Below are 59,249 nucleotides of genomic sequence, written 5' to 3'. Positions count from 1 at the left end.
GAGTCAACCTTGAGCCGGTGAGATTTGAACAGCCGAACTGCAGAACTGCAGTCAGCTGAAGTAGCCTGCATTTAACCACTGCGCCACCTCGGCTCTTATAGCTAGAGTTATACTTTTGACAGCTGGGAAATTCTGGGAGTTGAAGTTCACCCCTTTTTAAAATTGAGGAGCACCGAGTTAGGATGATCACCAGGAATTGGAATATTCTTTATTGACCAAGTGTGATCGGACACATAAGGAATTTGTTTCCGGTCCGTAAGTTCTGATAACATTCGAACAGCAAAAAATGATATAGATCGTAAATCGTAAGATACAAATAACCCAGATTAAATCAAATTCCCAATTCCTCTTTGAAATGTAATGATTGATACGCAACCCCGCATTGCAAAAAAAACCAGGTGGAACAACGGCTGATGACCTCTTTCTATCAATCCGCAATAGAATAGTCCTCGCATACTGCATGCTACGCTGGTTTAACAGCTGCGGATAGGAAGGCACTACAGAGAGTGATCAATTCGGCACAAGAAGCCATTGGTTGCCCTGACACCACTGGGTGACATTGCCAGGTCTCGCTGCCGAGGTGGTGCAGTGGTTAAATGCAGCACTGCAGGCTACTTCAGCTGACTGCAGTTTGGCTGTTCAAATCTCACCGGCTCAGGGTTGACTCAGCCTTCCATCCTTCCGAGGTGGGTAAAATGAGGACCCGGATTGTTGTTGGGGGCAATATGCTGTCTCTGTACACCGCTTAGAGAGGGCTGAAAGCCCTATGAAGCGGTATATAAGTCTAACTGCCATTGCTATTGCTATTTAACAGAGTAAGGAAGATACCCAGAGATGATTCACACCCTGGTCAGTGTCTTTTCACACTTCTACCATCGGGCAGAAGACATCGAAGCAGAGCCAGCCAAACGAATAGGTTTTAAAATAGTTTCTATCCTTGTGGCTGTCACTCTTAAACACAACCACAATCACTCCACGCACACACGGGAACATATGACTAATTTTTCTTTCTTTTTTTCCTAATTACTCGCAGAGGGATTATTCGTTATACTATTTATGTTGTTTGTATTTTTTTCCCTCCTGGATTGCACCAGCGAGGCTAAAGCCAATTTCGTTGAATACATGATATACAATGACAATAAAGGCTATACTAAGCTATTGCATTGCCATCTACTCCTTCTTGCAAAATAAAGTGGGGAAGGCTATATTATTGCCTCGCCTTCCGTTTGGTGGACGAATATTTTAAACGTGCAAATGTATAACATGGCTGGTTGCTATTGACCCTTCAAGCAAACAATTTCGGGACAAAACAGAAGTTTGAGCGCAGTTCTAGCAGAGCTAATAAAGCAGGCTGCGATTTCTGACTCCCGGGCGCCTTTTATCCAGCAGCGCAAACTACAACTCCCACAAGTCCTTTCGAGGGCAGAGCGGTGCATGACGGGAAGCGTGTCGGGCCTTCACTGAAGGCAACCTGAGCGCTCCCGACGGCTCTTGGGCCCGAGGCATCGATCACCTGGTTGGGTATCCGCGCTTCTCGTCTGCCGTGTCGGGGGACGAAGGGTTCCGTGAGTCCTCGGTGCTTCGGCAGGTCCAAGGCCCCTCACCCTGACAACGGCTTTTTTTCCACCTCGCAATGCACTATGGGAGCCGTAGTCCGCCGCGGTTAGTCCCCGCCCGCTCCCCCCCGGCCGAGTCACGGGGTCCGCGCAAAGCACTTCGGGAAAAGCAGTGCCGAAGTCCCGCAAGTTTTCTCTCTCCGCGCATCGCGCCACAGCCTGACAGCCCTCAGGGCGGATCCCTTTGAGACTGGGCTAATGGATAAGAAATGGCGGTGGGAAAAAGGTTAAGTCTCTTGGCTTTTTCTTCAGGCGGCTGAGCGCTCGCCTCGCCTCTCTATCGCACCTCACGATTGCTTTTTCCTGCTCTGGTTTGGCCGGAGCCGAACTCCAATCTTTTCCCCTTGCCTCTTGCGCGATAGGCTGACCAGGCTCCGCGCGAGGGATGCCGGGAAGTGTAGTCTCCCTCCCGTCAAGTCCGTATTACGCGCTAGGCAGAGCAGGACTCCGTTTCCCACGCTCCCTCGCTTCGGCTCCTAGGCGCACCGGGGCTTGTAGTCCCGAGCCCGGCCGGCTGCAGAAGGGCTGCGGAATGAGAGGACTCTCCGTCCCAGCGCGCCTTTCGGCCGCCGCGCTTACGGCCATCGCTCGCGCGACGCCTTCTGGGAAATCGAGTTCTCCCTTCGGTAACCGCTAAGTAGGCGGGCCGCGGCCGAGACTCCATTTCCCGTCGGCTCTTGCAACAGGGCCGGGCAGGGCCGGCTCCCGAGCCGCCTCAGACGGAGCCAGCCAGCGCGGCCCCCCCTCCCTTTTCCCCGGTGTCGGCCTCACCATGAGCAGCGGCAGCGCCGGTTCTTCCCGGCCCCGAACGAGCTCCTTCGCAGACCCGCCCGGAGGGGCTCCCGCCACGGCCCCCACCGCGCCCGGCCCGACCTCGGGGGCAGCGCCGGGGGGCAAACCCGGGGGGGCTGCCGGGCCTGGGCCGGGGGGAGGCGGGACCAGCTCGACGGTCGCTTTCCCGGGACTCAAGCTGGGGCGTAAGTTTGGGGCCGGGCGGGGCGGGGAATGAATGGGCAGGCGCGGCCAGGGGAGCCACACAAAGGAGGAGCGCCGAGGGGGCTTGAGGGGGGCGGGAGGGCCACGAGGGGCGGGGGAGGGGAGGGGGCCGGCAGCGCTGCGGGAAGGGAAAGCCTGGGCAGGGGGCGGAGGGGGGGGAGACCCCGGGGAGGGGAGATCCTGCCAGCCTCATCTGCCCCCCTGGGGAAACGGGAATTGGGGCTGGGGGGAGTCTGCGGGGGAGGAGGGGGGGCAAGGAGCGGGTGGGGAGGGGCAGCTCCTCGGGTGGGCGGGGGAGGGGGCTTCGCCGTTGGGGAGGAGAGGAGCAGCGGGGGGGGAAGAGGCTCTGGGGAGGGGAGATCCTGTGAGCCTCACCTGCCCCCCTGGGGAATTGGGTCTGGGGGCTCAGGAGGAAGAGGGGGGCAAGGAGCAGGTGGGGAAGGGGCAAGGATGCCCCTCGGGTGGGTGGGTGGGGGGCATTGCCGTTGGGGAGGAGAGGGGGGGAAGGGAGGAGACCCTGGGGAGGGGAGATCCTGTGAGCCTCACCTGCCCCCCTGGGGCAGTGGGAATTGGGTCTGGGGGCTCAGGAGGACGAGGGGGGCAAGGAGCAGGTGGGGAAGGGGCAAGGATGCCCCTCGGGTGAGTGGGTGGGTGGGGGGCATTGCCGTTGGGGATGACAGGGGCAGTGTATATGTGGGGGGGGGGGAAGGAGAGGCAGGCTGGGTTCGCCCAAGGTGAGCCCTTCCCGGGTCGAGGTCCTACCCTGGCCGCACCGGGGCTTGGAGGAAGAAGCTATCTGAGGTCAGCAACTGGACGTCGGCTCCAGAATTACTCTGGTGACGTCAGGATGAAATCAGGGTGGTGGTGGGGGGGGGGAGAGACCAGGCCAGGGGAGACCGAGGTGGGCTTGCTTTCCATGGGGCTGCTGCTGCCGCCAGCTGCTCCCTCCCTCCAGGCAAGTCTTCCCTTTGGATAGAGCGCCGTTTGGGCTCCCCTTGCAGGGAAGAGTGTTGCCCCCCCCTCCTCCCGGTGGTCTTGGGCTACCGGCTTTTGTCCTGCTGGGTCTGAAGGAGAGACTAATAGAAAAGAGAGAGAAAAGGGCCTGGCAAGGGATGGCAGCCCATGGGTGGGGGTGGGTCAGGCGAGGGGTGAAGGTATTTAGTGAGAAACTCACCAAGGATGCAAGTCCTAGCAGGAAAAGCGGGTGAGGCAGGCAGGAGGATAAAGCCCATGATGGTGAGTGCCAGCTCTTTTGGGGGAAAAAAAACAAAAAAGAAGAAATGCATTCCCCCCCCCCCCCCTGAAAAAAACCCCTTTGTCCTTCTGATCTTCTCCCTGGTTATTCACCTGAAATGTCCCTTATGACTTGTCCCTGTTTGGTACCAATCAGCCAGCCGTCCCACCTTAAAAAGGGCAAGCTTGCTACTACAGCATCTTCTAGGTGCTCCTTCCTGGTGTTCAAGCATGCCAGGAATTGGGGTGTGATGTGTTTTGTAGGAATCTGGATAGTCTTAGGGTAGAGTTTGAGTTTGGAAGCTGTAGGGCTAAGGATGAACCAGCTTGGGTTTAAAAAAAAATAAAAATTACTATGTTTCCATCACGCAGGCAGATGTTCAGACTGAGTTTGGTAGTTTTGTCCCCCTATCAAGTCCTTCCCTGGAGTAGGCAGATGTGGATGTTTTGAAGGTGTTAACATATTATCGCGGGATGTCCGTTGTTCCGAGGAAAGCTGCCTTTGGCAATTGACGGGTGGGGATTTTGTCAATGCCGATGGTGTTCCAGGAGTGCTCCTGCTTGTTTTGGAATCGCACCCAAGGCGCTTATTGGTATTAATGTGGGTTTGGCAAAGATCATCTTTTTAATTGGGACTGGAAATGTTTTAAGGGCGTTAATTGTTGAGAAGGATTGGGAAAGGCCCAGAAAGAAATTTGGTGAGTTCAAATTAGGCCGCTTGGACTAAATCAGACTTTCGTCCTGTCTGAATCATCCGGATTTGACTGTCATTCCTCTTTTCAGGAGATAGTAGCAAAGTGACCACGGTGGTGGCCACACCTGGCCAGGGTCCCGACCGCCCTCAAGAAGTCTCGTATTCCGATATCAAAGTGATCGGCAATGGGTCCTTTGGCGTTGTCTACCAAGCCCGATTAGCAGACTCTGGCGAGCTGGTGGCTATCAAGAAAGTATTACAAGATAAACGTTTCAAGGTCAGATGAGAAGGAAAAGGGGACTGGTCCATCCTGCTAGTTTTTAACCACCGAGATCCCCCGCCTCATTTTTGATCTCTCTTGTTACTTTAGAACCGGGAGCTGCAGATCATGCGGAAGCTGGATCACTGCAATATTGTCCGCCTGCGATATTTCTTCTACTCGAGCGGAGAAAAGGTGAGGGAAAGCTGGAAAAGAGAGAAAAGAGGACACGCCATAGACAAGTAACAGGGCTTGTTTTCTCTTCTTCTTGTGCTTTTAAGCAGGGGTCTCCAACCTTGGCACCTTTAAGGCTTGTGGAGTTCGACTCCCAGAATTCCTTGGCTGGCCGAGGAATTCTGGGAGTTGAAGTCCACAAGTCTTAAAAGTGGCCAAGGTGGGAGACCCCTGCTTTTGAGGGTCTGCCTCGGATTTGCATTTTGTTCCACTTTGCATTTTTGATTGAAGCTCCTATAATCCCTTTATACAATAGACTGTCTCTATACCGTAAGGCGGATCTTTTTAAGATTTGTGCTGGCTGAGGGAATTCTGGGAGTTGAAGTCCAGAAGTCTTAAAGTTGGCAAGGTCGGAGAGCCTTGCTGATGTGAATCCCAGACATGTTTCAGAAATCCAGGTTAACACTCGATGTCCCTTCATGTTGACATCCTTTGTACTTCCTATCCCATTCTTCCTTGAAACAGATGAGGATGCTGATAGTCCTTGACTTACAATGGTTTGCTTAGTGACTTTTCAGATTATAACAGCACTGTAAACGTGACTTTATGACTGTTTCTCACACAACTGTTGCAGTATCCCCATAGACACATGAACAGAATTCAAGTGGCTTGGTAACTGACTCATGTTTATGACTGTTGCAGCATCCTGGAATCAGGTGACCACTTTTCCGACTCCCTGACCAGCGAAGTCAATGGGGAAACCAGAGTCACTTAACAACCTTGTTACTAACTTAACAGCTGTGGTGATTCACTTATTAACTGTGGCAAGAAAGGTCGTAAAATGGGGCAAAGCTCACTTAGCAACTGCCTCACTTAGCAACATAAATGTTGGACTCAATTGTGGTGGTACGTTGAGGACTAACCTGTCGTGTACAAGGTTTTGGGAGGGAAAAACCGCAAATAATTTATTTCCTTCCCTCTCCGGATCTTCATTCTTGGTGGCTACAACCTCCACAGAAGGAAGCATCTCACTCTGTTTATTGCATACGTTTATTGAAATCATAGTTTGAAAACAAATGTCCGTTTAATATACTTCTCAGCTCCAGGATGGGTAGTTAAGAGATCCTTACTGTTGATCGACACAGTTTCCCCAAGTAATGTAAGCATATAGGTCATCTGGATCAGTAATCAGATTGTTACCCAAAAATGGCCTTGTAGCTTTTTGATTCCACAAAGATTTCTCAAGGTGGAAAGTCTAGCAAGATAAATAATAGGGGGAAAATATGGCAATTCGACAGGCTGTAGAATGGAGAAACCTTTACTATTATCATCTGTCATGAAAAGATCATTTTCTGGAGACATTCCCATTCCAACAGTTTGGCTTTTGATGTCTGCACTGCATGTTCAAAGTATCCTCCTAATACTTCTGGTCTGCTCTTTTCTCCAGTTTTACCCACACAATGGCCTTGTGAGAGAGATTAGATGGATGGTTGTTGTCTGATCTCCCGGTTATGTTGCGGTTTGTTTGATCCTGTCTTAAGGCATTGCATGAACCCAACGGCTAAGTATGTCAAAGTTCTCCAATGAGTTTGAAAACCAAATAAGAGTTGAAACCTGCTTGCAGCTCAAGGGATTCCCCCATACTGATAGCCCCGAAAGGAACTTGAACATGGATGAATAGGGTTTATGTGATGAATCTACTGTCCAGGTTAAATACTGTCCAAGTGACCCTTTGAGAGCTGCACGCAACAAAATTTCATGTTCATGGATGCTGATTAGCGTCCATTCAAAGTCACAATAAAGTGCTTCTAAGTCTAATTGTTAAGGACAGGTAGTCCTTGACGTTGGACCACAATTGAGCCCAACACTTCTGTTGCTAACTGAGACGTTTCTTACATGAGTTTTGCAACATTTTACAACCTTTCTTGCCATGGTTGTTAAGTGAATCGCTGCAAATGGTAAGTTAGTGACTCGGTTTTTCAGTGAATCCGGCTTCCCAAGAGCCGAGGTGGCGCAGTGGTTCAATGCAGCACTGCAGGCTACTTCAGCTGACTGCAGTTCTGCAGTTCGGCTGTTCAAATCTCACCGGCTCAGGGTTGACTCAGCCTTCCATCCTTCCGAGGTGGGTAAAATGAGGACCCGGATTGTTGTTGGGGGCAATATGCTGACTCTGTAAACCGCTTAGAGAGGGCCGAAAGCCCTATGAAGCGGTATATAAGTCTAACTGCTATTGCTATTGCTATTCCCCCCGTTGACTTTGCTTCTCAGAAGATCGCAAAAGGGGATCCCATGATCCTGGGATCCCACCCCGGTCTTTAATATGGACCAGTTGCCAAGCACCTGAATGTTGATCACACACTCAGGGGAAGGCGACAAACATCGTAAGTCTTTAAAAAAACGGCCACAAGCCACACTTTTTTTCCAGTGCTGTCGTAACTTTGAACGGTCACTAAACAAAACATTGTAAGTCAAGGACTACCTGTATGTTGTATCCTAGCCTTGCTCTATCCCAAACCTTGCCCGATCTTGAGAAATTCTTTCCCATCAGCTTAGAAAAGTAAAAGTTGGGAGCAGGGGTGAAATGCTCTGAAGTCTGCTACCGGTTTGCTTTGCGTGTGCGTCAGTGGTGGGTTCCGGATCCCGTTCCAACCGGTACGGCGCCCGCAAGCATCGTACCTGCCATTGACGCCTCCGCAAGTCTCCGCGACACTCCAGCTTCTCGGCAGAGCATTGCGCAGGCGCTGTAGGCGCCATGCACATGCATGGAAGCGCCGAAGGCTTTAAAGGAGCGGTAAGGAGCTCGGGCGGGCCTTCCGGAGCAGCGTACCGGAATAATACAGGCTCCGGTACGCCCGCACCAAGGCGTACCGCCTGCAACCACTACTGGTGTGCATGCGTGCCAAATGCATGCTTTGCAGCAGGCACACCACAAGTGCAAAAAAGCCTTTTTGCTCTTTTTGAAGAGCCGAGGTGGCGCAGTGGTTAGGGTGCAGTACTGCAGGCCACTTCAGCTGACTGTTATCTGCAGTTCAGCAGTTCATATCTCACCGGCTCAAGGTTGACTCAGCCTTCCATCCTTCCAAGGTGAAATGAGGACCCAGACTCTGGGGGCGATATGCTGACTCTGTAAACCGCTTAGAGAGGGCTAAAAGCCCTATGAAGCGGTATATAAGTCTAACTGCTATTGCTATTGCTATTTTCCGAGTGAGGGGGGAGGGAAACAGCTGTGCTGCACAATTTAGATTCGCTAGAAAGACGGATTTCCTACTTTCTAGCGAGTATAAATAGCATGGCACAGCTGATTGTCACACAGCTGATCGTTGGAACTTTTTAAAAACCTTTTTAAGCATTTTTTTTTTTACTACGGTTTTTCACTCCGGGTTGGGAAGTACATCTTTAGTGGTGTCTTTAGTGACCTGATGGGCATATCTACACATGCAGGTTCTTAAATTTGGGTCTGTAAGGGATGCTGAAATAATGAAGCTCCATAATGAAGAGGTGCTTCATTCTCCTCTTTGCTTCCAAACTTTTGTGTTTTAGCCCTGAGGCCCCCGACCTTTTCGGGTCCCGGGGACCGGTTCCGCGGAGTGAGGTTTTCCATGGACTGGAGGGGCTGTGGTTTTGTGTGCTGCCTGTATCCCACAGATGGGACTTTGCTTGTTTGCATGGCCCAGGTTCTGATATGCTGCGGCCCGATGCCGGTGCACGGACCAGGGGTTGGGGAACCCTTGCTTCAGCCAATGCGTCATCTGAGGCAAGACTCTAGCGTTCAACTGCAAGCTGCGTCTTTGTTGTTGGAGCCGAATCCCAAAATAATTAAAGATACATTATATTGCCAAAAGTATTCGCTCACCCATCCAAATAATCAGAATCAGGTGTTCCAATCCCTTCCATGGCCACGGGTGTAGAAACTCAAGTACCTAGGCATGCAGACTGTTTTTGCAAACATTGGTGAAAAGATGGGTCGCTCTCAGGAGCTCAGTGAATCCCAGCGTGGAACTGTGATAGCAATAGCAATAGCGGTTAGACTTATATACCGCTTCATAGGGCTTTCAGCCCTCTCTAAGCGGTTTACAGAGTCAGCATATTGCCCCCACAGTCTGGGTCCTCATTTCACCCACCTCGGAGGGATGGAAGGCTGAGTCAACCTTGAGCCGGTGAGATTAGAACCACTGAACTGCAGATAACAGTCAGCTGAAGTGGCCTGCAGTACTGCACTCTAACCACTGCGCCACCTCGGCTCTTAAATAGGATGCCACCTGTGCAACAAATCCAATCGTGAAATTCCCTCGCTCCTAAATATCCCACTGTCAGCTGTATTATAAGAACGTGGAAGTGTTTGGGAATGACAGCAACTCAGCCACGAAGTGGTAGGCCACGTAAACTCCTCCAACATCAGTGTGCGACCTCACAAATGCGCTTCTGGAAGAATGGTCAAAAATCCCCATAAACACACTCCTGAACCTTGTGGACAGCCTTCCCAGAAGAGCTGAAGCTGTTGTAGCTGCCAAGGGTGGACCAACGTCATATTGAACCCTATGGATTAGGAATGGGGGGTCACCTAGAGTAAGTTCATATGTGAGTAAAGGCAGGTGAGCGAATACTTTTGGCAATACAGTGTAGTAATAATAGGATGCCTCTGAGCACAAAACCTCAAGAATTACAGGGAGGGAAGCCGCAACGGTGCTGTCTGCAACTGGGATTTCGAACTACTGAGAGAGTGAAAAGGCAGAGCGTTTCTCATTTTATAAATGAGGCATGTTTATCTCTGCATTTTTAGACCACAGCTACCAGGCAGGGCTAGAATCTTTCCTTATTGAAGCGGCAGCGCTAAGAAGATGGAGGCTTCCATCATGGACGGGGGACACTTTTTATGTGTTTGTACGATATTTACAGGGACACGGTGGCTAAGACGCTTGAGCTTGTCGATCAGAAAGGTCGGCAGCTCGGCGGTTCGAATCCCTAGCGCTGTGCAACGGAGTGAGCTCCCGTTTCTTATCCCAGCTTCTGCCAACCTAGCAGTTTGAAAGCACGTAAAAATTGCGAGTAGAAAAATAGGAACCCCCTTGGATGGGAAGGGAACAGAGTTACCTTCGGCATTTCGTCATGCCGGGCAAATGAGCACGGAGTCGTCTTCGGATAGCGCTGGCTCTTTGGCTTTGAAACGGAGATGAGCTCCGCCCCCTAGAGTCGGGAACAATTAGCACATGTGTGCGAGGGGAACCATTACATTTTTATGTTGGTATTTTACTTGTTTTTCCTTGGATTCTTTTTTCCTGTTGTCAGCCGCCCAGAATCGCTTAGATGAGATGGGCTGCCAGATACATCAAATCAACAAAAATAATATAGTTATACTGACCTTTTTATAGCAGAGGTAGGGAACGCTGGCCCTTTTCTGACCTGTGGACTTCAACTCCCAGAATTCCTGCTGGCTCAGGAATTCTGGGAGTTGAAGTCCACAAGTCGTAAAAGGGCCACAGTTCCCCCACCCCTGCTTTATAAGATGCTGTGAGTTGTGGGGGTAGGATTCTCATGTGATCTCTTCTATTCCGCCCTCTCTTGCAGAAGGATGAAGTTTACCTTAATTTAGTCCTTGACTATGTGCCCGAAACCGTCTATCGCGTGGCCCGCCACTTCACCAAAGCCAAACAGACCATCCCTGTCATCTATGTGAAGGTAAGTGCGCTTCTTCTCCCTCAGAACCTCTCGTACCAGCAAAGGGAGGCTTTGGTTAATTCCCAACGCATACTAAGCTCTAAAGGAGATTGGAGTTTTAGGTTTAGCGTCATGGGAGAATCCATCCATTTGCCTCAGTAGGCCCCGCTCTCAAATGGTCTCTGATTCTTAACCCAATGCAAGCAGTTTCGGCTGCGAAGAACTTTGTGGACCACCTGGAGAAAACCTTTCTTTCCCCTAAATCAGTCTTTCTCAACCTTGGCGACTTTTAAGTCCTGTGGACTTCAACTCCCAGAATCCCCCAGCCAGCACAGCTGGCTGGGGAATTCTGGAAGTTGAAGTCCACAGGACTTAAAGTCACCAAGGTTGAGAAACACTGCCGTAAAGGGAGAAGGTGACCTTGAGTAGAATTGTTGAAAGCCAGTTTACAGAGACCTTAAGGGACAGGGAAGCGAGTGGGCTGCTTCCCCACGCATTCCCGCACTTCCTTTCTGTTTTTTTTTTTCATTCGTATCTCTCTGGACGCCTCTTCCCTCACCGCTGGAGCTTTTGTCCAGCAAAACGGGGTTTTAAAAACCACGGCTTAGATTTTAGGTGAAAACCAAGCCGTCGTTTGCACATTGAGGATTGGAAGAAGTGGTGGGAATCAGTTACAGTTTGCTGGTTGTTCAGGAAGGGTGTCAAGACGGGGGATTTCTTGGGCGGGGCGGAGGTAATGCCTTTGGGAGCGTATTTTCCGAGGATCATGAAAAAGGAAACTTGTTTGGGATGGAATCCTTCACCCATAATACTGAAGTTATTCCTGTAAAATTATTTTTGCCCATCAAGCGTTTATGCCTTCCCTCTTCCCTGGCTATTTAATAATAACAACAACAACAACAATAATAATAAAAATAATAATGAAGAATAATGAACCAGGTGATAGCAGGGTCGCCGAGAAGGAACATGAAAAAATTGCAAAATACCAGGACTTAAAAATCGAAATTCAACGACTATGGCACAAACCAGCAGTGGTAATTCCAGTGGTAATTGGCACACTGGGTGCTATTCCAAAAGCACTGGAATTACATTTAAAACAGTTAAAAATTGACAAAATCACCATCAGTCAAATGCAAAAAGCCTCACTGCTTGGATCTGCACGCATATTACGAAAATACGTTATGACGTCCTAGGCCCCTGGGTGGGGCCCGACTAGTAACCAATGCCAAATCCGGCGAAACAACTGGCCGCTGTAATTATTATTATACAATTGTATAATAATAATAATAGTAATAATAATAATAATAATAATAATAATAATAATAATAAGCCATTGTACTTTTGTTGTTTATTTTTAGCAGCCAGGTAGACTTTTCTCTAGAATGGACCTTCTATTTATAAGGCAGCGATGGCTAAACTTTTTTGACACTCAAGTGCCCATACCGGAACACAAATACATGAGTGTGCACGTGCACGCTAGCACACCAGAAATGGTTGCACGCATGCAGCCGGTGTGCGCATGCCTGGTTTTTTGGTAATTTTTGGCAAAAACAGGCATGCGCTTGCCAGCCAGCTGGTCTCGCACGCCAGAGCACCGGAAACCTGAAGCCCAGCTGGCTGGCACGCGCATGCCTGTTTTTTGACAGTTTGGGGGGTGGGGCAGTTTTCAGGCCATTTTCCACTGCTCCGGCGCCCACGAAGAGCCATCGGCTGGCATGCATGTGTGTGCCAGAAACCGGAAGAGCAGCTGGCTGAAAAACAGGCCATCTTTCGTTCAGTCTGAAAATGGATCTGAAAACTGGCCTGAAAAACAGCCTGGGTTTTGCCTGTTTTCCGGTGCTCCGACACCAGAGAAGAGCTGCTGGCCAGTGCATATGTGCATGGATATCGGAAGAGCAGCTGGCGACAGCTCACATGCCCACAGAGAGGGCTCTGCAGGCCACCTCTGGCAGACGTCCCACAGGTTCGCCAGCACGGTTACGAGGCGTGAATTCAGTACAACTGTTGTTGACCCCTGACTGTTTGGGGTTTTTTTACATTGTGCGTGGAAGAAGCTTGACTGTGTCCAAATCAAAGTCCCTTGATTTTCAATCCAGTTAATTGTTATAGGGCTCAGCCTGGATGCAACTTGGTTGTCTTCCTCTCCCCCTATCTTTACATTAGTCAGGGAAGGACAGTCCTATTCGGACTGTAGTGCCAAGGCAGACGCTGGGAAACCGGGTTCCACCACAAAACCATGCTCGACTAAACCGCGCTCGACTAAACCGCGTAGCTGACGTCATCACAGAGCGACAATAGCGCGGAGATGGAAGCACGCTGTAAACACTAAACCTAAAATTAACCCCTAAACCTAAACCTAACCCCCCCTAAACCTAATCCTAAACCTAACCCTAAACCTAACCCCTAACCTAACCCTAAACCTAACCCTAAACCTAACCCTTACCTTAAGTTGAATCGGCTTGCTTTCAAAGCGCTATTTAAAGCGCCCTTCTTTCTCCGCACTGGCTGTTGTCGCCCTGTTGATGACGTCAGCGACGCGGTTTAATCGGGCGCGGCTTAGTCGAGCGCGGTTTTGACGGGTCACGGGGAAACCGTAGTTCTCCCGTTGTTGCTTGGACCAGGAAGCCTGGCATCCCTCACCATGAGCCTGGGAGTTGATCTCCAGCTACCTCTGAAGGGGCATCAGAGCCTCTCTGCATACGGGCAGCTCTTTGCCTTCTTCTTTTTTTTTTTTTTACCTTTCGAAGTGACCAAGTGGATTGCTATTTGATTTAAAGATCTCCTTATTCTTTCTATACCTACAAAATGCTGCACGAGACCGTACCAAGAAAACCTCCCAATTCCCAAGAAAACCCAGCTGAGCATCATTGAACTAAGAATAGCAGCTTTCCAGGGGCTCTGGTTGAAGTCCTTTCCCACCACCTCTCACCTCAGCTCTTTTTCACCAGAAAAGCTGGGAGGAGACTTTCCCTTACACAAAGCCTTTAAAAAAAAACAAAAAACCAACCCCCTCCCCTCTCCATCACTTAAATAGCTTTGGTCCCCATTGCATATCCTGTCCTGGGTGCCACCATACCTTGCTTTTTTTTTTAATCACTTGAGTTTAAATACCTTAGTCTTTTTAAACACCTGGGCCTTTTTCGAACCACTTTTCCATCAAATGCAATGCTTTTGGGGTGCTGTGTTTTCTTTTAAATATATATATATATTTTGCAATGGCATTAGCAGCTATTAGGTTTTTACTTATAGGGACTCCAAAGGCAAAGATCTGTTTGCCCTTATGGCTGTCTACTGTAGCTATCATCACCTTATATCCATCCCTCCCTCCCTCTATCTATCTATCTATCTATCTATCTATCTATCTATCTAAGGGTGGCTCAGGAGCTAAGACGCTGAGCTTGTCGATCAAAAAGGTCGGCAGTTTGGCGGTTTGAATCCCTAGTGCCATGTAACGGAGTGAGTTCCCGTTACTTGTCCCAGCTTCTGCCAACCTAGGAGTTCGAAAGCACGTAAAAAATGCAAGTAGAAAAATAGGAGCCACCTTTGGTGGGAAGGGAACAGCGTTCCGTGCTCCTTCGGCATTTAGTCATGCCGGCCACATGACCACGGAGACGTCTTCGGACAGTGCTTGGCTTTTCGGCTTTGAAACAGATGTGTCGGGAGCAACTAGCACATATGTGCGAGGGGAACCTTTACTCTTATCTATTTTCATTATCTATCTAGCTATCATCATCATCATTATTATCTATCTATGTATCTCCCGCCTTTATTATTTTTACAAATAAAGGCAGCTAACCCATCTATTTTTCCCACAAGAAGAGTCCTATGAGGTGAGTTGGATTGAGAAGGAATGACTGGCCCAAATTCATCCCAGTGGCTTTCATGGATATGGAGGAACTGGAATTTACCATCTCCTAGTTTTTACCTTTGGGGCCTTCACCACTAGACCGAACTGGCTCTATTTATCTACACTATATTGCCAAAAGTATTCGCTCACCCATCGAAATAATCAGAATCAGGTGCTCCAATCACTTTTCATGACACTGGTGTATAAAATCAAGTCCCTAGGCATGCAGACTGTTTTTACAAACATTGGTGAAAGAAGGGGTCGCTCTCAGGAGCTCAGTGAATCCCAGCGTGGAACTGTGACAGGATGCCACCTGTGCAACAAATCCGGTCGTGAAATTCCCTCGCTCCTAAATATCCCACCGTCAACTGTCAGCTGTATTATAAGAGCGTGGAAGTGTTTGGGAACAGCAACTCAGCCACGAAGCGGTAGGCCACGTAAACGCCTCCAACATCAGTGTGCGACCCCACAAATGCGCTTCTGGAAGAATGGTTACAAATTCCCATAAACACACTCCTGAACCTTGTGGACAGCCTTCCCAGAAGAGTTGAAGCTGTTATAGTTGCCAAGGGTGGACCGACGTCATATTGAACCCTATGGATTAGGAATGGGAGGTCACCTACAGTAAGTTCATAGGCTAGTAAAGGCGGGTGAGCGAATATTTTTGGCATATGTTTCGTTGATATTGTGATTACTTTCAAACCTTTCGGGAGACCAGTCCTCTCAAAGTGGCTTTTAAGCAATCCAAAAGATTGCAGACAAATATGAGTTGATCTTTTTAAGGAGAACTTCTGGAATCGCTCCCTGGTGCAAATGGTGGTGACAGCCCTATACAGCCCAGTGAGCAGACTTCTTGGACAGCCTTTGCATGTCTCCCTCCCTACCCAAGGATGCTTCCCTTGGGGCAGGTGGTAATGAACGATGGGCAAAGGATGACTCATAATTTGGATGCCATCATGATCCCCATCTGGCCTTGATGGCTGTGGGTGGGTGGTGACTGCAGATTGCCTCAGGCCAGGCAAAAAGAAGTGGATTTCACCATTAAGAAAACTTACTTGCATTATTTTGTGGGGTTTTTTTTTAAGCCTCCTAATTTTCTCTTTTTAATAATGTTTTTAAAAAGCACTAAAATCAAGTGATATTCACATTCCCGATCGCACAATGCAATCGTTAAATCTGCAGCCCATGATCATCGTGCGAATACCAGAACGGGGCCTATTCGCCTGCCCTTCTCTTCCTTTTATTTTTTCTTCTTCTCCCCCCATTCTTCATCCTCTCTGGTTTCTCTTTCCTCTCCTTCTCTAACTCCCTTTAGGTTCCCTGTCAGGAATTCTCAAAACATCTCCAGTTATTCTGGACTGGTGATTGCCTCTTGCTTAAATTTCCTGTCCACTTAACTAACATTGGTTTAGCAGACAGAATGCTAAAAGGGGTGGGGGAGGAATCCCCTTTTCTTTATCCACCCAACCCATTCTCCATGCAGTAAGCTATTGGAGAAAGGAAGACGGTGAGCATAGATGCTTTCAGGAAGATTTGATACCTTCACAGTGATGGGATCTACCAACATTGATCGGCAAGCTTCCTGATTATCATCGTTTTGCAGAAATATCCTGTTTCCCCCCAAAAATAAGACCTCCCCAGATAATAAGCCCAATCGGGCTTTGGAGCGTATGCGCTGAAATACGCCTTCCCCTGAAAATAAGCCCTCCCCGAAAATATTTAAACACATACGCAGCCTCTCCCCGCCATTTCGTTGCTTGACGCACAAACAACACAAAGTGAGAAGGTGACGCCAGAGGGGGGCAGAAAGGGAGGGGGGAACATGCCCCATGCACCCCACATGCCCTTACCTAACAGCTGCTCCCGCAACCCTAGCCGCCACCCCCTTCGGTCACGCTAATTGCCGCCACAACAGGCCCAGCGACGCGCAACAGAGCAGCAGCCATGAGGTGACCAATAGCAATAGCAGTAGACTTATATACCGCTTCATAGGCCTTTCAGGCCTCTCTAAGCGGTTTACAGAGAGTCAGCATATTGCCCCCAACAATCTGGGTCCTCATTTTACCCACCTCGGAAGGATGGAAGGCTGAGTCAACCCTGAGCCGGTGAGATTTGAACCGCTGACCTGCTGATCTAGCAGTAGCCTGCAGTGCTGCATTTAACCACTGCGCCACCTTGGCTCTTGACCACACTCACTGCCTCCTGCAGCTCAAAAATAATAAGACACCCCCCCTCCCAAATAAGACCAAGCGCTTATTTCGGAGGTCAAAAAATAGACCCTGTCTTATTTTTGGGGAAACGCGGTATTATCAGTCGTCTCTGTTTAACGAATGTTTGAAGTTTCGACGGACTTCAAAATAATTTACAATGTGTCCTCAAATTACTGCATTCCCCCCCCCCCCCGGTCATGTGATTGCATTTTGGGTACTTGGCTCATATTTACGACCGGCTACAGCGTCCTGCAGCCATGTGGCCATGATTTGTGACACCTCCCCCTCTTTTTTCCTGGCAGGAAAGAGCCCCCCCCCCCAAATCCATCTGATATATTTGATTTGCTTAATTCCCCTGTGGTTTGCTTACCAATTGGGTGATTCACCGTGTGACTCATGTTACGACTTTCTTAAAATTAAGTCAAAGGTCGTAAGGTGAGTCACATGGTCAATCACTTGGAGCCTCAACTTTATGGCCGCAATGACTTTCAACCCAAATTCCAGGCTTCATTTGTGGTTGTAAGTTGAGGACTTGCTGCAGATCAGAGGGTAGGGACAAATGATCACGGTAATGAGGTTATCTCATTTAAATTCTGAAAGTATCTGCTCTGATGCAACATGGGCATTCAATTCTGGTAATCTGAAGCTAGGTTGGGTGAGGGTAACACCTTCCAGATATGCTGAGCTGAATCTCCCAGACAATAAGGAAATTGATGTCATCCGAGTGAGGAATGTACTTCAAAAAAGTCACATGTCATTGCATTATCCCTAATAAGAGTAGGTAGGCGGATGCCATATTATTCTTTACGTTTGCTGTATCAGAATTAGAGGTTGACCTTAGTATTAAGAAAGTAGATATTTATAGCTAGTTTTTGCTTTTAAGATCTAGTGTTACATTTTTATCCCACTTTAAAATATGTACTTTGGCCAACTCAAAGCAGCAAAACTTATCTAGGCACCCATTCCATCTATTTTCACTACAGCAATTGAGGATTGATATTTGGGGGGAAATAGAAGGAGTATTAGGTGTGCTCACCATCTGAAGTAACAAAGGTGAGATAAAAAGTGAATAATAAATAAACAACATCCCTGTGAGGCAGGCTTGGAGAGAGGAACTGACTCAAAGTCATCCAGGTGGCTTTTGTGCCTAAGGTGGGACTAGAACTCACAATCTCGGGGTAATTGCCCTAAAGTCAGTTAGCTGGCTTTCATGTCTTAAGGCAGGACTAGAACTCACAGGCTTCTGGTGATTGGTATGGTCAGTTAGCTGGCTTTCATGCCTAAGATGGGACTAGAACTCACAGGCTCCTGGCGATTGGCATGGTCAGTTAGCTGGCTTTCATGCCTAAAGCAGGATTAGAACTCATAGACTCCTGGTGATTGGCATGAAGTCAGCTGGCAGGCTTTCATGCCTAAGGTGGGACTAGAACTCACAATCCTCCTGGTAATTGGCCTAAAGTCACTGAGCTGGCTTTCATAGCTTAAGGCAGGACTAGAACTCACGGGTACCTGGTGATTGGTTTAAAGTCACTGAGCTGGCTTTCATGCCTAAGGTGGGACTGGAACTCACAGGCCCCTGGTGATTGGCATGAAGTCACTGAGCTGGCTTTCATGCCTAAGATGGGACTAGAACTCACAAGCTCCTGGCGATTGGCATGGTCAGTTAGCTGGCTTTCATGCCTAAAGCAGGATTAGAACTCACAGACTCCTGGTGATTGGCATGAAGTCAGCTGGCAGGCTTTCATGCCTAAGGTGGGACTAGAACTCACAATCCTCCTGGTAATTGGCCTAAAGTCGCTGAGCTGGCTTTCATGTCTTAAGGCAGGACTCGAACTCCACAGGTACCTGGTGGTTGGTGTAAAGTCACTGAGCTGGCTTTCATGTCTTAAGGTGGGACTAGAACTCACAGGCCCCTGGTGATTGGCATGAAGTCACTGAGCTGGCTTTCATGGCTAAAGCAGGACTAGAACCAACAGGCTCCTATTTTCTAGGCCAGCGATCTAAAGTATACCAAACTGACACTCGTTAACGGCCTCTGCCCTTCCTCCATTCAGGTATACATGTATCAGTTATTCCGCAGCCTCGCTTACATCCATTCTCAAGGCGTGTGTCATCGAGACATCAAACCTCAGAATCTGTTGGTGGATCCCGATACAGCCGTACTGAAGCTTTGCGACTTCGGCAGGTAAGAGGAAGCAGGCGACACCAACCTCTTAACCAGAGGAAGTGGAAGTGGGGTTTGTCTATAGACCGTTTGGCTCTACAGCCACAAGTAAGAATAGAAGACAATAGAATTCTTTCATTGGCCAAGTGTCAACAAGGAATGTATTCTCCAGTCCTTAAGCTCTCAGTGTACCTACAAGCAACAAGTGTTTAAAATCCTGATCGTAATTCTCAATTAGCAGATTTTTTAAAATTATTTTTTCCCTTCTACAACACCTTACAGTCATTACATCAACATTGTTATGTCATCATACCTGTACATGTATATAATATTTCGCTTCCATATTTACACACCTTTATACACAGTTTTATATATATTTATATATATTGTGGTTTTTTTTGGCTTAATTAATTTTATTCTTGTTTTGCAGCCATTTGTGCCAATTGTTCCAAATTTCATAATATTCCGACTCTTCTTTATCTTTTAATTTCAGTGTTAATTTGTCCATCTGATCGTAATTCTCAAATGCAATCATCAAAGTCAGCTTGTTCTTAGGAAGTTGAAATCTTACCCTAAAGATTGGGGCGCTCTTTTTGCCTTATATGCAACCTCGACTTCTCTCTGGCCCGTGCCCTTTTTTCCGGCAACTTTCGCGTTGCGCCTGGTTCCTTAAAAAGGCTTTCCTTTCTAGCACAATTACTCTTTCAAAGCTACCACGCATGGTTGGTCAGCGGTCTTGACTGACCCTTTCTCTCCCCCCCCTCCCCATGTGCTCAGAGTGTTGGTCATTCTGTAACCTTGTTTAGCTGTTAAGGATTTTTTTTTTTTGGTCGTTGCTGGCATGGTTTTATCGGTCATCTTGCAAAACTTCTCCCAGAAGGAATTTATGAGCCACGTCCTGTAAATAAATGTTACAGATCTAACCATTTTCTCCAAGATATTTGGGACAGCACAGTTGGATCCACACACACACACCCTTTTGCTGCCATTTTTCCCTTCTCACAACTCTGTGAGGAGGTTGTGAGAGGGAGCAACAGGTTTGAGCTTCAAGGTTGACTTACTTGACTTAAGTCTTTAGCGTCGGTACGGCATCGCCAATCCCTTCGCTGTAGAGTCGCATGCATCCCGAATCAACGGGATCCATGATTCTAGGCTGAGTACTACTTGAGCTCGCCGGGCCCAAGAGTTGACAGAGCCCCTTCTGTTGGAAAACGGTGGGCACCTCGAGAAGGCAGGGGTTGTCTTGATAATGAGAGGCTATATTTTGCGCGTCAATTATCCTTTGCCCACTGAGCTTCAAGGTTAAGTAGGATTTGGCTCCACATCTTCCTGCTGCAAATCTAGGGCTATAAGCCCTGATTTTAATGATTTTTTTAAAATGGATTTTTAATCAAAAGAAGGACTAGGGGAGACATGATAGCAGTGTTCCGATATATCAGGTGTTGCCACAAAAAGAGGGAGTCAAGCTATTCTCCAAGGCACCAGAAGGCAGGACAAGAAGCAATGGGTGGAAACTAATCAAGGAGAGAAGCAATCTAGAACTAAGGAGAAATTTCCTGACGGTCAGAACAATTAATCAGTGGAACGACTTGCCTCCAGAAGCTGTGAATGCTCCAGCACTGGAAGTTTTGAAGAAGAGATTGGACAACCATTTGTCTGAAATGGGGACAATAGAATTCTTTCATTGGCCAAGTGTGAACAAGGAATGTGTTCTCCGGTCCTTAAGCTCTCAGTGTATCTACAAGCAACAAGTGTTTAAATCCTGATTGTAATTCTCAAACACAATCATCAAAGTCAGCTTGTTCTTAGGAGTAGGGGGCTGGACTAGAAGTCCTCCCAAGTCCCTTCCAATCTTGCTGTTCTGTTAAACGGGGGAGCAGGTATGCTTTTCTGGGTTCAGATCTCTCTCTGGCTTCTGAACGATGGGCAGAGGGGTAAACGACAGCCCCCAAAACTGGGTTGGAGCCAGGACAAAACCCATCCTTGTATTTATTTTGTTTAGATAGAACAGGGGTCCCCAAACGTGGCCACTTTAAGACTTGTGGACTTCAACTCCCAGAATTCTCCAGCTGGAGAATTCTGGGAGTTGAAGTCCACAAGTCTTAAAAGTAGCCAGGTTTGAAGACCTCTGAGATAGAACTTTATGGTAGATTTATTACAATTTATAGTATTGTTCTTAAATTGTGCATTGAACCATTTTCATTTTTTGTTAGAAAATAAACACAGTCAACAAATGTTGGGGGGTCTCGAGGACGGGGTCATAAGGGGGCCTCTGGGCCCTCATTTCAATAGCATTCTCTTTCTCTGGAGATCCCCATCATCTATTCCCTCCTCTTTTTCAGTGCAAAGCAGCTGGTGCGAGGTGAACCCAATGTTTCCTACATCTGTTCTCGCTATTACCGTGCGCCTGAGCTCATTTTTGGAGCCACTGATTACACTTCAAACATAGGTGAGAATGACCCGGCCGTCCATTGAGGGCTCTTATAACATTTTGCTGCTCAGACCAAGTGAATTTCCTTCCATAGATGTTGGTTGCTTCCGGAAGCAAACTCTGGGTGCGAAATTGCAAAAAAAAAGGATGACGTAAAACTGTTGACTTTCCCTGAAATCTCCAGGTGTCGAGTTAACAACTTCCGGAAATGCCTTAGCTGGGGGATTCTGACAGTTGTAGTCTGCCTGGAAATGGGTTGCATTATGGATTATTATGCTATAGCTCTGTCTGTGGCTGCATCCTAGGAAGAGAGAGACCTCTGCCGGTAGTCCTCGACTTACGACCATTCGTTTAGCAACCGTACGAAGTTATAACGATGCAGTATCCAAATGGTCAGAATTTGGATATTCAGCACCTGGCATGTTTGCAGCGTCATCCCGGGGTCTGTGACTACCATTTGGGGACCTTCCCAGGGCTTTCCAACCAAGTTGAATTGTGGATACCAAATTCGGTTCCACCACAAAACCGCATTCGACTAAAGGGCACTCGACGAAACCGCATAGCTGACGTCATCACAGCGCAACAACAGCGCGGAGAAAAAAGCACGCTGTAAACGCTAAACCTAAAATTAACACCTAAACCTAACCCCCCTAAACCTAATCCTAACCCTAAACCTAACCCTAAACCTAACCCTTACCTTAACTTGAATCAGTTTGCTTTCAAAGCGCTATTTAAAGCGCCCTTCTTTCTCCGCGCTGGCTGTTGTCACCCTGCTGATGACGTCAGCGACGCGGTTTAATCGGGCACGCTTTAGTCGAGCGCGGTTTTGTCGTGCCACGACCAAATTCACTTAACTCTGGGGAAAGTGATAACATTGGGTGTGACTCGTTTAACGACCACGTCGCTTAGCAATGGAAGTTCCAGCCCCAATTGTAGTTGTACCTCGAGGGCTGTTTGTAATTGTCAGGTGAGAATTGGAAGCGCCCTTTCTGGCCATTTGGCTCGCCCTCCCTGATCTTTCTAGCCAGCATATTGATTCCTGTTGCTGTGTATTTCTGTGTTGTTTGAGAAGCATTTTCTCCAGCCCTTAACTGGGTTTGCAGTTTGCTTGGAGAGAGGCTCAGTTTCGAACCCGATACCTTTTGCCTGTCCAGAAAACCAGGGAGCTAGGAGGCTGACTTCAGGAAGCAAGAGGAAGCAGCTCTCTCTAGCAAGCAGTGGGGGCATGGCTTCTCTCCGCGTGGGGCTGACGGCACCCCTCTTTTCTCTCATAGATATCTGGTCTGCAGGCTGTGTGCTGGCCGAGCTGCTCCTGGGGCAGCCCATCTTTCCTGGGGATAGTGGAGTGGATCAGCTAGTGGAGATCATCAAGGTAACTTTTTAAATTTATTTTTTCCCCACCTGCCCTGTAGGGTGCTACAACCAGGGGTGAAATCAAGTTACCTTCGCTACCAGTTCGCAAATGTGACCACACGCCACCTCCACGCATCCACAGGATCTTCCGCGCATGCACAGAGCGTCAAAAATGGGACGTGATGATGTCCCCGTGGGTGGGCGGAACCTCCCGCTGCAACCACTATCGGTTTGCCCGAACCGGATCGAACTGGCTGAATTGCCCCACTGGCTACAACCTATTTTCAGTCCTGCAAATACTGAAGTGAAATTGGAGAGTCAACCTAATGGGCTTGAGCGACTGGGATTTTGTCTTCTTGACGAAATACCATCAAGACTTGCCGTGGTTTGATCATTCTCCTCCCCTTCCCTTTCTTTTTTTTTTAATCAAAAATTTAAAAAAACAAACTTTTACAAATATTTACCAGCTGCGGTTATTAAATGCAAAATGCAGGTTAATCTCTACGACTGTACAATCAGTAATTATATCTAACAAAAATAACTCCCCTTCTGTAGGTGTTGGGAACACCGACGCGAGAACAGATACGAGAGATGAACCCCAACTACACAGAGTTTAAGTTCCCCCAGATCAAAGCACATCCATGGATAAAGGTAAGAGGGGTGGGGGGGCAGGGAGATTGTGGAGAAGATGAAAGACAATGTCTGGTTTTGTGCTATCGCCCGTGTAGATGCCGTACGCTAAATAAATAAATAAAATAACGGGGCTCAGATTTTTTTTTTAAACCACCCAGAACATAAATTGGTACAGTGGTGGAATCTTCTATATCAAGGGTCCCACAACCCCCCTGTCCGTGGCCCCCTGGGAATCTGGCTGTGCGAGCGATCAAAGCGTCATCCACACATGCGCGAGATCTAGGTAGCGTGCGAAACCACGCCTCTCCCCACGATCCATGGACTATTTTTTCCCCTGTGGAAGAGGTCCCTGGTACCCAAAGGATTGGGGTGGGGGGCTGTCGCTGTTTTATATCACTCCGCCAGCCATCTCCAGCATGGAGCGCCTCCATGGGATGAACTGTGATTCCTGGAGAACCTAACAGCGTTGGGCTTAGGGAAGGTTCCAAGAGGCCGGGTGTCCGGCCGGGTGGAGATGCCAGCGTGGAAGAAGAAGATTGGACCATATGATGGATTTGTGGGTGTGGGGACAAGATCATGAACTTTCAACTGGGTGGGAATCCTAATTAATTTCCAGAATTGGGATTCTACAGATGGTTGCCAACATGTCTGTTTTAACATGTCCCCGCTGCAGGTGTTTAAGCCTCGCACGCCGCTGGAGGCCATCTCACTGTGCAGTCGCCTGCTTGAGTACACTCCCGCCACTCGCCTCTCCCCCCTGGAGGCCTGTGCCAACAGTTTCTTTGACGAGCTGCGTGAGCCCAACGCTCGGTTGGCCAACGGCCGCGACTTGCCCCCGCTGTTCAACTTCAGCCCTGTGGGTAAGTGGCTGGCATCGAATCAGTCGGACACAACTGGGAAGGATTTTTGGTTGGTTTGTTAAAAATAAATAAATCCAAGGGAATTTCAGGCACCATAGTTCCCCAAATGCTGGCCGGAGGGGGGGGGGGGGGCTCGGCGTCATCAGGGAAGCAAGACTGACACATACATACCAAAATGCTGAAAAATTCAAGGAAGCCCAGTTGCTCGTTATGGAAAACGTACTGTGAATAATTTTTGGAGTGTGCTTTGATCGAACCGGGCATTAATTAAATCCACTGCTGCTAGATACTGTATTAGGGGCTGCCTTTCACCTAACGCCTTTTTTATTTAATTAATTTACATCCTGCTTTTTTTTGCAAATAACTCAAGGTGGCAAACATATACAACATACTTTCCCCCTCCTGTTTTCCCCAAAACGAAAACCCTGTTGTGGTGAATTGGGCTGAGAGAGAGAGATCGTCCCAAAATCTCTTAGCCAGTTTTCATGACTAGAAGTCCTGGTCTCCTGGTGATAGGCCCAAGGTCACCCAGGTGGCTTCCATGCCCACGGTGGCAGGACTAGAATTCACTGTCTCCTGGTGATAGGCCCAAGGTCACCCAGCTGGCTTCCATGCCCACGGTGGCAGGACTAGAATTCACTGTCTCCTGGTGATAGGCCCAAGGTCACCCAGCTGGCTTTCATGCCCACGGTGGCAGGACTAGAATTCACTGTCTCCTGGTGATAGGCCCAAGGTCACCCAGCTGGCTTTCATGCCCACGGTGGCAGGACTAGAATTCACTGTCTCCTGGTGATAGGCCCAAGGTCACCCAGCTGGCTTTCATGACTAAGGCATGAACTAGAACTCATTGTCTCCCACTTTCTAGCCTGCTGCCTTATCCGCTAGACCAAACTGACTCTCATTTATATTGTGGCTTTAGATTTTATTCTACCACCCCGTTCTACCTTCTGCTGCTTCCTATTCCCTGTATTTGAAGGAACGATTATGGAGAGAATTAATTTGATTTGATTTCCCTCTATTACCAAAGGTCAGATGAGGTGTCCCAGGACGGGTTGCAGCCTCAGTGAAGCAGAACTGGGAAGGGAATAAATTACTGCAGCCCTAAAATGCTCTTTTTCTTTTTCTTTTAACAGCGTAGCTCCTTTCGGTTTGGCACAGTTGGCACAGTTGAAGCTGTTGCCCGTGTAACAGTTTAACAGGAGAAAAATGCCCTTAATGGTATCATGTGGCCTGCAGCCTTTCGCTTCAGGCTGGTCCCACGCTCCAGATACCATCTTTTGAATGGTTAAATTGCAGCTTGAACGATCTTAAAACAATTTTCTCTTTTTGCATTGTCATTGAATAATCGCTGGAAGTTTTTAAGATGTTGGATAACCATTTGCCTGAAGTGGTGTAGGGTTTCCTGCCAAAGTTGGTGGATTAGAAGACCTCAAAGGTCCCTTCCAACTCTGTTTTTCTATTCTATTCTATTCTATTCTTATTCTATTCCTATTCTATATTTCTGTTCTAGTCATTCCAATATTCTATTCTATTCTAAACTATTCTAAACTATTCTAAACTATTCTAAACTATTCTAAACAAACTTTGCAGTGTTGGGGGATTAAAAGCTCTTTTTAAACTACCACTGGTGAAGAGCTTGAGTTTCATTTTTTTTTTAAAGTTGGGTCTATTTTTTATGCTTGGTGGCATGGGTTCTCACATCAAAAATAAGTCAGGTGGAGCTCTCAACCTTTGTAGGTTAGCAGCTCCTCAGGTATGTTGAGGAGCCTGTAGAAACGAGGGAATTCTCCCCAGATGAGTTATGGGATGCCTCACCCCCCACCTCTCTTTTCTTTACAGAGCTCTCCATCCAGCCAGGGTTGAATTCCAACCTCATTCCACCGCACATCCGGTCCCAGGCGAGCTCAGTTGGGACTGTGTCTGGCTCTGGAACCTCGCACAGTGAGTGCTTTCTCATTCGGGGCGCTTCCCTTGAATTTTGAGGAGGAACTGTCCCTCGAGGGGGTTATTTGTGCATGGGGTGCCACAGCAATAGCACTTAAGAGTCCTGGGGGCACAGTGGTTAGAACGCAGTATTCCGGGCTAACTCTGCATCCCACAGCCAGGAGTTTGATCCTGAGTGACTCAATTTTGACTCGGCCTTCTATCCTTCCAAACTCGGTAAAATGAGGACTCAAGATTATTAAGGGCAAGAGGCTGACTCTGTAAACCACTTAGAGAGGGCTGTAAAAGCACTATGAAGCGATATATAAATCTACATGCTATTGCTATATTTATACACAGCTTAGTAGTGCTTTACATGTAGTTTCTGGGTGGTTTACAGTGTCAGCCTATTGGCCCCAACAATCTGGGTCCTCAATTTACCGACCTCGGAAGGATGGATGGCTGAGTCAACCTTGAATCCCGTCAAGATCGAATTCTAGGCTGTGGGCAGAGTTGGCCTTGCAATATTGCAGTTCAGCCACTGCGCTGCCAGGGCTCCTTAACAATAACGAGACTAACAACTCGGCTTATTTGGAAAAGGAAGGTCCAGCATGGCTTCCCACTGAGTGTTTCCTCTCTTTCTCTCTCTTTCTCTCTCCAGGTGAGGGAAGAATGAACACTGACAGGAGCCAGGTCACACCAGGAGACGGCGCAGGACCCATTGCCAATACGTCCTGAGGGGTCGCTGGGCCCGGGGGGCAGGTCCCCTCCACTACCCCCTACCCCCAGGCCACCCACATGGACTTCTCTGAACTGTGAATGGTGGGGGAAAGCAACCTTGGCCCGGGGACCAGGTGGAGGGGGAGGCCAATTGGGGATGGGACGGCCACTTGGACGGGAGGGGTGGGAGGGGATTCCCTCAAAGGTGGTCCTCTAATGCCTTGGCTCGGGGAGGGGTGGGTGGGGAGAAGAGACAAATCCCATGGCTTGAGGGCTCCCTTCTCTGTCGAAACCGGTTCAGGTTGGTGACTCGGGAAAGGGGTGGAGGGGGGAAGGACCGGAGAGCTGCTGCCATCTTCCTTTCTTCCTCTTCCTCTCCCTCTGGCTAATCCCAAGTCTGCCCTAATTGAGGTTTTAAGTTGCTCTTGTTTTTAACGTCCTCTGGGGAGGGGGGGAAAATGGTTTTATTTCCCAGTCTCATGTCATTCACGCTTTCCCGAACTCTCCACCTCTCGTATATCCCCCTTCACACAGTTAATGGTTCCTTCTCCAGATTGCCCTCCATCCCAAGACGTGTCTGTCTGTGAAACCCGGATGCTGTATTTTTAAGCGGGTCTGTTTTTATAGCCCAATAACATTCGGTTTTTTTTTTGTCCCATTCCAGCGGGGAATTACCCTTCTCTCCCCCCCCCTCCCTGAACGTCCTTCCCCCCTCACCGGACCTGCTCCTTTGCTTGCCATGCCTCTGCCCACAATCTCTTACCGGGAACAAGAAAGCCCTCTCCCCCTTGCCTTGGATTGTGAGGTGGGGGGCATGGCCAACCATTCCTCGCTCCTCCTGCGATCCCCTCAGAGGTAGCACTGGGATTTCTTGCGGTGGGGGGGGGAGGGAAATCCCTGTGGTGTGTGCGCAGTTGTGTGTTTGCGCGTGTCTGGAACAAGCTGGTATTAAGAGCAGGCAGGAAACTAAGCAGAAGCTTGCTCCAAACTCTGTTGCGTCTGCTCCCTATAGCAGTTTTCCTCCCCGGTGCTGCAATTTCAATTTTGTGGATCTCTTGGGGGGGGATTGGGGGCGTAGCGTTCTCAAAGGGAATTGGAGAAGGCAAGTTTTAATTTAATGCCTGTTCCCTCCCTGCTGTAAATACATATTTTCCTCATCTAAATCCCTTAAAATGGCTTCCTTTTTCCATTTTCCCTGTAAATAGATTAATTTTTTTTCTTAATGAAATGTTGCAATGATTGACCCCCCCTCCCCAAAAAAACCCAGTTTCCCTTTCCATTTGCAAATCATCTAGGATTGACGGTTCCTCCTAGGGAGCCAGGGTGCAGCCTGTGGATAATTTCCCTCACCCTCCTATTTATCCTCATCACTGCCTTCCTTCCTTCCTTCCTTCCTTCCTTCCTCCCAACATTGTGTGTTAGTTTCTTTCTTAGGTTTTTTTTTGGCTGTGTACAGACATCCGGTTCAATAAATTATTGGCATGAACGGAAGGACTGTCATGAAGCTCCTTATTAATGGGGAGAGAATTGAATGAGATAAACAATAATAGCAGCAAGAAAGCCCCAGAATTTTTTTTTTTTTAAATCAGTTGGTGTTTGTTGCCAAATATAGGTAATCCTCAACTTACAACTGTTTGCTTAGTGACCGTTCAAAGTTACAAGGGCACTGGAAAAAGTGATGTATGACCATTTTTCACACTGATGACCATTGCCGCATCCCCATGGTCAGGCGATCGACCTTTGGATGCTTGACAACTGACTCAACACGACGGTTGCAGTGTCCCGGGGTCATGTGATCACCTTTTGGGACCTCTCTGACGAGTAATGTTAATGGGAGGGGAAACCAGATTCACTAAACAATCGTGTTACTAATTTTAACAACTGCAGTGGTTCACTTAAGAAACCTAGCAAGCGAAGCCGTAAAATGGGGCAAAACTCATTTCACAAATGTCTCGCTTAGCAACATAAATTTTGGGCTCAGTTGTGGTTGAGGACTATCTGTACAGATCTGAGAGAGGGAGGAATTGGTTCAGCTGTGTACCACCCTAGCTTCGCTATTTAAATCTGAATGTACAGGGTTTTGTTTTGTTTAAAAAAAAAATGAAAATTGGCTCCTTAACGTTGGGATCAAGGTTTTTCCCGCCCCAAGCACTTGTGGTTGACTCTTTTGGGGTAGATTATGGGGACCTAGAGCTGTGCTTCTACCTTGGGCTCCAGACTCATGTTCCTTGTGTTAAGACTGGCTACTTGAAATGCCATAAATCCTCCTATACAGAATTCAAGTTCACTAAAGAATGCTTATGGCATGTAGATTGGATGGCATAGCTCTACTTTGTTCAAATGTGTATGAGTGGGGGACATGCAGTCTCTCTTAGCAATCTCAGCTGTCAAGCTTGCTATTGAACCTACACCCAATTAAAAAAATAGCCTTTAGCATTAGCTGAGAACTTGTGCACTGGATTGTAGCTAGGTGTGCACAATTAACATGCTCATTATGGCCCCCAACCAGGTGGCATAGTTCCTTGGTTAGTTGTTACACTGGAATCTTTTCACTCAACAGTGTCAGCTTTTACCCCTGTTGTTTCCATCTGCTTCAGTAGTTAGACTGTCTTTGAGTGTCACATCCTAAAAAGATAATATCCTCACATGATAACTGACATGCCTGTTTGCTAACCGTTCCAGATTCCGCAAATACTTCAATGTTTTTTGTCAAGCCAGCCAACACATGGTAGTTAAAAGTTTAGTATGCTGGATGAACTTGGATTGGGTCACATCGGTCGTGTTAATGTGATGTCCAAATGCAGCAAATACAAAGCTACCCAGGGCGATGGACTACCCATGGAACTCATTATTTCCTTTTCCCATTATGCATATTGCAATATTTTGGTCTGGAAAAATCGTCATAAAAATTCTCGAGTTTTAAAACATGCATGTTCATCAGTCATCATACGCCAATCATCTAAAGATGGCACAGAGCTTTTCCAATTTAAAAAAAAAATGGAACTGGCCTTCAGCTAGGAGTTACACATTAAAGCAAAAATCCTGTATTTTTACTTGTTGCTCAGTTGGGACAGTTTTAATTAAAACGCGGCTTGTTCTGCTAGGACTGCAGACATAATAAAACTGTGTCAAACTATCAAAGCACAAAAGTATCCCCTTTCTTTTGCCTTAAGATGTAGCATTATTATTCTATCATAAAATCACAACTTTGTTTGACTTAATAGCGAATAACAATCCCCCTCCCCTGAAAGCAAGCAAATAATTCAATAGTCAAAACTATAGGACAGCCTGTCCTAGATGCTGTATCGAGCCATTCCTTAGAATCTCTGATAATGAAACTGGGAGACCATAATGGAATATAACACATCTCTTTTAATTTACGGTAAGCATCCGGCTGCGATCAAGGTGGCTGGTCCAACTCCAATCCACAGCACCCCCACCCCCCAGACAAAAAAGGAACTGCCCAGAGAAATTCTCAAAATGAGGTCCGTAAATTGTAGTTTAGGCCTCCATGCGAAACTAAAACAGCTGATGAGGAACTTTTGGTGCAGTGAGAAGCCCTGCTGAAAGATGCACGAAGAGAGGGGTGCTCTCCGTTTCCCGCTGGCATGTTAAGCCTTTGTGTACAGAAGAGTTATAGAGGATTTAAAACCTCTGCACCAAGGCAAAAGTGTGGATGCTGCCCTTGCGCCTCCCTTGTAACTAAATACAGAAAAAGATGGGAAATTCCCCTCCCCTGGCACGGCTTCTACATTTCTGGGAAATTTACATCTCTAGATAGATCTCTATGGTCTCCATCATGGGGAGAGGCTCTGCGCTCTCAATTATAGCAATGGTCTCCCCAAACTTGGTGCACATAATGGTTTGGGTGGATTGGCCGGAAGCGACAAGCGATTCCAAAGGCTGCACAGCATCCTGGCTGTCAGCCAGCGCTGTGTGCGTTTTGCGGTGGCTCCGCAAGTTCGAGACGGTCTTGAAAGTCTTGGAGCAGAGGGGACAAGGGTGGGGGCGCTCCCCGGTGTGGATCCGTCTGTGCTCAGCCAGGTGCATGGACTGCACGAAGGCCTTGCCACACTCTGGACAGCGATAGGGCCGCTCCCCGGTGTGCAGGCGTCGGTGTTCACGAAGATGAGTGGCCTGTCGGAAAGCTTTGCCACAATCTGGGCAGAGGAAGGGGCGTTCGCCCGTGTGCGTGCGCTGGTGCAGCTGCAGCCCCGAGGCTGCCACGAATGTCTTGTTGCAGGTAGGACACTTGTGAGGGCGCAGGCCAGCGTGGCGCTGTTGATGTCGGCTCAGCCCGCTAGGGGTAGTGAAGGCTTTCCCACAGAGCGGGCAGTTGTACGGACGCTGCCCTGAATGAACCAGTTGGTGTAAGGTCAGTTTGGCCAAGGAGCCCATGTACTTGCCGCAAGAGGTGCAGATGTATGATTGCTGGGGGCTCCCCTGCTCGTTCTGCCCGGCACAGCGGTGCTCCTGCAGCTTGGAGGCCGCCACGAAAAGAGCGCCACAGTCTGGGCAGCGGTGAGGTTCGTGTCCGGAGTGGCTGAGCCGGTGCAGTTCAAGGAGACGATGGCGTGAAAAGGATTTGTCACAGTCCGGACAAGGGAAAGGCAAGCACCCTGTGTGCACCGTTCGATGCAAGGCTAACTGACGGGCTCGGAGAAAGGCAGCGCCGCAGTCGTCACACGAGTGGGACCCGTCTCCGTTAGGAGCCATGTGCAAAAGGCGATGCTGGCGGAGATTCGAGGACTGAGTGAAGCGCTTGTCGCAGACCTGGCACTGGTAGGGCCGTTCTCCGGTGTGGGTTACGTGATGCCGGGCCAAGTTAGCCTGGGAAACAAACGTCTTGCCGCATTCGGAGCACTGGAACGGCCTCTCCCCCGTATGTGTCCGCAGGTGATTCCGTACATGCACCAGCTTCTTGAACTTTTTGCCACACGTGGGACATTTGTGCTTGCGCTCCAGCACGTGCACGACTCGCTTATGCCGCACCATCCGGATATGGGTGGAGAACGCCTTTCCACATTGAGGACACAGGAACCCCCCACTGGAGGCCTCGGCCGAGTTCCCCGGCGAACGGGAGGAAGGGGCGGAGCCATTCACAAGGGCTTCCTCCTCATTGGGCGCTTGCTCGGCAGGCTGGCCGGATGCAGGGTCTCCTCCGCCCCCCCGTGCGGCCGGGATCCCACTCTTGCCAGCATGCGTGCGTCGATGGTAAAGGAATTTGGTCATGTTGCTGAAAGTCTTGCCGCAATGACAACGGTGCAAGGGGTTGGCCGTGTGGTTTTTGCGGTGCATAATTAAGGTCATCTCGGTGGAGAAGCCAAGCCCACAGTCCACGCAGAGGTAGAGCGCCTCGCCTTTATGGATGCGCATGTGTTGCTCAAGAGAGGCTGCCTTTTTGAAGATCTTGTTGCAATTCGGACACTCGTACGTGCCATCCACATGCACCCGCTGGTGAGCCAATAACCGCTTGGCTGTTGTGAAGCCACGCTGGCATTCCCCACACAGGAATTCCTCGCTGTTCCCCACATGTTCCTGTTGGTGCTTTTGCAGCGCCTCCATTGTACCAAAGGCCTGCTTGCACTCCGTACAACAGAAAACCTGAGCGGGAGGAGGCACCGCTATTGCTTCCTCAGGGCCTGGCACTGGGGACATGTAGGGGCTGGACGCCTCCTGGGTTGCCACCTCAGCTGGCTCCCCACTCTCTTTCTCGATTTCAGTAAAATGTTCACCCTGATGCTCCAGCAGCTCCTCTGGTGTTAAGAAAAGGAAGGCACACTCTGAGCATTCGTAAGGATGCATGGGGGGAACTGACTGCGGTGACGTCGGATGTGGTTCCTGCAAGGCTGGGAGGCAAGAGATCTGGGGAGGCTCAGGATTGGACATTTGGGAAAAAGGGGAGGGAGGCGGCTGAGAAGAAGGTAAAATTGATGGAGAAGAGTTTGCTGGAGCCTCCTGTTTCTGGTGTGTCCGGCGGTGAGCTAGCCAGAGGCTCGTAGAAGGAAAAAGTTCATTACATTCATTGCATTGGTAGCGGATCTGTCCAGTGGTGGCTGGGAGAGATGAAGGTCGGGTTGGTACTTCCCTGGGATGCACTTCCTGGTGCGCTAACAGCTCATCAGGTGACCACAAGACACACCCACATTCCAGGCATTGATAGCGGTTGTCTTGTTGGGATTCTGCATCAGCAACAGTGGCGGCGGCTGCAGTCTCACAGGATTCCCCTAAATGGCTCTGGTGGTGGAGCAGCACCGCTTCCAAAGTGTTGTAGAGAAGTCCGCACTCCGAACACATATACTGGTGCTGGAAAAACACAGAGGGAGCCAACTCCTCTGCCATTATGATTCCACCTGAGGGGAAGGGAGGAGAGAGATTGTAGAGAGGAAGAAACCAACCTTAATACAAGTGACACTGGAAAATAACCGTGTACCCACCCCCCATCACAGGAACAACACATTAACCCACAAAGGAATGGTATTTTCAGCCTAAGAAAATGAATGGGGACAGGATTTGCTAGAAAATGCTATTCCTTGAATAAAAGGAATGTACCGTAGATTTAAAAAGTTATTTTTTTTAAAAAAGCAAGCGCACTGATGAAAAGGCTACACTGAAATCCCCTCTGCTGGGTGGGAGACTGAAGAGGAGGAAAGGACCATATATGCCAGTCTGAGCTCTTTGCACCAAGGAAATTGGAAAGTGGGAGGCAACCATCTGCAGGGAAGGCCATTTGCAGCACTTCCATGGCCCAAAGACGTTTTCCCCTTAGGCTTCCTTCCCCTAAACCAATCTTCCCACCCGTGTCAGACTGGAGCTAAGCCATAGTTTGATGTCGGCTTGTGGCAACATCGGCGGGGGCGAGGGGATACAACACCGCAGGCCTTAAACGTTCAGGTCAAAGGTCAGCCCAGCCTGAGGGGAGAGCCTGACAGGGGCTGGCCGGAGGGAGAGGAGGGAGCGGTGGCTAGGAAGGGGAAGGCGGTCCCTCGCGAGGGAACGGCTCCGGCGGTGGTAGGGCCGCCGCACTCACCCGGCCCGTGGGCCGAACCCACCGCCGCGGCAACCAGCCGGCGTTCGCCCGGTCTCTCCCTCTCGCCGCTCCCTCGTCACGCAGGGCCCGCTCGGCCTAGGCTGCACCGCGCCCTCTCATTGCCTGGCCCACAGCTCCGAGAGCGCCAATCAGAGACCTCGATACTACAGAGGCGGGTCGGCGCGGAGGATTTCTGTGACGTCCCAGGCTCTCCTTCAGGGGAGCGAAGCTTAAAGGGCGCCGGCCAATCAGCACCCCAGCCTGAGGTGGAAATGGGCGGGCTTGGCCGCTCTTTAGCTCCGCCCCGTCACGAGGATGAAGACCTGCGCTTCGTTTCCTCCCCGCCCCCCCTCCTCCCTCTTTTGTGTGTCTGGGCATAGAGCCCGCCTCCGCTTGAGGGCGCTTACGTAATCAGTGCCGTTTCCTTGACGCCACTTTACATAAACACTGCGTCGCCGTTAGAGCATAAAGGCGGCGGGCTCGCCTTTTTCGCCTCAGGTCAGTGACTTGCTTTTAAGTTCAGCCCAAATTAGGACGCGGAAGCGCCGTCTCCGATCAGCGGGGGCGAGGGCGCGGCAGTTGTTGAATAACTAACCCCACCCCGCACGTGAGTCACGGGGACAGTAGCGAGCTGCCACGTGAGCGGGGGAACGCGACGCAGGGAACGACATCGCTTAGTTCGCCGAGGGACGGTCCCAGCGCATGCGCGGGAGAGGCCGCCTCGACGCCCAGTTCGAGCGAGCGAGACACAAACAGCCTTGGAGCGCATGCGCGGCCAGGTACCTACCCGCGGGGAGCGCACGCGCAGATGAGTCGAAGGTGCCAGAAAGATTGAAACAGCGGCGGCGACGACGGCGGTCTGTAGCGACGGGAGATCCGGTGAGGGGAGGCAATTTATTTCGTGCCAAAGTAGGGACGGTCAGGAAAAGAGGTGGAGAAGGATACCGGGGTTTCATGATGAGGGGAGTCGGATAAAACAAGGAAAGCGGGGAGGGAGGGAGGCGGTAGTTGTGAGGTGTATTTGAGGGGGTGGCCTACTGTCAGAAAAACAACGATGGGCGGGGGGGGGGGGCTGCGCGAGGATTAAAAGAAATGGAGAGGAGCGAAATGTCAAAACCTGCCGCGGGAGGGGAAGAGGCGACGTGAGGGGGGGGAAACAACGAGGGGGAGGCTTGTCTGGGTCGAGGAAGTGGGGGAGGGGACGTCAAAAACAGGAGAAATGAGCCGTGGGGGGAGGGGCCTCAGACGGTTGTCCCGACGGAGAGGCGACCGCCGCCCCTCCCCTTCTGTGGGCGGGGCTCTCCGTCCCTGCAGGGGCGGAGTTTCGGGGGGTGGGGGCTCGGCTGCGCCAAGCGGGGTTCGTCCACACCTCGGATGCTGGTGTTGCTCCTTGTGACGAGCGGCGGGGGGCGGGGCGGGGAGGAGGAGGGGCGGGGCAAGGCCGCGGCTGCCCTCGCGCGGCGTGTCCGTGCCTTGCAGGCTGCCGGAAAGGCGTCCGTCTGGTCGGCCATGAAACGGCGTTTTGCCTTCTCTAAAGGGCAATTCAGGAAAAGCGGGTCGTCACTGGCTTTTGTTTGGGGGAATCGGAAGCAGAATGGGGCTCCCTGGCCCGTTTCTCCCCCCCCCTCCGCCCCTAGTCTCGTTAGAAGCCAGTTTGTGGTGGCTAAAGGCACCAGGATAGAAGCCGTGAGACTATTGTCTTGCCTGGTTATTATTTATTTAGCATATGGCAAATACATGGATTTTGTTGTTAGTTTCGAAGTCGCCATCCCATGGACAACGTTCCTCCAGCCTTTCTGTCCTCTACCATCCTCTGGAGTCCATTTAATCTCCTGCCGAGGTGACTCCATCCAGCCACCTCGTCCTCTGTCGTCTCCTCCGTCTTTCGCCCTCCATCTTTCCCAGTATTAGGCTCTTCTCCAGTGAGTCCTTCCTTCTCATTAGGCAGCCAAAGTATCATCTTCAGGATCTGGCCTTCTAAAGAACAGTCAGGGTTGATCTCCTCTAGGACTGACCGTTTTGATTGCCTTGCAGTCCAAGGGACTCACAGAAGTTATAGTACTTCAAATGTTAATGTCCAGTCCACCCAGCTATTTAAGGACAGAGTGGTCTATGTTGAAAAGAAATCAGACAGTGGGCTCTTGATGGACATTCAGACACAACGTAGTGGATATTTTGTTGAGGAACACCATAGTCACATTGAGGGGTAGACAATGAGAACCCTCTTGTCTTGCCTGGTGAGGCAGCAAGACAGCTTTGTGTCTTTATGTTAGTCACTCTCTTGTCATAAGGAAGGAGTTAATAGCAAGCCACTTCTGTGGAAAGAAAAAAAAGGTGAACAAGAAAACGGAAAGGGCTCGTCCAGGTAGTCACCAGGAGTCAACACTTGACTCAAAGGCACGTGCATGCAAGTGTACACACGCACATCATAGGCGTGTAGTATTAATGACGTAGATCTGTATGATTATTGTTATCTTAATCGAGGCAACAATGGAAGGTTTGATCTGATTCAGTAACTCCGATTTCTCATTTACAGATTCCTGTGTGGTGAAACTGAAAGGATCTTCCTTCAAGGCTTCAGATCAGTTTCTGTATTTTTTTAATTTAACTTGGCAAGAGACTCTTCTTTTTCCATCTGTTTTCAGAATACAGCGTATCCATTCAGTTCTAGCTTGTAATCTTTAAAGCTTCCTAGGATTCGTGTTTTTACATGGCTGACATGAGAAGGCAACTGTTTGCCCACATTTGGGAAGATGAAGAATGCTTTGAATATTATGGGATGGTTTCCCTGCATCAGATGTTTGAAATCATTGGTTCTCAGCTCACAGAGAATGATGTGGAAGTGCTCTCGTTCCTTCTGGATGAGACACAGCCCTGGACTCATCCATTGGATCCGGCCCTTTGGACTGTGGCGGCAGCAGAAGAAGGTGGTTCTGAGCTTACCTCACCAGCATTAGAAAACTGGAAAAGGAGAAATCCGTGCCAGTGTAATTTGGGCAGGAATGATGGCAACCTTGAGGCAGTTGCAGAGAAATTGCATGCAAAGAATGGTGTCCAACTGCTCCTGGAGTTGGAGAGGAGAGGCAAATGTGATGAAACCAACTTTGTGCAGCTTTTACAGCTCCTGAGGGTGCTAACAAGGCATGATCTATTGCCATATGTTACCCTGAAAAGGCAGCGTACAGGTACTGGATTGGAGCAGTAGGGGAAATGTAACATTTCATTGTTGACTGAATCTCACCAAGTAACAGTTTTTTTTCTTAGTGGATATTTAACCTAGATCATTTCTACCTATTTTGTAGCAGTTTTACTTATAGTAGGATAAATGTTAAAGGGGGGGAAATGATTACAACAATTTCAGGCACTGAATAATTCCTTGCACATATTATTGTTTTGAATATTGTGATTATAAGAACATCACCAGAACTGGAATCCAAACTGATTTGACAAACTGGTGATGTTTCCTTGCAGAACTCTTCCAGTTGAAGTCCTGCCTAACTTTCAAAACTTTTAATTCTAGTTTCTCCTGAGAGATACACCTATGGACCATCTGTTCTACCAGCAGATCAACAAATGGACAATTGTCTGAATTCAGCCTCTTCAGAGCCTCGACATGATCAGTGGGAGACAGGTTTGTAAATTGTCCAATTTGAAAAGAGAAAAATATTCTGTGTTCTGATTTGTCTTTTAACTGTGTTGATTACAGATGCTAAACTTTTATAAAGATCAGGATATTAATACTTAGCAGTATAATCCTGTGCCTAATCAAAGATCCATTTTAAACTAACATTTTTCAGATAAATTATAACTAATTGCTATCTCGTGTTTGAAATTCGTGAATCATGGATGTAGAATGGCAGATTTGTGTAACGTGAGATTTATTTCTAGCTAGCCCCACACTCGCTAGCATTGATGTTAGCTAGTTGGTAATGAAACATCTGCAAGCAAACAACCAAGCTCAGAGTGCCAAGGATCTCACAATTCAATCCTGAGCTACAGAAATTATCTTCTATTTATTACTAGGTAGGCTAATGGGGAGCACCATGAAAACTTGTATCATTTCTCCCCCCCCTTTCTTTCCCTAGGCTCCAATTCAAGCAAAAGGAAGCGAGTAAGCAGAGGTCGATCTAAGGCTACTTCTCTTTGTAGACGGCGGGGAGCTAAAGCGGCTTCTGCTCCAAAGCAGGAGGTTCCAGCTCCCACCAAAGTGACTTGTGGTAGGTGTCTGCCTGGCATACGCTGTGTTCTTGGAATGCATTTGATCTAGATTTTGTTTTGTTTTGTTTTGAAAACCCATGAAACCACATTAGCAACCCTGGTTTCAATTAAGGGTCATTGTTCTATTTCTCTCTTTCTTTGACTAGAATCACAAAGGAGTAGAGTTGGGGGTGGGGGAAGAGATGCAGTAACTGAATTACAGAGGATGTTTTGTGTAGGTAGCCTGAGGTTTGGCTTACAATATTAACTGCAGTTTAAACCTGATATTAAGACTTGATTTCACTAAATGAGAATAGGAGTTTTTGGCCCCTTCTTGAGAGAAGGTGGGAAGTCTCCAATCCACTTCATAGAATTTGTCTTCAGTTCCCTGCGTAATTTGGTAATGGACAACTATTTTTTCACTACTATCAAAACAAATTTATGCTCAAATATCAAAACAAATTTATGCTCAAAATATATAACCGAGTTTCATACAAACATTTCTTGGGCATCTTGCATAACAACAAATTTTATGAATGCCTTCCAACTTGAATATCTATAACATCAGCTTTGTGGAGACTTATTTCAGTACACTGAAGTGTTTCATATGCTGGTCTTGAAGAGAGTAAATGACTCTGATGATGATCTCTGTGTTGAGCTGGAGAAATGCAAGATAATCTGGTTAGTTCCACTTTTAATAATTTCAGATGGAAAAATCCTGGTGAAAGCATTAATTCCAAATGAAAAACCTCTGGGCTCAGAATGGAAAGATTTAAAAGGCCTTTTTTACATTTAGATAAATAACAAAAACTGGAGGATAAACCAAGTTTATTTTGAATCTAGTTTTCCCCCCTACTAAGTCATCAAGAAAATAATAATTCCTGCAAGGAGTTCATACATACCACAAGCTCATTCTCTGTGCGATGGTAGTAATAAAACTCATAATAGAGCCATACTATTTTGATTGGAGACAAGATTGACTATGTTCGCCAAGTAAATAGCTGTTGTATTCTTTCAAATGACTTGCCAACAAAGGCCCACACTTGATTTGAGCTATTCTTGAATAGCTCTGTTGGTGCTGCTTGGTTTCTTCTGATTTTCTAAGAAGTTTATCCTCCTGCCTTGGTTGGTAGTGGTCATCTCTTGAATTATACTCTGACATCAGCAGTATGTATCTAAATTGTAAACTAAAATCATACAGATGAATTAACAGTCAGATTTCTGTCTTGGTTTCCAGCTCTGCGTAAGTGCCTGTCTCTTAAGACCAGCATATTTTATCTCCTTTGAATAATTTAAGGTTGTCTCAGATACTATATGTCTTTCTTATTAGCTAAGGACTCTGCATAAGAAAACTGTGAAATTTTCAGGTGGATTGTTGTCTGTGACAAACCACACAATGTGTTTACAGTTTCCTTATCTGGAAGTGTGTTCCATCTGCCTAATTTGTAGCACCCTCACTCAGCCAATGGGTACCCAGGGCTGGCAGATGATCCCCGCAGAACTCTTGTGCTATTGTGTTTGCGTCAGTGCAATGCAAATGAAACAAAAGCGAATGCACAAAAACACTTGTCTTACCATCTGACCAGTTTACAGGCCATGGGTTCTAATGAAGAATGTTCAAAAATAATACAAGCAATCTCAAAACTGCAACTTCAAGTGCAGTTAAGGCTACTGCCGGGTAGGTGCAAGGATCAAACTGTAAACTCCGTTCAACACCTAGACTGTTGCCTGTATTCTTTGTAAAATTACCTTGCTTCACTGAGGCAGAATTTAAGATTCCTAGGCAGCTGCTTCTGAAAGGAACTCTGCTATTTTATTAGCTTTCTGAGTTGCAGAACTAAACCTGGGAGTCTCCCTTTCTGGTATGCTATAGTACTGTAGGCTATCTCAGTTTGAAAGAGCAATACCGTAATGAAGAAAAATCCATGCAAACTCCCGAATGAACATTTTTTTGTTGCTGCTTGATTTCTGCCAATTCTTTCTCAATCCACCGTTTAAATTCCAGGTTACTAAGCAAAAGTTGATGATAAAGAGACTCTGTCTCACTTGTGCAATCTCCTCACAGAATGGTCTCGCAAAGGTAAATGAATCCATGCACCCGAATTTCCACCAGTACTTTGTGAAAAGCAAATTTGTATTTTATGATATCTGCTGACTTACTATTTCTAGAAAAAAAAAAATAGGTTGCCCACCCTGCATGCCAGCCTTTCAGACAGCCACTTCATAAAGACATGTTGATTGTTTTGAATGCCCATAGGGGACAGGGCTGCACTGTCAGCTCCTGGGTTTATGATACTGGTTAGAGCTACTCCAGACTGGCACTGTCGGGGCCTTGTGTCCCAAACTTCCAGCAGGGCCTGATGATGCAAGGGTCAACAACTACGGCAATTTTATGACCTATGGTTCCAGAATTCTTCCAGAATTCTGTGCTGCTAGAATTCCCGAGTCAGCTATGCTGGCTCAGGAATTCTGGGAGTTGAAGTCCATAGGGCATAAAGTTGCTATAGCTGCCCACCCCTAATGTGATGGAAACAGGCTGGGATAGTATAGCAGTGAGGGATTTGTTCTTTGGGAGTTGCCATTCTTTGATATGTCAGTCCATTGAAGGCCTCCCTATCAACTGATCTTAATTTTGCATATAATTACTGCTGCAGATATCAGACCATTATAGCTGCTATGGGATTCTTGAGGGCTCCTTTTTTATCCCTTTGATTGGGGTGGAAATGCCCTTAAATTCTTCACATCAGTTGAATTGGGCATTCCCTTCTGGTTAGCCAACATTTATTATTGGTATATGCATTCACAAGTGTTGATGTTCCTGAAATTGTTCATTGTTGTCACTAGTATTTCCCAGTTCCAGTAAATATAATAAGAATAATTGTTTGTGTGTCACTTTGTCCTCAATAATAATAATTTTAAAAAACCACAGGTAATCCTCAACTTACAATCATTCCTTGGTGACATTTTGAGGTTACAACAGCACTGAAAAGGGGGACTTAAAATCAGTCCCTGCAGTGCATCGCCATGGCCACATGATCAGAATTCAGGCACTTGGCAACTAGTATTATGACAGCTGCAAGCATCCCAGGATCATGTGATCACCCTTTGCAACCTTCCGAGTGGCTTCCAATAAGCAAGACCAATGGGGGAATGCTGGGTTTGCTTAACAACCGCATGATTCTTTTAACAAGTTAAATGATTCACTTTAACAACCATGGCAAAGAGATTGTAAAACTGAGCACAATAACAACCACCTTGCTGAACAACAGAAATTCTGCCCCCCGTTTGTGGTTGCAATTCGAGGACTACCTGTTAATCACCTTGTAGAAAAATATCTATATTCAGTCTGGTATCTGCAGCAGTCCATGTCAGAAGTTAGCTTAGGTTCTTTACGCCATTTTTTGTGTTCTTTTACAATATTGAATCTCAGAATGATTTCTTGATGTTACCATGTGCTAAAAGTCTTGAACCATGTTTCTCTCGGTCCACAGTTGAAATTCATCCCTGGAAAAGCATAAGTATTGGCCCAGGCAAGCGGGCCAAGTACCAGACACTGGTAAAAATACCCAAACAAGTTTAAAAGCAAAAACTTAAGTGTGTCCCACTTGATTATTTCACCTGCCTCTTCAGCGCTTCTTCTATGTTAGAAGCGAACCTGCAACTGGACCCTGCAGCACTCTTATGCAAGCTGTGAGGGACACACAGCCTTGGACTTTGGGACTTGTGGCCTTCAGCGCAGTGGAGGCCTCTTTCTGTGGTTTCATTGTCTGTAATGGTTTTTGTTGGCCTGTAAATATTTAATTTTTGTTTTGGGGAGTGGGTGGGATAATATATAGATTATTATTATTATTATTAATTTATTATAAATAAATAAATAAAGATATCTGATTCAGGATGATCTGTAGGTCCCAACGTGTCTCGGAAACTGAGAATTTAAAGTTCTCTGGTTCCTGTTGGGTCACTTGATCTTGGTTTGTAATCTTTTAATAGTGTTGAACACACACTAATGCGTTTGCATGGATACTGAGGTGACAGGCCTCCTCTGAAACCATGCTACTTGAGTGATAATGGACCTGAAGGTTTTTCCTTCATTCTTGCTACTGGGGCTCAAACTTGGGAAAAGACATTGGCAGAAGCCTGTGCGAAGTATCTGGCTCAGAAACAAGTTTTTCAAGTTTGTCTTTCTACATAATAACCACAGTGGGATTATTTCACTGGAACAGGGGCCTGGAAATGATGGCGTGGGTGGGTGTGGTAGTTTTGTACTGCCTCGGCTGGTGTATTTGCCCATGAGTTTAGTGTTTAATTCAGTGCAGCTGTTCAGAGCTTGCATTACTGCTGGCTGTGGAAAATGATTGAACAAATTCCCACAGTCTAGGAGGCATTTATGTAGAAGACCATTCCCACATAGCCAGTTCCTGCAATTTGATATGCTTCCTGCCTGTTTGGAAATAAAAGCTGGGATTCTTTCATACAGTCTTAATTCTCATTGTGTCCTGGGGAGGAAGGAAAGTGGCTAAATCAGTTCAAATGCAATGTAACTGTGACTCAAGGATTGCCAGTATATTAACGCCAACTCTGACAGCTGCCTCATAAAATACTCCAGAACATTGTTGATATTAGAAACTGGGTAAATTGTTCTGATGAAATCATGTGCCAAATCATGGATGCAACAAGTCTGTATTTTAAGCTGTGTACAGTGCAAAAGGAGATTTTCAACTTAAATGTATCTAGTCAGCAATTGGGTGGGAACCTATATTTGGAACCTCAAAATGGTTTCCAGTGGCCCAGCAGCTGAAGTCCTTTTAAGGCGAGCGGGTATTGAGTGTATGGACTAGCAACCTTCTGGTGCAATGATCATAAATATGTGGGTGGAAAGGAACTGTTTCTAGTAGAAGCTCATGCAGGTCGTTAAACATTTGTTTAAATTTTGCTGCTTCCTGGCTGTCTGCCATTGAATTAAAAATGAATCAATGCTATGGGCCACTGTTAAATGCAGTTTGTTGCACAGCTTTGCTGTTGCCCATCTGGGGTTGTGGGGGGAAAAGGATTCTGAAGCTCCTGCTGCTTGAGGACTCTCAGCTACTGAAAAACCTCTTGTAGCTTGGTGGTGTGGGTGGGTTTGGACTCCAGGCCGTGCAAAGTTACTGGAAAAGGGCTGTGACTGCACTTTGAGTTAATGCTTCTACAGGTGATGACCACAAGACACAGAGAAATTAAAGCTGACGGCCTTGTTGAGCGTATGTAATGCACCACCTGCCTCATTTTTCTTAAACGTATCTTACTCTGTATTCGTTCCATTTATCCCTCCCTTTTGAACCTTTTAACACATTCAGCTACAATGCTGACGATAACATTGGGGGTGACTGAACAAAACAAACCTGTTCTTTTGCTTCCGCAGTCCACAGTTAGAGCTGAACGTTGCTAATTAGTGAGGCATCTGCACCACGGTAGTAAACCTGCCTAGCAGCATGTCAGTATGTCCAGAATATAAACAACAAGGCTGTGTGCAGAATAGGTCCCTCATTTTAGTTCAGACTCTTTTCAAATCCGGCCAATAGATGAGGTTGATCTTGCCTTACATTTTATTAATTCAAGTTGTTTTAGATGTATACGTTAACTTCCATTGACTGAAAACTATGTACATCATATTAAGACCCATGTTGATGGCTGATAGCAGGCATAGATGGTAAAGGTGGAGGATATGCTACACTGAGAGATTTATTCTTTTGCTCCTCTAGGTAGGAATTGAGGCTGGATGAGTATTCATATTTAATTTGAAATAGGGAGGTGTTGCAGGCTGAATATGGAGGCTAAAGTATAAATGAAGTTCAGCTCTAACTTTGTGCCAAAGGAACACCTAAAAATTAGTGGAAGTGCCCCTTGCTGAGCTTGACTCCTTCAGGTCCCTGAATTTTGGGGGAATCTTGAATGGGTTTGAGCTTCAGCTTGGTTGGTTTTTATGCTCGGGACTATTGAAAGCCTGATCCTAGAATACCGCTGCATGACTGTGTGTTTGTCTTCTTGCTCTGTTTGTGACCGACATCTCTAATGGCCCTCCTTTTCTTTCTTCCCCCTCCTTCTCTTTCTCTCTCTCTTTCGTGTGCTCCTCTCAGACATACGGCTTCGTGTTCGGGCAGAATATTGTCAGCATGAACCTGTCTTGCGTCAGAATGTGATGTCTAACAAGCAGAACCATTTGGAACGCCAGTTCGATGTGTTTGGGCAGTCAAACACTATCCTGAAATCCCGCGACCTGGGCTCAATCATCTGTGACATCAAGTTCTCAGAGCTCTCTTACCTGGATGCCTTTTGGAGTGACTATATGAACGGCTCCCTGCTTGAGGCATTGAAAGGCGTCTTCATCACAGACTCCCTTAAAGAAGCTGTGGGCCAGGAAGCTATTCGGCTGCTAGTCAACGTGGATGAGGATGATTACGAGGAGGGTCGGCGTTTGTTACTGGAAAATGTTAGTCCCCAGGTGTGGTAACAACAACTAGGTGACATAGGTATGTTCCTTCCAAACTAGCTGGTTGTCGGAATTGCTAAGAAGCTCTCATTTTTCAGAAGTTAATTCACTCCTTTGAATCAGCTCTACAAGTAAGGAGCACAATAGCGACAATCTGTGCTTCAGAGAATTTGGGGTAGCCCTGATCTGCAAAGAGCCTAACTAATAAATAAAGCTGCTTTTTAAAAATATACAGAACCATGATGATATGTGGTTTTTGTCGATGTTACAGGCTTCTGTTTCCTAGAACAGGGTAACCTCATGACATGCTGCTGAATATGTAGGCAATACATTCTTTCCTGTCTAGTGCAAATACTCAATAGATAATTTATGGAAGCATTTCTGTTTAGAATATCTACAGGTAGACCTCGACTTACACAACTATTCATTTAGCAACTGTTCAAAGTAACAATGGCACTGAAATAGTGACTTGCAACTGATCCTTCCACTTAGGATGGTCACAGCATCCCCATGGTCATATGATCAAAATTTGAGCACTTGGCAACTAGTATGTAGTTGTGGCAGTTGGATCGTGAGGTCATGTGATTGCTATTTTTAGTATAGTATAAAATAGAATAGAATTCTTTATTTGCCATGTGTGAATGGACACACAAGGTATTTGTCTTTGGTGCATATGCTGTCTGTACATAAAAACACAAGATACGTTGATCAATCATACTTAATGATAGTCATAGGGTACAAATAAGCAATCAGGAAACAGTATCACTATAAATCATAAGGATACAATCTTTGTGACCTTCCCCGGGAGTTTCTTGCAAGCCAAGTCATTAGGGGAGACTGGATTTGCTTAATGACTGCATGATTGACTTAACAAAAAAGATGATAAAACTGGGCACGATTTATTTAATGACTGCCTTAGCAATAAAAAGCCTGCTCCCAATAATATAAGCCGAGGGATACCTATTGCACAAGATAAAAACAAACGGCAGTAGAAAAATAGACAACACTGTAACTAGATCCCAGTGATGTCCTGAGATAAAGACTCTCCCGAAGAAATATAGTGGACACTGCCTGCAAACAAGCTAAATATCAAGTTAGACTTCTGCTTTAACTTTTTGCTGCTTCTTTTTTTACAGGATACTTCATTTTTATTACTTGATTATTGTTGGATATAGACTTCAGGGAAACAGGAAAAAAAAAAGACTTTAGAAAATCATCATTCCGTCATGTGACAGGGCTGGATCTTGGCAGCGACGGGATTCCCAGGAATCAATTGTGCCACAGAAGCATTGAAAGAACAAGTCAAGAATGATCTTGATGGACATTAGATTTAGCAGAATATGAACAAAAGCAATAATTCAGCCTGGATTCTTCTCATTCGGAGCAAAAAGGAAAATCTTTGTGAGAGATAATTTATCTGCTAATGAAGCATTGAAGGGCCTTGACACTCTTTCAGTCTGAGTTGTGTATGTCATGCTTGCTACCTGTACTTGTCATTTTTGTGTGTGCTCTTGCAACACTGGAGAGTAATTTTACAAAATAGCAGGTACACTTGGTCAAAAGATGGCAGCAGAACAGATTGCTTTAACTACTCTTGGAAGAAAAACCTTACACTCTCAAAGATGGTGCTGAGGTAGATTCTTCCCTTTTATGAAAAAAATGCAGCCTAGCCCCATATTACGAGAGTTGATCATAAGGGTGTGGAACCTTGAGTCACTTTTCTAAGGACACTTTTCAATTCTGTGGTTCTTTGTATATACTGTAAATAATAGGCTTTAAAAATATGAAAAGGTTTGGATTGTTTTCTGGGTTAAGGAAGCTGCTAAATTGCAGTTGGAAGAGCCAGAAATAAGTAATTTAAAAATTGTATTTTTTTTAACCAAAAAAAAAAAAAAAAACCCTAAACAAAAACCACTTTTGGACAAAATTCTTAATGTACTGTATTTGCAAGTGACAATGTTAATAAAGAAGACAATTTGCAACTGCCTTTAATTCCTAACAAGAACAGAGCTGGCCTAGAGTCCAGCCTTTCATACCTACATTCCTGTAATTTTTCAGGTGTTCTAAATCAGCACAAGGGCGGATTAGTCTTTAGAATACATTAAAAGATGCTGATGAATATTTGCTGGTCAGAGAACCATACTTGTGAAAACTGGAGTAAAAGTCTTTTAATAGGAACCTGAGTAATGGAAAGGTGTGATCCAAACTAGTAGGTGCTCCATATGTTTCCCCTTGATTTTAGGTTGTACTCTCAATAAACGAAATACATTAATGTCAGAGATGGTGAGGATTGGAAACGCAGTCCAGAAGCATCTTGACATATACACTGCAACCTCTTCCCAATCCCACATCAAGCCACACAAAGTTATTGGTGAATACAGTTTTCATGCCAAACCTTTATATTTGCTTTCTATAGCTGCCATCTGAACAAGTGACTGGGTGGTGTACATCATAAAAACAAAACCCTTAAAATAATACAAAATAAATAGATAAATAGTTGCTAAGTAAAACGATTGAAGTATATGTTAATATAGCCCAGAAATGGGGCTTTAACATAACTGAGGAACCCAGGCCTGGGCACGTAACCAGGTCTTTACTGCCTTATGGAAGGCCAACAGGATTGGGGCCAACCTGATGAGAATGTTTCTGAAGAGAGTGGGGAACTTGCCATCTCTTGGCGATTGACCCAAGGTGACCTAGCAGTCATTCATGTCCAAAGAAGGACTAGAACTCAGACCCTCTTGGGTTTCTAGGCTAGCACCTTCACCATCACATTAAACTGGTTCCGAATGTGGTGTTCACAAGGGTGGAAAACCCTTTTTAAACAACAAATAACACTACCTGGGCTCAGCCCGTGGTTTGCTTTGCTTAATCCTGCTTTAAACAAGCCACTCTGGGCTGGGTTCATAATTGCATTGCTAAATTAAGGCAAGTCATGTACCACAAACAAAAGTTGCATTCATCCGAACAAAGCCACAAATACGGCTTTGATTCTCCTGTAAATATCCACCACCTAGTTCTGCCTTAGGCATGGATGCCAGCTGGGTGACTAATCATTCTCAGCCCCACCTCTACCTCACAGGATTGTTTTGGTGGGGAAAATGGGAGGAGGAAGGAGTATTGGGTTTCGTTACCACCTTGAGTTACAAAAATAAAGGCAGAGTTTTTTAAAAATGTTTTTTTTTTGTTGATTGCCCACTCTTGGCATTATCTCTGCTGAGCAATAATACCTCTCTCGGCCCACCCTGCACCAACTGGCCAGCCTACCACATAGCTGTGCCATTGGACTACAACTCCCATGGTGGCCAGCCACAAGGAAGGTTTAAAGGCAGCCCTGAGAAGTAAAACCATACAGAGATGGTCTTTGAGAAGAAAATTCAACAGCCTTTATGCAAATCATCCCCTTCGCCTTTTTCTCACGTGAGGAAAAAGACTCAAAAGATTGCCGTGCCTTGATTCTCTCTAGTGTTCATTGTTTTATTCATTGAATTTATTGGCCGACTATCTTGACATGGGGCTACTCTAGGAAGAAGAATGAAGTATATAAGAGGAGGGAGAGAGGATCTCTGTCAGGATTTCAAAGCCTGTGACTTGCCTTCTCCAGCAACAACTATTAACAATTCCAGCAATCTAGCCAAGCCTCCCTCAGAGGACTGACAGGGAGAGTCAAGCTGGTGTGCTTTATTGAGGGGGGGACGGGGGACACCAGGAGGCTCTGAGTTCTAATCCTCTCTTAGGCATGGAAGGCCTCTGGGTGACTTTGGACCTGTCCGCCTTGTCTCAGCCCAACCATACCCACAAGGTGGTTGTGTAGAAAAGAGGAGGAGGAAGAGGAGGGGGAGGGGGAGGAGGAGGAGGAGGAGGAGGAAAGGGATAGGAAGTACATTAGCTGCCCTGAATTGTATATGGGGGGGAAAAAGGCTGCATAAAAGTCAAGCTGGTGTGGTTTATTTGAAGGGGGGGGGAGGCAGAAAGATCTGAGTTCTTATCCTCCCTTAGGCATGCATGGAAGGCTGCTTGGTGACTTTGGACCGCCCATTCTTGTCTCATCCCAACCAGCCTTGCAAGGCTGTTGTATGGAAAAGAGGAGGAGGAGGAGGGGGAGCAGTGGTGGGATTCAAATAATGTAACAACCGGCTAATGACCAGCTGGGTAGGTGGGACTCAATGGTCATGTGACCGGGTGGGCGTGGCCAACTCAACGTCACTCAGGTCGATGGGCACTTCGCCTTAGCTGTTACAATGTAATGAGGGTTAACCGGAGAGGCAGTTTCTATAAGCAGGGCAATAAAGATTAGGCTAGAAACAACACCAGAATGTTTCCTTCCTGCCTTCCTGACAGGATTAGCCCTGTAAAAATGGAAAAAAACAAAAGGAGATTTATTCCAACAATCGGTTCTCCGAACTGCTTAGAAAGTTACCAACCGGTTCTCCCGAATAGGTGTGAACTGGCTGAATCCCACCACTGAGGGGGAGGAAGTATGTTCACTGCCCTGAATTGTATATGGAAAAAAAGGCAGCATAAAAATAAGCCACAGGGCAGCCTCCTGGGAGGATAGTGCAAAAAAAAAGGAAAAGGAAGGAAGGAAGGAAGGAAGGAAGGAAGGAAGGAAGGAAGGAAGGAAGGAAGGAAGGAAGGAAGGAAGGAAGGAAGTGGATAAAGCAGCATCGAGAGAAATTTGGGGAGGTGGTCTTGAGGGAATTGAAATGTTATTCCGCAACATGTTTGGGGGACCATGGTGGCTGCCTCTTCTCTTCAAGGCTCAGAGGCGAATTATCCACTTTTTGAGCATCACTGATTATGTCAGTCTCTGAAATGGTGGTTTGAGTTCAGGTTGTTTCCCCCCCCCCCCCCCCGCCTCAGGCAGCCATTTTGTGATGAGGCATCGATGGCTATTAACATTTCCAGAGGGTTCCATTGCCCTCAGAAAACAACAACAACAACAATTTGATGCAATAATCAAGACTCTCGCCTAGAAACCATGTGTTTTTGAATTCTAATCCCACTTTAGGCATGAAAAACTGGCTGAGGGACTTTGGGCTGGTTTCCCTCAGCCCAACCCACCTCACAGGGTTGTTGTTGTGGGGGAAAGAGGAGGAGGAAGGATTAGGAGTTATATTCGCTGTCTTAAGTCATGTATGAAAAAAAAAGGCGGGGAAAATCTTGAAGGAGGAAGAAAAGGAGGCGAATATAATGAATAGAATAGAATAGAATAGAATAGAATAGAATAGAATAATGGACTGGACTAGACTAGAAGTAGAATAGAATAGAAGTAGAATAGAATAGAATAGAATAGAAGTAAGTAGAATAGAATAGAATAGAATAGAAGTAAGTAGAATAGAAGTAGAATAAATAGAAGTAAATAGAATAGAATAGAAGAAGAATATACTAGACTAGAATAGAAGTAGAATAGAATAGAATAGAATTCTTTATTGGCCAAGTGTGATTGGACACACAAGGAATTTGTCTTTGGTGCAGATGCTCTCGGTGTACATAAAAAGACAAGATACATTCGTCAAGGATCATAAGGTACAACACTTAATGATAGTCACAGGGTACAAATAAGCAATCAGGAAACAATATCAAGGATACAAGCAACAAAGTTACAGTCCTGCAGTCATAAGTGGGAGGAGATGGGAGATAGGAACAATGAGAAGACTAATAGCAATAGTAATGCAGCCTCAGTGAATAGTTTGACAGTGGTGAGGGAATTATTTGTTTAGCAGAAGGATGGCATTTGGGGGGGAAAAAACCTGTTCTTGTGTCTAGTTGTCTTGGTGTGCAATGCTCCATAGTGGCTTTTTGAGGGTAGGAGTTGAAACAATTTATGTCCAGGATGGGAGGGGGTCTGTAAATATTTGGTTTTTGTCTGTAAATATGTGGTTTTCCTTCCAGGTGTTTTATTTTATTTTTTTATAACCTACATACATATCCAACACACCTTCCTCCTGTTTCCTCACAACAACAACCCTTTGAGGTGGCTTGGACTGAAGAGCGACTGGCCCAAAGTCAACCAGTGGCTTTCATGCCTAAGACCGGACTTGAACTCGTTGCCTTCCATTCTGTAGACCAAACTGGCCTTTACCATTTAACTACTGCTGCAAATTTAAGGGGTGAGGCTGGAGTTTTGTGGCCCCCACTCAGTGGTGGGTTTCAAAAATTGTTCGAACCTACTCTCTGGGTGTGGCCTCCTTTGTGGGAGTGGCTTGCCGGCCATATGACCGGATGGGGGTGGCTTGCCACCCATGTGACCGGATATGAAGATGCCGGCGACACTTGTCAGAACCACCTTAAATTACGTCACACACAGCACTGGCGTGCATAAGAATATGATGTAAACTTGTTTTTTAAAAGGCATCTTTGGTTTGCGTTAAAACAACTTCAACACACACAATGTTCTGATTGCACCACAAACGCAGTAGTCATCCTTACCTTCCACAGAGGCACTGAGTTTTATAAATATGAGCATGATAGTGTAGAATAATCATATCCAAGGACCAGTGGTGGGTTTCAAAAATTTTTGGAACCTCTTCTGTAGGTGTGGCCTGCTTTCCAGGTCCACTGGTGGAACCTATTCTAACCAGTTCGGTAGATTTGACGAACTGGTTCTACCGAATAGGTGCGAACTGGTAGGAACCCACCTCTGCCCCCACTCCTTCCTTTCTTTTTAATGGGCACATCTTTTAGATTGGAAGCCCAAGAGGAAGGACTCATATTTTTTTATAATAATAATAAATAATAATAATAATCACACCACACCTGACATAACAATAGTTGAAAAGAAGAAAGTATGGTTCATTGACATTGCAATACCTGGAGATGCACGAATTGAAGATAAACAGCAAGAAAAAAATCACAAAGTACTGGGACTTGCAAATTGAAGTTGAGCGACTATGGAAAAAGAAATTGTGTGTTGTCCCAATTGTAATTGGAGCCCTTGGAGCAATACCTAAAGGGCTACCTCGCTATTTGGAAATTTTAAATTTATCAAACTTGAACATTCTGATTCTACAAAAAAACACCCTACTTGGAACAGCTTCTATCCTCCGACGTTGCCTTAACAGTTCCTAGGTCCTTGGTTAGGACTCGAGCTGTTGAGCTACCAACCAGCCCCAAAGGTTGTGAATCTCACCAAAGATTAACCACATAACAACAATAACAACAACAACAACAACAACAACAACAACAACAATACACAAACAGGTAGTCCTCGATGATTATCGGGACCAGAATTTCCTTTGTCAAGTGAATTGTGCCCGATTTTACAACTTCTTTTGCCCCAGCTATTAAGTGAACCACTGCAGTTGTTAAATTAATAGTGCCATCATTAAGCAAACCCAGGTTCCCCATTGGCTTTGCTTGTCAGAATGACCCTGGAAATGTCACAACTATCACAGATACATGCCAGTTGCCAAGGGCCTGAGTTTTGATCATGCAAATGTGGGGATGCTACAATGCTTGTAACTGTGAGGACTGGTTGTAAGTCACTTGTTTCAGTGTATGTTTGAATGATTGCTAAATAATATAGAACAACACAGTTGGAAGAGACCTTGGAGGTCTTCTAGTCCAACCCCCTGCTTGACCAAGAAACCCTATACCATTTTGGATAGGGCTGTCCAATCTCTTCTTAAAAACCTTCAATGAATGGTTTATAAGCCAAGAATACCTATAATAATAATGATGATGTAACCATATTGATTGAAAAGCAAGATTAAAAAAATAATACTGCTACCTCATGCAAAATTATAGCCATTACAAATTGTATGCCGTTTCCATTGCAATTTCTACATTCATCTGTTTTCTAAAATTCTGCAGAACTGAAAAGACAAATGAAAGAATGCGAAGAAACCTAGTGTGAGGAAAAATTTTCCCCAGATCATCATTTGATACCTCCTGGATGTAAAATTATGGGGGCATCCGTTTTGCTTTGGTAAGTAATTGAGAACAAGGCTTCCAACTTTTACGATTGTGGGATTAGAAAAAAAAGATGGGGGAACGGATTTGGACAATATGCTGAGTTCAAATATAATCGACTCTTTTGTTGGTCTAGTGGTTGTGTGGGGAAAAATGATATTGTTATGTGCATATTAAATATAAATACTGTGCCACATTGTGCTTTATTGCATGTGAGTTCATTCTTTTATGTTGTTTCAGTTAAGTTTGTCATATTATATAGATTTATCCAAAGTTGGGGTGGGGGAGAGGGTTAGAGACTGAATGCATCCTTTTGTTTGATGGAATTTCTATTTCAGCCTACCATTTTAATTGCCTTGCTTCTTTGTTTCTCTAATGAACAGCTTTGGTAAATAAATTTTAGTTTAAAAAAGCTTTCTTTCTTTCTTTCTTTCTTTCTTTCTTTCTTTCTTTCGTTCTTTCGTTCTTTCGTTCTTTCGTTCTTTCGTTCTTTCGTTCTTTCTTTTCACCAGACCTGGGGTAGAAACAAAAGCAGCTGATATATAATAACACTTCATCAAGCCCCTAATACCAAGACACTCTTCCACAAACACAATTACAGACATTCAAAAAATATAAAAGAAGAAATAGCGACAGCTCAATTGACATTGAACTACAAAAAGTTTTGCCTAAATATTATTGTTCTTGCAAAAAGTTCAGTAACAAAGAGGCTGGGTGTACTTCAGGGAAAGTGTCATGAGGGGAGTTCCAAAGCATTGGAGTGACCACAGAGAAGGGCTGCCTTCTGGTCATGAAACAAAATAAAACGTTTTTACAGAAACAATTTTTACTGCATTTCCTTCAGAAACTATACAAGGCCCTCCCTTTGACGTTGAGCTAGTTGTCAAAGTGTCCACTAGGTGGCTCCACTAACCTGTGACAGACCTGTGCCCAACTGCTGTCTACTGTATATTCAGCCTGTTTCCTGCATTAATTAATTAATTAATTATTAATTTTCCACAACGATTACAACGATTACAATATCCCTGAAATATTTTGTATTTTCTTGAAAGCATCTTTCATTCTGTTTCAATCTCACCACTGCACCCTATATTCTGCTGCAAACTCACTACTCATTGTTCCCAAATTGATCAAGGAAGAATGTAAATTAAAATAATACTTTATGTTCAAAGGTCCCAGGGTTATGTGATCACCATTTGCAATCTTCCAAGCCAGACTCTGATAAGTACGTCAAGGGCTGTGGGAGCCAGATATGCTTATCAACGCCATGAGTCATTTAACAATTGCACTGATTTCGTTAACAACCATAGCAAAACAGGTCATAAAAACAGGCAAAATTCACTTATCAACCGCTTTGCTTAGCAACTAAAATCCTGGTCCCAATTGTGGCCACAAGTCAAGAACTGCCTATAGGTATTTTGCGACTAGTGTTGCCTATTTGAGCTAGTTTCCCATGACAGCTATTGTGTGAATGTGTCTACACCACAGTGTCCAAATTCTAAATCTACCCATCCTCAGGCGCCTACCTCTGGACTATTTGCCTATAATCACCAACCAATTTGGCCTCCTGCAGGTTTTTTAAACTGCAGAAAGCTATTTTAGAGAATCATAATAAATTTAGAACCAAAGAGCATAAATTATTATACTAACATAACTGATCATGTGAGGTATTAATACAGCTCTATAAAGCCTTAGTAAGGCCACACCTAGAATACTGCAGCCAGTTTTGGTCATCACATCACAGTATAAAAAAGATGTCGAGACTCTAGAAAGAATGCAGAGAAGAGCAACCAGGATGATTAGGGGACTGGAGGCTGAAACATACGATGAATGGTTGCAGGAACTGGGCATGGCTCGTCTAGTGAAGAGAAGGACCAGGGGAGACAGGACAGCAGAGTTCCAATATTGGAACTGCCACAGAACGGAAGGGGTCAAGCTATTTTCCAAAGCACCCGAAGACCAGACAAGGAATAACGGATGGAAACTGATCAAGGAGAGAGTCAACCTAGAAAGAAGGTGAAACTTTCTGATAGTGAGCACAATCAACCAATGGAACAGAAGTTGCCTTCAGAAGTTGCCTTCATCACTGGAAGCTTTCAACAAGAGATTGGACTGCCATCTGTCAGAAATGATGTAGGGTCTCCTGCTTGAGCAGGGGGTTGGACTACTAGATGATCTACAAGGTCCCTTCCAGCGCTGTTATTCTGTAATAATACAGCATTGTCCGTCTACTGCTTCTCGCACCTGCTCCTTGTGTCTTTCAGCAACAGACTTCACAAAGGAATCCTTGTGAAAGAATCCAGTAGCTCTGGCAATGGTGAAGTGTGCCTGGTTTACAGAAAAGCCAAGATTTTACAAAGCACTTAATTTCTTCCTATTTAATGGCTTGGAGGTGAGAAAGCTTGCAAGATCAAACCCCCTGCTCAGCCTTTTGCATGTAATTTGCAAATAAGTTGTCTGGAGTTTGCTCTCCAGCAAGGAGGGCACAGAGCAGTCACTTTCATTGATTTTGAAAAGGAAATCACTGTTTCCCTCCTAGGAAACCCGTTCCCCCCCCCCCGCCCTAAGCTTATCTTTAGATGCTGTTAATCTACAGACTACCACATTTACAGCTTACCATGCCAAAAGAAGCATCTTCCTCTATCGTTTTTCTTTTTTCTTTTAAACCCCAGTGCTTTAACATTTAACCTGGTTAACAGTTTGGATTACTTCAAAGGCTTGCTCTCATAAGAAATCTTTTCTGAGCTACATGCGAGAGCCATGGCTGCTTAGTCTGTACTTAAAAGCATTTATTTCCCCTCGCCTCCAATTTGGATCAGAGCCCTGGTACTACGTGGGCGTGTGTAACTCTTTCCTCCCCTTGTTTGTTCTTCTAACAGTAACAGTACGGATAGTCCTTGACTTACGACCACAGTTGAGCTCAAAATTTCGGTTCCTAAGCCAGGCAGTTCCTAAGTACATCGTCCCTGATTTTACAACCTTCATTGCCACAGCTGTTAAATGAAACACTGCACTTGTTAATAGCATGTTTAACTTATGACTATCACTTGTTAGTTATCTTATGACTTATGATTGTATCTTATGTTTTTATCAGTTTGTTGCTTGCATGTATACCGAGAGCTTTTGCACCAGAGACAATGTGTGTCCAATCATATTTGGCCAATGAAGAATACTCTATTCTATTCTACTCTATTCATCCCATCTCATCCCAAGGTGGTTTTCTGCCGGTTTGCCCCGGATTGGGTGAACCGGTAGAGGCAGCGTCGGCGTCTGGAGGCTCTGTCCACCTGCCCAGACACTTTTGTGCGTGTGCAGAAGTGTCGCATGCACACACGCTCGCACGAGCAAACCGGCAGTGAAATAAATTGAAACCCACCACTGATCCCATCCCGAGTTCTGGCTTCCCACTTTGTGATACAAAGACCTTTTTCAGATCATAAAAACCGCCCTTTCCCCTTAATCTATAGCCAGGATCTTCTCAGACAGCTGTACAGGTAGTCTTTAACATAACCACAATTGAGCCCCAAAATTTCCATTATTTAGCGAGACAGTTGTTAAGTGAACTTTGCCACATTTTACAAATTTTCTTGCCACAGCAGCAAAGTGAATCATTGCAGTGGTTAAGTCCGGAACAGGGTTGTTGAGTGGACCTGGCTTCTCCATTGACTTTGCTTTTTCAGAAGGTTGCATGATCCTAGGACACTGCAACAGTCATAAGTATGAGACAATTGTCAAACATCCGAATTTTGATCATGTGACCATGGGGATGCTGCAATGGCCACGTGAAAAATGGTCATAAATCACTTTTTTAAAGTGTTGCTATTATTTTGAACGGTTACTAAATGAACTGTTGTAAGTTGAGGACTAACTGATTTTTTCAAGAGGCTACATACCTGTCAAAATGGTGTCTGCACTCTCCCCTGCAGACACCACTGAAGGTCAATACTAGACTAGTAGAGCTGTCTTTTTGTCCTTCTCAAAGATACTGGATTCTCTTGATGCCTGTGGAGATTCTCCGTCATCCAGGTCATAGTTGTCTCAAAGGTGCCTTTTCAAAAGGCAACTGAACTGCTTTTTCTTGAGGAAGACGCTTTGCTTCTCATCCAAGAACCTCCACCGATTCCGGCAGGATGGTTGCGGGCAATGGAAGGATTGGTAGTCCTCAACTTACAGCAGTTCATTTAGTGACCGTTCAAAGTTACAACGGCACTGGAAAAAACAGTGACATGAACTATTTTTCACATTTATGACCACTGCAGTATTCCCATGGTCACATGCTCGAAATTCAGACACTTGGCAACTGGTTCATATTTATGACGGTCGCAGTGTCGTGAGGTCATGTGATCCCCTTTTACAAAATCCTGACAAGCAGGGAAGCCAGATTCAGTTATCAGCTTTGTCTCTAACGTAACGCTACAGTGATTCACTTAACGACTGTGGCAAGAAAGATAATAAAATGGGACAATATTCAATTAACAAATATCTCACTTAAGTTAACAGCAGAAATTTTGGGCTCAATTGTGATCCTAAGTTGAGAACTACATGTAGTTCATCGTAGAGATTGGCCGCAATGAGGGACACAGGTGAACCCATGGCACAGGTGTGTTTTTGTCTGTAGAAACCTTAATTATATTTACTCCTGCGCCATTCATAGTGTTCAACCTTGCCTTCCCATGTACCCTTCCCTTTTTTAAGCTGTATAATTTTCCCTTCCCATCTGTGGATCAGGTGGAGTGAAGCAGAAGATTTACCTAGTATAGATATCCTGTTGGACATTCCTACCTGCATGCCTCTTCTGAAATCTGCGCCTAAGCTCCTAGCCCTCTTCTAGAAATTGTCCCACAAACTGTAATTTTGAATGTGACAGAAGAGGAAAAGTCTTCCCACAGGGGAAGAAATCCTCCTTAAATTGCTTTACATTAATTGAATTTAAAATTAAATCAAAGCAGTGGTCTTCATCTTTGTCCTGATTTGCTTATTCCATAGAGCTCAGTTCCTAGCAAGCAGCCAATGAAAAAAGAAGTATATATATATATACCTCTTTCCTTCCAATATTCTCATACCTTGCAAGTCCTTTTGTGGTTTTGCAAACTTACCTGTTCTGTGCCTTCCTCCCCTTTCTACCCCAGCTGTCATTTCCCCTTTCCCCTCTATTCAAATACTTTGCATTGAGCTTCAGTCCCTTACATTTTGAGCTGGGCCAGAAAGACCCAGGACCCTTCCATTGTATGGCGTGTCGAAGCGTGAAACACCTCTGTACGTTTTCAGGGAATTATTTTTGAACCTGGCATTTCCAAACCTTTTGGCAAGAGGGCGCCACTGGCCTTGATAGAAATTGCTTGCCGGCTTCCACAGCAAAAGCTTATCTTGATATTAATTCATGCGTTCCTGTCCTGCATCCTTGTGAAATGGTGGTAGAGCAGGTGAAGGAAACCATGCTGAGGTTTGCAGCAACTGGTAATGCTGGAGACCAGTTTATCTCCTTAATGGTGTACCCTCAAATTCTCCAGAGGGAGAGGAAGCAAAGAGAGAGTCTGGGCTTTCTTAGAAAGCCATTTTGATGGTTGAATTTGGGCCTACCACAGGCCGAATGTTCTGGAAGGGACTATCCAGCCGAGGTAGTTATGAGCAAGGAAAGGCTGTGGAAATTACCAGAAAAATCCAGCCTATCTAAACAAGTCTATTTCTGGGCTACCAAAAGGCCATTCAGGTTGGAGAGCAAAAGTTGTAGAAAGCAAGTTAACAATAAAAATCTACTTAATTATCTACCCCCCCAAAAAAAATTTAAATAAACAAACGGCAAACATCTCTAACTCAGATGTGGGTTAACTACATTTTTATGATTATATCAACAAGTACACACAATGGTAATTAATCTAAATCTAACGCTTGTAATATTATTTTTCCACGTTATTTGGTGCAACCATTCTGGAATGCTGTGGGATATCTGGTATCTCATCTGTCCAAGCTTCCGACTTTTGCACCTTCCCCTTGAAAGCCCCTGTGGCTGGTGCTTCACCCACAGCATAGCTCCAAGTTCAAGGAAACTATGAATTTAATCAAAAGGAAGTAATTATCTTTTGCTAGGAGGACGTGCCGTGACCAATTGTACACCACTCTTTTTTGCATTCAGGATTCTACCTTGTAGCCTGCCTATTGCTGGTTTTTCATTAAGATTTTCTCCTGTTTGGTGCAATTGGTCCACGAAAAGACATAATTTTCTGTTATTTCCTTCCTATCTCCTCCCTTTTAACGTTTGTTCACAAGATACGTGAGCCTGTCAGCACAGCAATAACTAGGCTTTGGGTGAAATATATAAATTAGAGAATGGAGGGGCTGGTTCTTTGATTTTCCTGGAGCTTTTAAGAAACCGTTAGATGTATTTGTGATGTGTCCAGCTAGAAAATGCAATGTTCCTGCAAAAAGTTAATTTAAAAAAGTACACACACCAAGTGTGATGTTCCAAATGACATTCATTTAAGATGTGATAAGTGTACAGAATACAGAATAAGTGTACATGCTCTACATGATCCAGCCTTCTATGGTAACTTGTACTGAATCTTTATGGTCAAACAAATGGACTGAAAAAGCACCAAGCATGTCAGCCATGGGTTGGGCACGCCAGCAAGACTGAAATATTGGGATATGCCTGTGTGTGCCTATGTCATAAACATGGAGGTTTGGATCTCAAAATAATTTAATTAATTCAGTTTGATTTCCAAGTTAAAAGGAGGAGAGATTTGCAATTGTTGATACTTATTGTTTAATAAAATTGGATGACTCTTTTTTGATGTTGCTTCCAGGATTGTAATCCTGAGTTGTGGTACATGATCTGCTTCCTTCCTCACTTGGAAACTAATAAAATCAGTAT

At 46.0% G+C, this 59,249-nt stretch overlaps 3 protein-coding genes across 6 annotated transcripts; 2 read left to right on the top strand and 1 right to left on the bottom strand.

Moving 5' to 3' along the window:
• The first annotated feature begins 1,684 nt into the window (after positions 1-1,684).
• Positions 1,685-28,259, top strand: GSK3A (glycogen synthase kinase 3 alpha). Of its 2 annotated transcripts, none has more exons than XM_032228323.1 (11): positions 1,685-1,842; positions 4,629-4,816; positions 4,910-4,993; positions 10,538-10,648; positions 18,739-18,869; positions 21,191-21,297; positions 22,554-22,651; positions 23,188-23,283; positions 23,939-24,125; positions 25,965-26,066; positions 26,710-28,259. In XM_032228323.1, the coding sequence occupies exons 1-11, from the start codon at positions 1,815-1,817 to the stop codon at positions 26,784-26,786; spliced, it is 1,209 nt and encodes a 402-aa protein (XP_032084214.1). In that variant the 5' UTR covers positions 1,685-1,814; the 3' UTR covers positions 26,787-28,259. The 2 variants fall into 2 exon arrangements, with proteins under 2 accessions (XP_032084214.1, XP_032084213.1); XM_032228322.1 differs by lacking the exon at positions 1,685-1,842 and adding an exon at positions 2,275-2,593.
• Positions 28,260-28,718: 459 nt separating this feature from the next.
• Positions 28,719-34,290, bottom strand: LOC116515793 (zinc finger protein 574-like). Of its 2 annotated transcripts, none has more exons than XM_032228023.1 (2): positions 34,206-34,290; positions 28,719-33,121 (listed from the first exon to the last, which is right to left on the bottom strand). In XM_032228023.1, the coding sequence occupies exon 2, from the start codon at positions 33,108-33,110 to the stop codon at positions 30,534-30,536; it is 2,577 nt and encodes an 858-aa protein (XP_032083914.1). In that variant the 5' UTR covers positions 33,111-33,121; positions 34,206-34,290; the 3' UTR covers positions 28,719-30,533. The 2 variants fall into 2 exon arrangements, with proteins under 2 accessions (XP_032083914.1, XP_032083913.1); XM_032228022.1 differs by lacking the exon at positions 34,206-34,290 and adding an exon at positions 33,799-33,944.
• On the top strand, positions 34,208-46,443 carry DEDD2 (death effector domain containing 2). Of its 2 annotated transcripts, none has more exons than XM_032228026.1 (6): positions 34,208-34,296; positions 36,335-36,983; positions 37,319-37,429; positions 37,884-38,015; positions 44,112-44,504; positions 45,601-45,836. In XM_032228026.1, exons 2-5 carry the CDS (start codon positions 36,509-36,511, stop codon positions 44,483-44,485), a joined length of 1,092 nt encoding a protein of 363 aa, XP_032083917.1. In that variant the 5' UTR covers positions 34,208-34,296; positions 36,335-36,508; the 3' UTR covers positions 44,486-44,504; positions 45,601-45,836. The 2 variants fall into 2 exon arrangements, with proteins under 2 accessions (XP_032083917.1, XP_032083915.1); XM_032228024.1 differs by lacking the exon at positions 34,208-34,296 and adding an exon at positions 34,327-34,677 and having other exon boundaries at positions 45,601-46,443.
• The last annotated feature ends 12,806 nt before the right edge of the window (positions 46,444-59,249 follow it).

This window comes from Thamnophis elegans, chromosome 12 (assembly GCF_009769535.1).
Source record: "Thamnophis elegans isolate rThaEle1 chromosome 12, rThaEle1.pri, whole genome shotgun sequence".
Lineage (NCBI taxonomy): Eukaryota > Metazoa > Chordata > Lepidosauria > Squamata > Colubridae > Thamnophis > Thamnophis elegans.
This window is presented reverse-complemented; position numbering and strand designations above follow the sequence as displayed.

Bases quoted from the DNA above. Each gene is read 5' to 3' on its own strand.
- DEDD2 (XM_032228024.1), top strand. From the start codon at position 36,509: ATGGCTGACATGAGAAGGCAACTGTTTGCCCACATTTGGGAAGATGAA. The intron at 36,984-37,318 runs GTACTGGATTGG...TTTTAATTCTAG, and splicing joins CCTGAAAAGGCAGCGTACAG to TTTCTCCTGAGAGATACACC. The intron at 37,430-37,883 runs GTTTGTAAATTG...TTCTTTCCCTAG, and splicing joins ACATGATCAGTGGGAGACAG to GCTCCAATTCAAGCAAAAGG.
- GSK3A (XM_032228322.1), top strand. From the start codon at position 2,389: ATGAGCAGCGGCAGCGCCGGTTCTTCCCGGCCCCGAACGAGCTCCTTC. The intron at 22,652-23,187 runs GTAACTTTTTAA...CCCCTTCTGTAG, and splicing joins AGCTAGTGGAGATCATCAAG to GTGTTGGGAACACCGACGCG. The intron at 23,284-23,938 runs GTAAGAGGGGTG...TCCCCGCTGCAG, and splicing joins AAGCACATCCATGGATAAAG to GTGTTTAAGCCTCGCACGCC.
- LOC116515793 (XM_032228023.1), bottom strand. From the start codon at position 33,110: ATGGCAGAGGAGTTGGCTCCCTCTGTGTTTTTCCAGCACCAGTATATG.